Here is a 71,303-nt window from a genome sequence, read left to right on the forward strand (position 1 = left end):
CTGCTGTCAAGAGGAAGCTCAGGGAGGAGAGGCATAAGACAGACACATTGGCATGCAGCTTAGCCTAAGATATTTATTCAACGCTCTAGCAGTTGGCCTCAGTGGATCATCAAAGGGGTAGAACGGTGTAGGGGCACACAGGGACATTGTGCACCCTCCAATTATTGCAATCTCCAGGAGGGTCAGGTCCTGAAGTCCTCATTCCTGGCAGATGACTGATCAGCTGTCACTGCAAGAGACAGACTCTTAGCACTTCCTCTTGCAGACTGAGCACTTACCCCAACCATTGCCTTCCCATGGGGACCCACAGGCCGCTGCCCCAAGCAGCCTGGCTCCCATGCTCTGTCCCTCACCACAGGGAGAAGTCCTGCACCTTCCAGCTTTCCGTTGTCATCTTCCGGAGTCATGCCCGTCATTGGTCTGGTCCCCATCAAAGTTTCCGCAGACCCCACACAGCTTCCCAGAATGTTCTTCACTGACCATCACCGCCAGCTGCCCTTTGATGCCAAGATGCACCTGGACCCCTGCCTTCTGATTAACACTCACGGAGCCATCGGGATTCTTTTGTATGGACACAGATGCTGATAACTCAGCTGGGAGAGCCACATGGATACCATTCACCTGGTGGTGGTAGGGGAAAACAGAGGTGAGGCTAGAGCCACAAAGGAGCTGGAGGGTTACTAGCATGGAGAGTCCAAGCAGGACAAGTTGAAGGAGCAAAAGCAAAGACACAAGTGCCAAAAAGAGACGTGGATGGAGGCACTGTACTGAGGGATGCGTACATAAGCTAGCTGGAGAGTTGGACAGATGGTTAAAAGGACAGACAGTGGACACAGAGATGGGTCAATGGATAAGTAAGGATGCACAAAACATTGCAAGGGCATCTGGGGTGGTGAGGAGCACTTTGTACCAGATAAACATACAATCCAACCCCAGCACTGTCCTGTCTGGTTCTGCTCTTCAAAATGAAAGAACACTTGTGTGTGTCCTGTAAGTTACTGGTTCCCTAACAAGAGCAATTTCATGAATTATTTTTTCAATGCTGATGTCCAAAGACAAATAATGACCTAGAAAGTATCATAATCATGTGAGAAAACTACTGGTTCTCTGTCATAAGCTGTGGACTCAGTAACCTTGGGAACCGTACGAGTATTTCCTTTAAATAACAGTTTTTTGTTTTTATTGAGTTAATCCTTCCAGAGTTAGACTCCCTAGAGAAACTTCTTTGAAATAAAAGTTCTTTTTTTTTTCTAAATGATTTCTGTCTGAGTCTTCCTCTGCCAGTTGATTAGAAAGATAGGTAGATATACCTGGATGGATGGATGGATGGATGGATGGATGGATGGATGGATGGACGGGTGGATGTGTGGATGGATGGATGGATGGATTGGTGGGTGGATGGATGAGTGGATGGATAGAAGAAAGGAAAGAAGGAATGGAGGGAAGGGCAAGGGGAGGGAAGGAGAGAGGGGAAAGGGAAACAGAGATAGAAGAATAGATGGCTGGAAAGAAGGAGAGAAAGAGAGATGGATGTATGGGACCCCTGGGTGGCTCAGTTGGTTAGGCGTCTGCCTTTGGCTCAGGTCATGATCCCAGGGTCCTGGGATCGAGTCCCGCATTGGGTTCCTTGCTCAGCAGGGAGCCTGCTTCTCCCTCTGCCTGCTGCTCCCCCTGCTTGTGCTCTCTCTTTCTGATAAATAAATAAATAAATAAATAAATAAATAAATAAATAAATACAATCTTTAAAGAAAGAGAGAGAGAGATGGATGTAGTGAAGGATAGTTGTAGGGGTGGATGCAAAGTTTCACCAGGCTTCAAGCTTTGGAAGTGTAAGAACTGGGTCTGAATCATCTGTGTCACTCAGCACATGGCCTGTTGTAGAGGGAGCAGGGCTGAATGTATTCACAAAAACGACCTTTTCCTGGGAATCCTCTTTGGGTGGCCAGGCCCCATTCTGGGTCCTGGGGAAAAAGTGATGACCAAGATGGACAGGACCACTGCCCACCTGAGGATTATATTCTAATGATGGAGAAAGGCAATAAACACAAACGAATAATGGATGACTTCAGAGAGCGAGAAGTGTTTTGAAGGAAATCAAAGAGAGTGATAGCATGGAGACTGGGATGGAGAGGAGGAACTTCTGTAGGTGGTCAGGAAAGGCCTTTCTGTAGAAGCGGTGATGGAACTAAGACCTGGAGGACAAGAAGGTGTCAACTCCGACCGCCTGAGAGAAGAGGCTTGCAGCCCTGGGAACAGCACATGTGAAGGCCAGAGGTGGGAACAAGCCTGGTTTGCTGAAAGGTCAGCTGGGCCTATCATTAGCATAGCTAATGAGGGACAGAGTTACCGGAAATGGGGCTGGAGGTCAGCAGGGGTTAGATCACACAAAGCCTTGTACCCAGGCCAAGGAAGGGAGGTGGCTTGAGTTTGGAATGCTGCTCCAGGAAGCCACCGTAGAGTTTTCCACCTGATCCGATTCCCATTTCTAGAGCACCTTCTGCTCTGTAAAGAACTGTTTCTCTCTATAGAGGGTCAAGGGGAGGTCAAGAGTAGGTGTCTGTCAACCTGAATTGTGGATCAAGGAGATGGCTTGAGAAAAGGAACGATTGGCTCAGACCACCCTAAAGAGAGAACGCAAGCCTCCCTGTTTCCCGCAGGGCTGAGTCTCGGCCCATCTCCATGCGCTGGTGGGGGGATGCAGACCATCCACTGAGGGGGGTGTGTACAGCATCGGCTGTCTCTCTCCACTGAACCCAGAAGACCCCAGTGGATGTCTCTGCAATCAATAAACAGGTCATAGAAATAGGGAGATGCTCATCTAGGAACTTTAGTGCAACCTGGTGTCTGTGTTTGGGTCTGGGACACTCCCACGTGGGCCATGAATGATTGGCCCGCAAGTCGGCATCAGCTCTGTCTGGCCAAACAGATTCTCTCTCAGAAATCTGGAATAGGGGTGGCGAGAACCATGGGGTTTGGCAAATGCAAATGTAAGTGAGAGGAAGTCGAGGGACAGAAGGGACGGGGCACCAGGGCTGGAACAGACTCCTAGAGGCAGACAATGACAGACATCGTCAGAGTCCAGGAGAAGTTCCTACCGAACACTGCACTTGGACATGATCGTGGCCCCTTGTGTCCACAGTTACCCCCAACACTTTGTTCCCACCAACGTGGCTGAGAACTGAGCCTGGAGCTGATGGGTTCAAAGCCTGGATCTCTCCCAGGCACTGTCCTAATGCCTTGGATGAATGATTTCATCTTCTTGAGCCCTCGTTTATCCTCTGTGTAAAATGGGGATAAGAATAGTCCTTGGGGCGCCTGGGTGGCACAGCGGTTAAGCGTCTGCCTTCGGCTCAGGGCGTGATCCCGGCGTTATGGGATCGAGCCCCACATCAGGCTCCTCCGCTATGAGCCTGCTTCTTCCTCTCCCGCTCCCCCTGCTTGTGTTCCCTCTCTCGCTGGCTGTCTCTATCTCTGTCAAATAAATAAATTAAAAAAAATCTAAAAAAAAAAAAAAAGAATAGTCCTTGTCTTTGTGGGGAACCACAAAGAATGAAACTGATTTGGTGAATAGCAAGTCCAAAAGATAGAGGTATGAACCCAGATAATACCTACCAGGGCACCTGGATCCAGCCACGCCTGAGGCTCGACCCCTGGATTTTCTAGTTCTGGGGGCCAAAATATTCCTTTTTGCTTAAAGCAATCTGAATTCGGGTTTCTGCTGCTTACAACCTATGGAGCTGGTTAATACTATGATCAAAATGACTAATAGACTTGAGTGTGTTTTCGTTCCTCAAGAGCTCAGCCAGAACAGAGAGATTAAGTTTGGAAATACTGACACAAATACCAATCCAGAGACTAAACTATAGAGATCTGGATAAAGAAAACGCAAGGCAGATGGGCAGCCAGGATTGTAGGGACACGGCAGCAGGACGACAAAAGCCCATGGGAGATGTGCTCCCATGCCCAGGCTTACCCACACTCCGTTCTCTGAGCTCAGAATCACCAGCCCATCCTCGAAGAAGATGTGAACCTGGTTCACAGATCCAACTTTGCCTTGGCAGGCCTGGACGACAGCCACCACGCGGAACCAGGGGATCGTGTCTGGTAGCCCCGGGCAGCGGGAAGACAGCTCGTAGATGCCCTGGGAGCGGAAAGCTCCGCGGGACCCATCGAAGGTGGTGAGGTTGGCATCCACAGAGAGGGAACAGAGACCCTGGGGGGCCCAGCAGTTCCGGGCCCCGGCCTGGACCTCACACACACGGTCTGACCCGCAGCTGACTGCCTCACACGTCAGGCCGGTGCTTGGGGAACAGGAACAGCGCTGGCGGCAGTCTGAGCTCAGCAGTGAGGAGTTCACCTGTGCACAGAGAGAGGGGCCAGGTGGCCGGGGTGCGGCGGATCGCACCTAAGGCCGCAATCTCCCAACCCCTCGGTATCCACACAGAGTGAGCTGGCAGCAACTTCCATTGAGAGCCATGGAGTTTACTTCCCCTTCCCCCAGGAATCTGGGTTCACCTTGATGCTATGCTTTGGTTGTTATAAGACAGCAGAAACAATGCCGCCCCATTGGTTGGACCTCATAAGACCTCACAGATTTCTCTCTCTCTCTCCCTCTCTCCCTTCCCCTCGTTTTTGGAATCCTGCCCATAAGAACAAGCGTGGGCTAGTCTGCTGGAGGATGAGACCCCACGGAAGACAGACAATGATCCCAGCTGCTACCACTGTATGCCAGCCAGCCCCCAGAGACCTGCCACAGGACTATCGATGAATGAGTGAGCCCCAGAATCGCGGAAGAGCCATCCAGCTGAGTCCAACCCAAACAGGAGACTCCCAGAATCATGAACTCAACAAACAGTTGTTTTAAGCCACTGTGTTTTGGGGTAATTTGTAACCCAGTAAAAGCCAACTGATACCAGGTAGGACAGAGAGCCTAGAGTCCTGACATCCACAGCCCAGAACACAGGGCCCCAGGAACCCAACTCCGGGAAATAATTTTTTTTTTCTCCTACCTGACTGGCTGCTCTCTCCTCACTGCATTTTCAGTTTGGTCCTCATCTCCTAAATCCTTAACTGCTATTTTGCTCAGAGTGCAGTCTTTAGGCCTTTTCCTTCTCTCTGTGTTCACTACCTGGTGATCTCATCAAACCTCATCAAAACTAAAAGCAGTGTCTGATCCTCATTCGGACTCTGGTCGGGGGGGGCGGCGGGTAATTGTCGTAGAGGACATTATTGGGACCACTGGTAAAATTCAAATAGAATCTGTATAGTGTTGAATCAGTGTTCATTTTCCGATTTTGAAATTAATCACATCATAATCATGCACATGAATTTCCTTATTCTTAGGAAATCCATGCTAAAGTACTAAGGGGTAAAGGGGCACCATGACAGCATCACTCTCAAATAGTTCAGGAAAAATGTGCATATATACTTATTTAGGGAGGATGATAAAGCAAATGTGTCAGGACGCCTGGGTGGCCCAGTTGGTTAAACGTCTGCCTTCGACTCAGGTCATGATCTCAGGGTCCTGGGATCGAGTCCCGCATTGGGCTCCTTGCTCAGTGGGGAGTCTGCTTCTCCCTCTCCCTCTGCCCCTCCCCCTTGCTCATTCTCTCTCTCTCTCTTTCTGTCAAATAAATAAATAAAATATTTTTTAAAAAAGCAAACATGTCAGAAGGTCAACAAGAACCTAAAGGAAAGGTACACAGAAGTTCTTTGTATGAGTCTTCCAAGCTTCCTTAAGTTTGAATTCTTTAAAAATAAAAGTCTGAATACAGAACCCAGAAATGGACCCTCAACTCTATGGTCAACTAATCTTCGACAAAGCAGAAAAGAATATCCAGCAGAAAAAAGACAGTCTCTTCAAGAAATGGTGTTGGGAAAATTGGACAGCCACATGCAGAAGAATGAAACCAGACCATTTCCTTACACCACATACAAAAATAGACTCAAAATGGATGAAAGAGGGGTGCCTGGGTGGCTCAGTTGTTAAGCGTCTGCCAACGGCCCAGCGTTATGGGATCGAGCCCCACATCAGGCTCCTCCGCTGGGAGCCTACTTCTTCCTCTCCCACTCTCCCTGCTTGTGTTCCCTCTCTCGCTGGCTGTGTCTCTGTCAAGCAAATAAATAAAATCTTTAAAAAAAATGGATGAAAGAGCTAAATGTGAGACAGGAATCCATCAAAATCCTAGAGGAGAACACAGGCAGCAACCTCTGTGACCTCAGGCCCAGCAACTTCTTGCTGGACACGTCTCCAAACAAGGGAAACGAAGGCAAAAATGAACTACTGGGACTTCATCAAGATAAAAAGCTTTTGCACAGCAAAGGAAACATTCCACAAAACCAAAGACATCCAAGAGAATGGGAGGAGATATTTGCAAATGACATATCAGGTAAAGGGTTAGTATCCAAAATCTATAAAGAACTTGTTTGATAAGTTCTTATCAAACAACACCCAAAGAACAAATAATCCAATCAAGAGGTTGGGCAGAAGACACGAACAGACATTTCTCCAAAGAAGACATACAAATGGCCAACAGACACATGAAAAAATGCTCCACATCACTTGGCATCAGGGAACCACAAATCAAAACCACAATGCGATACCACCTCACACCAGTCAGAATGGCTAAAATGAACAAGTCAGGAAACAACAGATGTTGGAGAGGATGTGGAGGAAGGGGGAGCCCTCTTACACTGTTGGTGGGAATGCGAGCTGGTGCAGCCACTCTGGAAAACAGTATGGAGGTTCCTCAAAAAGTTAAAAATAGAGCTACCCTACAACCCAGCAACTGCACTACTGGGTATTTACCCCAAAGATACAAATGTAGTGATCTGAAGGGGCACGTGCACCCCAATGTTTATAGCAGCAATGTCCACAATAGCCAAACTGTGGAAAGAGCCCAGATGTCCATCGACAGATGAATGGATAAAGAAGATGTCACACACACACACACACACACACACACACACACACACACACACATAATGGAATACTACTCAGGATCCAAAATGAAATCTTGCCATTTGCAACAACATGGATGGAACTAGAGGGTATTATGCTAAGTGAAATAAGTCAATCAGAGAAAGACAATTATCATATGATCTCATGGATATGGGGAATTTAAGAAACAAGGCAGAGGATCATCGGGGCAGAGAGGAAAGAATGAAACAAGACGAAACCAGAGAGAGAGACAAACCATAAGAGACTCTTAACTATAGGAAACAAACTGAGGGTTGCTGGAGGGGAGGGGGGTGGAAGGATGGGGTAACTGGGTGAGGGACGTTGGGGAGGGTATGTGTTGTAATGAGCACTGGGTATTACATAAGACTGATGAACCACAGACCTGTACCCCTGAAACAAATGATACATTATATGTTAACTTAAAAAAATAAAAATAAAAGTCTGAAAACATTAAAAGAAATGAATGAATGTAACAAAAGAGCTAAATACCATCTCTACACAGATCGCTCACTCGTCTGTATCTCCAGCCCAGACTTCTCTGGTGAATGCCAGACTCACAAATCCTTCTAGCACAGGCAGAGTGGTCAGGGCTGGGATGGGGGAAGCACTTGGGTAATACCTAATCCAGTCTAGTGGATCAGGGAGGGCTTCCTGTAGTCGGTGACACCCGGAGGAAGGAGAAGTTTGGCATTTCCTTCCCCAGAAATCTTGCACTTCCGGACCTTCTAGCCTCTACCTTTTTGCCATTAATAAAACGATGGGGAGAAATGAGGATGGGATGTGGTCATTCATCTTTCCTTTACTTGATAAATATGTTTCTGAGGAGCAAGGATGCCTACTTGTTCAGAGGGTGGGTCTGGGCTGCTGGGGTGTGAATCCCAGCATCACCACTTGCTAAGTGATAGTCCTGGGCTGACCTCTCCTTGTCGCAGTGGTGCCCGTCTCATACGATTCTTATGATCACTAAATAAATCAACACCTGTAACAAACTCGGGGCATCGCAAGAGCGCAGAAAACATCAAGCACAAAAATAAATCCAATTCACTTTCAACTTCCATCAGTAGACAGATTGCTAACTTCACCACCTACTGTGCTGTTGTAAGTTGCTGGTGTTTTTACTGTATGGTGGAGGCAGAGGGTGAGGCCCGGTGCCCAGGGGGTGCCCTTCAGGCACAACGGCACTCGATCCTCAGACACCTATGGTGCCAGGTTGATGATTAACCCCAGGAAGAAAATGAGACTCCAAGAGGTGACTGTAGGAGTCCGAATAATGGCCCCCAAATATATCAGGTCCCAATTCCTGGAACCAGTCAATGTTACCTTATACGGAAAAAGGGTGTTTGCAGATGTGATGAATTAAGGATCTTGAGATGGAGAGCCTGTCCTGGATTATCTGGGTGGGACTTAAATGCAACCCCGTGTATCCTTAGAAGAGGGAGGCACCGGGAGATTTTCACACACACACACACACACACACACACACACACACACACACACACAGGAAGGGAAATGTGACAGGGAAGCAGAAATCGGAGGTGGCCACAAGTCCAGGAATGCCTGCAGTCACCAAAAACGTGGGGCTGGGGGCAAGGAATGGATTCTCCCCTGGAGCCTCTGGAGGGAGTGCCGTCCTGCCGACACCTGCTTTCTGACGCTGGCCTTCAGAATTCTGGGACAATAGATTTCTCTGGTGTGAAGCTACCAAGTTTGAGGTCGTTCGACTCAGCAGCTTCAGGACACTCCTACCGGGACTTGACCAGCACTGAGTCACCGAACTGGGAAATGGAGGTGGCTCCTCTGTCCCCATTCTCGAGGGGGTTGGTACAGAAGCCCCGAGTCTCCCTCGAGCTCCTGCACCCTCCCTGCCCGCCGCCAGCCCGCACTCACCGGCAAGTAATGGCCGTTATGGGCGCAGCCGCAGTTCTGTACGGGGACGCAGGTGCCGTGGGAGAGCAAGAAGCGGTCATCACACTCGCAGCCCTCGAAGCAGCGGCTGGTGCAGCCCGTGAGGCCGGAGAGAGCGGCACAGGAGCCCTGGCAGGAGCGCGTGCAGGTGGAGTAGTGGCTGTGGGCGGGGCACTGGAGCGCTGCGAGGGAGGAGGCGGGTGCGGCGGGTCAGGCCTGCGGCCCTCGACACTGACACTGACCAGGGCCTCCCCGCACGCCAGGATCTGGGTTGGCAGTGACAGGGATGCCAGCTACGAAAACAGCCTCCGGCCCTGCCCTATGGAGCTCATGTCAGTGGGCCCAGCTGGATCAGGGCTGCACCGGGAAGCAGAGGCAGAGGGGTCCAGGGCCAGAATGGGGGCAAATACAGGGAGTTGCAAGGACCCAGGAGAAGCCTCCAGGGTGAGGTCCTTGGCTCTGGCTGAGCAACTGGCGGATGGCGTGGCTGCCTGGAGATGGGGACTGGGGTCAGGGAATGGGAGGATCAGGTTTGGAGTAAAATGCTGATGTCATATGGGAACACAGCAGGTGTAAGGGACCCTGAGGACACCCAGGGGAAAGTGTCCAGGAAGCTGCTGGACCCCCGAGACTGGCAGTCAGGAGAAAGGTCGGGGCTGAAGACAGACAGTGTCCACTGTCAGCACAGAGGACAAATCGAGGGCCATAGGGGTGGATAATGGCTCTGGACATAGGTGCTGTCCCTGGGAGAATGAACGAGACATGGCCCTACTTTGAGAGTTTGAAGGAAACATAGCCCTAACTGTGGGTACCTGAGAGATACAGTCCTGGGCTAGGGATCTGAGGGGATATGGTCCCATCTTGGGGGGCCAGGTGAGCCACAGACAGGCTTTATCATGTGAGCTCCGGACCTGCCTGACCAGCCCTCCCGGGTCCCCACAGAAAGGGTTCAGGATGAGCCCTGAGGAAGAACTGCGTCTGCGGGTTCCGGACAGTAGGCCCCTGAAAGGAGTCTGAGAAGGGCCAGTCAGGGGGCAGGAGGGAGGCCAGCAGGGTGTGCTGTGGGAGAGGCTGGGGAGACTTCCAGAGGGAGGGACTGCTCCTGAGATGCAGACAGGACAGGAGCAGGTCAGGGGGGTGTCCCTGAGCCCGGTCTGGAGTCTTCTGAGGGGCCCCCCTGGACACTCACGGCAGAAGCTATCTGTCCTCCAGGACTTCACGGTCCCACCGACCGCCTGGCAGGCCGCCGTGTAGGCTGCCAGGCTGCTGCAGAGGAAGGTCGTGCTGCCTTTGTGGAAACACAGGTCGTACACGCATTGGCGGAAGTACTCAGAGGGGTTCAGCACTGCGTGGCAGTCTGCGAAAGGGCCCTGCGGGTCCTGGATCTGACCACAGGCCTGGTTGCTCTCATACGGTGCCGTCTCCTCGGCCGAACACACGGGACAGCCGCTGGCCCCACAGCCCTCGCCACAGCCCTGGGAGGAGCTGGGTGCCCGCCATGCGGCTCCAAAGGCATCCACGCTGGGGGCCTCGGTGCCACTGGGCAGGACAAAGTCGTCGGTCCAGTTGCCGTTGAAGTTCCCACAGAGGCCACAGACCCGGCCACGGAAGGGGCTGGGGATGGATATGAGGACATGGGCATCGCCATCAAAGAGAAGCCGCAGTGCTTTGGTTGTCTGCAGAATCGTGTTCCGGCCCTCGGCAGTCACCCGCACGCGACCCACAGCCACAGGCAGGGCCACAGCCTCACCATCAATGGTGACCTGAGTGGAAAGGTTAGCGGGGTCAGGGACTCACAGAACCATGGGTGAGGTAGTCCCTGCAGACTCCTGGGGTGGAGCTATGTCTTTTGCAGACCCTTTGGGGTTGGACCATTTCCCTTGGACTGCACGAGGGTGGAACTGTGTCCCCTTCAGACCCTCAGATCTCTGTCCCCCTCACTCGCCTTGGGGTGGGTTACAGCTCCCTCAAAACCCTCAGGGTGGGCCCTATTCTGCTCAGACCCCCAGGGTAAGGCCACGTCCACTTACCTTTGGCCCCCGAGCCAATGTCACAACCTGGCCAGCCACAGTAACCACCAGCTGTTGGAGATCACCGGCCGCATCCTTCTCAAGCACAATACTAAAGTCCTCGTCCTCAGGCTGTGGGTTGCAGACTTTGGCCAAAACGTAGGAGCAGGAGCCATGCAGGTCATAGACACGCCCATCAAGGGTAATGTAGTGGAGGCCCCTGTTGGCCACGCAGCGGCCACAGCCTGTAGGGTGGCAGGCCTGGACACCGTCCTCTACTCGGCACTCCTCGTAGGGCCTGCAGGCTGAGCCCTCCTGGCAAGTGACTTGGCCGCCCGACCCACACTCACAGCGCCGCTCACACTCAGGGCCGGGGTAGAAGGACTCGCCCAGCGGGTAGTAGAGGCCCTCGTGGAGGCATCCGCACTGGCCCACGGGCACACAGGTGTCGCCGCTGAGCACGAAGCCGGCATCACAGACGCAGCCCTCACGGCAGCTCTGCACGCAGCCCTCGGGCGCAGAGAGGCTTGGGCAGCTGACAGGGCAGGAGTCACCGCAGAGCTTGTAGTGGCTGTTGGCAGGGCACTGGAGGGCTGTGGGGACCAAGAGGGAATGAGCCAGGCAGGTGTGAGGGAGGGGACAGGGGAGGTGCGGAGTGGGAGAACCTGCCCAGGTGAATCTGACTGGGGTGTGGGGCCAAATGTATCTTGTATCTCTGGTCCGAATCCACCTGAGTATAGGTGGCTTGTGGATGTCTGACCCGGAGCCTCTGATGGAGTCTCTCTGACAAGGTTAGTGTCAGCGTGGCTCTGACCATGTGTATCTGATTGGATGAAGCTGACAGGATACATGTGACCAAGGCGATGTGTCTGAGGGAACTGTCCTGGATGATCCCACCATGAACCTGTATGTATCTACCTGGAGCGATGTCAGGGTCATGATTCTACCTGGGAGTCTCTGCCCAAGTGTCTCTAACCAGGACAGTCCCTGTCTGAGGTTATCAGACCAATTCTCTCTGCCCTTGTGTATTTCAGTGTCCGAAACAGGGTAGGTGCATGGGACCAGCTCTCTAGGTCTCTCTCCAGGGGTACCGGAGAGAATCTACCCGACCAGGTGTATCTTGCTGTGTAGCTTTCGCAGGCTCAGCCACCCCAGTCCGTCTGACTAGGATATCAACACATGAATCTCTGAGAGGGTACTGGACCCAGGGTTTCTGTCCAGGTGTATCTGAGTCTCTCCCATTGCAGTGTGTGACCTGGTGCATTTCAGTGTGTGAATGCCAAGGTCGTTTTTGGACTGGACCTACCTGGCTCAGGGTAGGCAAGGTGGTGCCTAACCCCATGGTGGAGGAGAAGGCTCTTGTCTTAGAGCACCGAGAAGGGGGAGGCAGGGAGACCCCCTACTATGTGGACCAGGCATGCATCAGTACTCACGACAGAAGTCCGGCCGCCTCCACTCGCCGAGCTGGGCCCCCGCGGCCTGGCAGACTGCCACGTAGGCCGCCACGGCAGGGCAGAGGCCTCCCGGATGGCCCTGGGCCTGGCAGGCGTCCAACAAGCAGGCCTGGAAGTACTGCTCTGGTGGCACGAGGCTGTGGCAGGGCGCCAGCGGGCCATCGGCGGCGGAGATCACGCCACAGGCATCCGGGCCGGCGAAGGCCCCCTGCTGCTCGGTTGTGCACTGCGGCGGGCACGGCCCAGGCACGCACTCCCCGCAGCCCGCCTCGCCGCCCACCTGCCATCCGGACGGGTTGCCGTCCACAGCCTTCAGGTCGTCGTCGGGGTCCTGGTTGTAGTTCCCGCACAGGCCACAGAGGGCGCCTGCGTACGGCGCCGGCACGCGCAGGCGCACGAAGCTGTTCCCGTCGAAAGCCAGAGAGAGCCCAGCGGCCGTGGTCACCACCACGTCCGCGCCGCTCACGTACGCGCGCAGGCGCGAGTCCAGCTGGTAGGGCAGCGCTACGAGCTTGCCGTCCACCTGCGGGCACGGGGTGGGGGTGGGGGGAATGAACGGTGCGGGTACAGGTTCGAATTTTGACTCCACTACCCACAGGGGTGGGGGGGGGAGGGGTCGGGTGGAACTCTGAGACTGTGATCTACCCTTCGTAATAATAATAATGATAGTAGTAGTAGTAGTAACGAGCACCTATAGACAGATGCCGCTGCTTCCCCACACTACACTCTGAAGCAGGTACTTTCCTTAGACCCATTTTATACAGGAATAAACTAAGGCCAAACTATCTAAGAAATGGGGAAGCCATTGCTCCGAGCCCTTCTGCTCCAAGGCCTATACTCCGAACCCCTGCATCATGCCCCGCTAACCTGTGAAAGGTAATCAGGGGAATGGCAAACTCCTAACTGTCCCAGACAACCCCAGGGCTGGCATGTGCTCCCATCCAGGCCCCTCACCTGCAGCTGCTGGGGCCACTGGGCACTGAGGGTCAGGCTGTGTTCGTAGATGTGCAGGGTGACGCTGCGAGTGTAGCTGACCGCCTGGCTGCCCCGGTGCTCGTTGACTACAGTGACGGTGAAGTTCTCAGCCCCCGTGGGCAGCGCATTGCAGGGCGCGCTCAGCAGGTACTCACAGTTGCCTTGGAAGTCGTATCGGTGCCCATCCAGGGTGACGTAATGGGGGTCACCCCAGGCCTGACACTCCGCTGTGCTGACAGGCTGGCAGCCATGCTGGCCCGAGGGCAGCAGCGCACATTGTTCACCTACCCCACACTTGGCAGGCTTGCATACTAGCGAGCCACCCCCAGGCCCACAGTGGCACCTCTGGGAGCAGGTGGCATCAGCCCAGAACTCACTGCCAGCTTCGTGGTAGGTGCCATTGGCCCAGCAGCCGCAGCCACCATCCAGGGGAACGCAGCGGTCGGCGCTCCACACGAAGCCCGAGTCGCACTGGCAGCCCTCGGCACAGGGGCCGTCACATGGCTTTGGGGTTGTGGGGGGCGTAGGGGACGGGCAGCTGTCTGGGCAGGCTGGGCCACAGAGCTCGTAGTGGCTGTTCTCGGGGCAGGCGATCTCTGTGGGTGGACCGAGGAGTGGGAGGGAGAGAGAGAGAGAGGGAGCGGTGTCAGGGGGTGGGGTCAGAGGATTGGAAGGAGACAGAGTTAGACAGAGACAGAGGGACAGACAGAGGGACCAAGGGAAACAGCAAGAGACACTGATAGACAGCAAGAGGGACACAGAGGAAGACCCAAACAGAGACAAGGAGAGAGAGAATGAGAAATGGAGAGGCAGAGAGACAAAGGCAGACACAGAGATAAGCGCCAAGAGACCGAGAGACAAAAACAGAGACAGAGAGATTGAGAAACAAACAAAACGACCCAGAAAGTCCCAAATGAGACCCATCCAGTCTGGCAGAGACAGGACCCCTCCCCCACCCCCAGCTCCTGCTCTGCTCCCCATTACTCACCACAGCCAGCCTGCTCCCTCCAGTCCTTAATGGCAATCCCGGCAGCCTGGCAGGCGGCAGCATAGGCGGCCAGAGCCTGGCAAAGGATGTCATGGGCCCCACCGCCTAGGCAGACATCCAGAACGCAGCCCTTGAAGAAGCTGTCGGGGGCCACATGGGCATGGCAGGCAGCAAAGGGGCCTCCCGCGCCAGGGGCCAGGGGCCCACAGAAGCCAGGGCCCTTGTACTCCTCCAGGCGATCCTCAGGGCATGTTGGACAGTTCCCCTGACATTCATCCCAGCACAGCGGGTCCCAGTCTGGAGCGCGCCAGCTGCCGCCCCAGACGGGTATCGAGGGAGCCAGTGTGCCATTGGGGAAGACTCGGTCGTTGCTGATGTTGCGGTCCATGTTCCCACAGAGCCCAAACACCTCGCCATGATAGCTACTAGGCAGCGTCACCTCCACTCGCCAATCCCAGTCATAGCTGACCTGAAGCCCGAAGTCAGTCACCAGAAGCGCTTTTGATGGGCCCTGGGTCACCGAAATTCGGCCCCCGGCCAGAGAGACTGGCAGTGCTGTCAGCACACCGTTCACCTGGGGGTGAGGGGGAAAGGAGGTAACCAGAGCTCACTCGTGTGGAGGCTCCAGCTCTGGCCCCCTGCCTCCCTCCCTCATCCTGCTATGGCTGGCAGCTGCCAAGGCCTCTATCATGACCGATGAATGGTTATAGGTCATTTGATAAGCACTGCGGACATGGCTGGAGTCCAGGCCCTGGAGAATGAAACCTCACTCTGCTGCTTTTTCTGGGTCTCTTGCTCTCCATCTCCCTTCCTTCTCTCCTCTCTCTGTCTCTCTGTTGTCTCTCCCTCTCTCTATATCTAGACTTCTTTCTCTTTCTGGATCTCTCTCTCTCTGGGTTTCTCTCTCTCACTCTGTATCTCTCTCTCTCTGTCTGGGTCTCCGTGTCTCTCTCACTCAGTGACTCCCTCCCTCCCTCATCTCCTGTGCATCTCTGTGTGTCTGGACATCTCTTCAAGTCACTTGACATTATTTATTGAGTGCCTACCCTGTTCCATACGTCTCTCTCCCCCTGCGGACTACCATTCATCTGCAACCCCCATTACCTTGGGCAGGAAGAGTGGCCCATCTCCACCCCTCCCTTGCCCGCATCCCTCTCTCCATCTCCCTGAATTTCACTCCATGTTGGAGGCTCTGGGCCTCTCATTTAGTCCCTCACAAACATTCGCGGGCTCTCAGCCAGATCCCTGTTTCACAGATAAGGAAATGGAGGCCCACCAAGAAAAGTCACTCGCCCAACGTCATGCAGCTCACAAGGAGAGTCTGGATTCAAACCCAGGTCTCTAAAAAGGCAAGTGCTGAAGTCCTACATCAAAGCCCTTAGCAAAGGGCTGGGCTCGCTTAATTCCCAACAGAGAGGTGATGTTTGCTCTAATTATTGTTGCCTTCGCCGTCGTTTTGTTTAGGGCCTCAGCCAAGAGAGAGCCTTCAGCTCCTAACCGAGGCTGGCAGGACCCCTCGCCCCCACCAGGGGGCTCAAGGGGCCATGCTGCCCGACTTACCCGGACTTTGCCGACCTCTCCTTTGTGGATGGAGATATTGAAGCCGAGGGCAGACACGGTGACGAGCCTCACATAGGACACAGCAGGGTTGCCCCGGTTCTCATTCTTGGTGGTGACAGTGAAGGGGGTCAGGCCCTGGGAGCTGCCCCCCTCGGGGCCAGCTGCTGCTAGCACGTAGTTGCACGTGCCTTGGAAGTCGAAGTCCCAGCCATCGAAGGAGTGGTAGTGTGGGTCACCCCACAGCCAGCATGTGGCCTCGTAGTTGGGCACGCACACGGCCTGGCCAGCCTTCTCCTGGCAGGTCTCCTGTGGCCGACACGTCACACCGTGGCAGGGGTCTGGAGACAGGGAGAAAGGACATTCTGGAGTTGTCCAGCCTAAGGCCGGCTGCTCCCTGGCATCTGCCCCAGTCTACTGTACTGGTGCAGGGGGCTGCTGTGGTGAGGACGGATACCAGGGGCCTCCCAGCTGAGACCCACCCCCAGCAGTTTGCTGTCCAAGACCCAGGCCCTGAGGACCTTGCAGCCAAGACCCAGATGGTAGGGTCCTTACATTGGAACCCAGCCCCAAGGGGTCCTGTTATCTGTGATGCCAGCCCCAAGGGCATCCATGAGAGGGCATCCATGGCCTTGGGGTTTTCTGTGTTTCGGACCTGGGCCCCCCATTTCCCCATGCGCCTGAGCTCCCAGCCTTCTGGGGGGCCACCCCCTCTGAGACTCTGTCCAGGAGGTTTCTGTGCTACACCAAGTTACTAGAGGAACTTTCTGGTGAGAGCTTAATCCCAGAGACCCCAACATTTGAGACCCTGACCCCTGGGGTCCCTGTATCCCCTCCTGGCTTGGGGATCCCTCTGTGTAAGACTCTGCCTCCCTGGAGTAGCTGCCTCTGAGACACTGGCCTTGGGGACCTCATTTCTAAATCCCCACCTCTGAGGGTCTCTTTGTCTAAAACTCTGTCCCTAGGGTCATTGTATCTGCGACCCGTTTTTGAATCCCTGTGTCTAGGACTCCAGCCGTAAAACTTCCTCCTCACTCCCCCATGCCTGTTTTCAGTGTATCGCCTCTCAGCTCCAAATCCACCAGTAGAGCTGGGCTTTGTCGGGAGAGAGCGCTGGAGGGTCGAGGCAGGGGGTGTGGCTTCCGGGTGCCCTTCCTGCGTTCTGAGGCACTTAGCCAGGTCCATGGCCCCAGCTGGTCCCCTGGAGAGTCACTTAGGCTCTGCCTGCAGCTTCCCACTGAGTCCGGTAGTTTTGCCATCATCCCAGCAGGATCTCCCTGCCTGCAAGCTCCAGCCTGCACAACCTCTAAGCCACTGGGCTCTGGCTGTGCCCTCCAATGACAGCCGCCTCTCGGCCTCTCTCCCTTCCCTGGGTGCCCTGCTTTAGCCTTAGGGGCGGGGTCTGCTCCTGACATGGGCTCTTCTTGTGTTCATTCATGTTCTTCTTACCCCCCAGTACTTGATCTCATGCCACGATGGCAGGGTTGGGTAGTTAGGACTGAGACTCTAAGGCCTTGCAAGTTTAAACATTTACCATCTGGCCCTTTAGGGGAAAAGTTTGCCTATCCTTGCTTTATGCCGAGGGTCTCTGACACCTGCCCCAGGAAACCTTAGCCTTGAGGGTTCCCGCAGCCTGGATTCTACCATAAGAGTCCCTGCCTCCCAGCCTGGAGGCCCTCTGCCCCTGGCCCTGGAAATCCCCAGCCCAGGGGTCCCCAGGTTCAGACCTCAATCCTTAGTCCTCTGTGCCTCCCACTGTGAAAATCAGCGTTTCCACCACTCTCTGCTCCGGAGTCCCCGCCCTCCATTCCCAGCCCCGCCTGGGCCCAGCCCCAGCCCAGCACCTTTGGTGATGCAGCTCAGGACGCCTCCCGAGGGCTCGCACACCTGTCCTGGCTGGCAGCTGTGGGCCTGGCACACCACGCCTTCCCCGGCGTGGCACACACACTGTTGCTGACAGTTGTCGATGAGTATCACCTCGTTGGGCTGTGGGGACAGAGGGTGACGGCCATCAGGGCGGGAGCTGACGATGGCATTTCTGGCGTTCCGGGGCCACAAGGTCCGGAGAACACGAAAGGGGCATCTCTGAGCAGGGCAGCCCCTTGTCTGTGAACCTAAGGCACCGTAGGGCCTTGGGGCCCAATTCATTCATTCTTTCGTTCGTTCACTCATTCATTTTTTCCAAAATGCCCACTCAATATCTGCTGTATAGGAGAAGCAGCGTGACGCAGCGATTAAGAGCAAAGGCTCTGTATCGAGCACTGGGTATTATATAAAACTGATGAATCCCTGATCTCTACCTCTGAAACCAATAATACATTGTATGTTAATTAACTGAATTTAAATGTCAAAAAAAGGGTAAAGGCTCTGGAGCAAACTGCCTGGATCTGAAGCTTGTTTCTGTTATTTCCAAACTGTACCACTCTGCAAATTACTTAACCTCAGGGCACCTGGGTGGCTCAGTCGGCCTTCGGCTCAGGTCATGATCCCAGGGTCCTGGGATTGAGTCCTGCATTGCGCTCCCTGCTCAGCGCGGAGTCTGCTTCTCCCTCTCCTGCTCCCCCTGCTTGTGTGCTTGCAAGCACGCTCTCTCTCTCTCTCTCAAATGAATAAATAAAATCTTTAAAAAATTACCTAACGTCTTGATGACTCAATTCCCTCATCTATAAGCTGCTGATCATAATAGCACCTACCTAAGTAGTATTACTTAGTTAATAATACATAGGAAGTGTAGGGGGAAGGAAAAGGAAAAGGGGTTTTTTAAAAAAATAATCCAGGTTGGAGAGGAAACAAGATGGGGAAAATGTGGTTATCACTAAAGCTGCGTGATGGGTCCATGGAGATTTATTACACTGTTCGCTCGACTTTTGCATATTTGAAAATTTTCGTAATAAAAAGTTCATATGGATGTGCAACGCACCTAGACTGTGCACATGGCATTGAAAGCCGTAACTGGCACGTGGCAAGCACCATCTATCTACTCTTTTGCTTTTGTTGCCACTTTCATTTGTATGAGGAGAAGAGCAGAGAGGGCACCTGCCCTTACAGAGCTCGTGGTCCTTGGCGGGAGACAGACTTTAGACAAACAGTCAAATCAAAGAAAGAGGAGTGTGTAGGTGAGGGTGGGAGAGGGAAGCAGAGGGAGTTAATCTGCTGTGGCACAGAGACAGTGCAGACCTGGGGAGCCAGGGGAGGGTTTAAAGTTGCAGGGCCCACGGCCATGGAGGAAGGTGGCCCAAGGGAGCAAGAGTGAGGGCAGGGAGGCAACAAGTGGGAGATGATAAATGGGACCACAGTGGGGCAGGGGGGAGGGGAAGGGCTGGGTGGGAGAGACATTCAGGAGGCCAAGTGGACAGGCTGTGGGGTGATGGGCAGTGGAACGGGGTCCCGCACGAGGCCCCAGGCTCTGCCCGCCATGACCGGGTTCCTACCTCATAGTAGACACCGTTGTGGAAGCAGCCACATTGCTGGATGGGCACGCAGCCCTGGCCGTTACTGAGGAAGCCGGGGTCACACTGGCAGCCCTCAGCACAGCTCTCTGGGCAGTGCGGGGGGGCGCTGAGCGCTGAGCAGCCCAAGGAGCAGGTGTCTGCGCAGACCTCGTAGTGGCTGTTGGGGGGGCACTCCATCGCTGCAAAGAGGGAGTTCTGGTCACAGACCCCTCCCAGGGGCTCTGCGGAGGGGCTGCACGGCCCCAGGGCCTTCCCCTTCTGCGCCTCAGTCTCCTCTCCCTCTGCCCTTCAGTCCCCCTAGCCCGCCCTTCTCTGCCCCTTACTCACGACAGAATGATTCGGTCCTCCAGGGATCAACATTGCCGCCGGCCGCCTGACAAGCACTCACGTAGGCGTGGATATCGCTGCACAGGATGCTCTCGTTCCCACCACCCAGGCACAGATCAAAGACACAATCCTTTAAGGGACCCTGGGGATCAACCAGCTTGTGGCAGGCGGCCAGAGGCCCGGTGGGGCTGGTGAGGAGCCCACAGAACTTCTCCTGCTTGTACTTCTCCTCCAGCTCAGGGGAGCACTCGAGGTCTGAGTCGCAGTTCTCGCCGGGCTTGCAGGTGGGTGGTGGCAGGCAGGGGGAGCCTGGCACGGCCTCCTCCCAGGAGTTACCGAACTCGTTGGAGTTGCCCGCCTGGGAGCCGTCGGGCTTCTGGAAGTCATCCTTGGAGTCGCCGTTGTAGTTCCCGCACAGACCACGCAGCTGCTGGTAGTAGTTGCCTGGGACGGTGACCCGCACGTTGTACACGAGGTCATAGGCCACACGCAGGCCAAAGTCAGTGTCGATCACGACGTCTGAGCCGTGCTGAGTGGCGCGGACCTGGCCCTGGGCCAGCACCACGGGCAGCCTCATGTCCACACCGTTCACCTGGGAGGCGGGAGGTTCCATGTGTCAGAGGGGGCCCTCTGAGAGGGAAGACCCTAGTTCGAGCCCCTGCCTGACGTTGGAGATCCACGTGACCTCACTTCTCTGGACCTTAGTTTCCGTATTTGTAAAATGAGCGTAATGATTGGGTCGTGTAGTGGGTCGAATGGTGGTCCCCAAAGGATATGTCGACTCGAATCCCTGAATATGACCTTATTTAGAATAAGAGTCTTTGCAGACCTACTTCAGGTCATGATCTCAAGATCATCCTGGACGGGTGGGCCCTATGCCCAATGATGAGTTTCCTTTTACAATGATGAGAGCCAGAAAAGGAGACAGAAAAAAGAAAAGAGGCCATGTGAAGACAAAGATGGGTGGTTGGGGGGGGGCATGGCACAGTCGGTTGAGTGACCGACTCTTGGTTTCAGCTCCGGTCGTGAGATCGAACACTGCGTCAGGCTCTGTGCTCAGCCTGGAGTTTGCTTGAGATTCTCTCCCTCTCCCTCTGCCCCTCCGGCTCGTGTGCGCTCTCTCTCTAAAATAAATAAATAAAATCTAAAAAAAAAAAAAAAAAAAAAAGACTGGGATCGGAGTGTCGTGGCCCTAAGCCAGGGAGAACACCTGGACCTACTAGAAGCTGGAAGCTGCGTGGGTTCCAACACAGCTCTGCCCCCTCCTCTTCCTGGGACTCTGCCTGTGAGGCACCTCTCTGTTTGTTTCCTCATCTCCTGAGTAGGGTCCACGTGGTTACTGTCAGGATTATTTAAACCACCCCTGTCTTCAGAGCCAACTCTATGTGAGACGCTCTCCCAGGAGCATGTGCTCCCTCAGGGAGCTAATGCAAGCAGCTAATGCATGGCCAGTGCATAGTGGGCCCCTGAAAAAGTCAGCTCTTTATCAGGAACCTCATCATTAATCCTGCACAAGTACAATGGTCATGGGCCTGCATTTTAGTGAGATCCCTGGGGAGATTCCTCCACTTTCCACAGGAGACCAAATCCTTCTCAGAAAAGCACCGTGGAGTGTCCAGGGTCCAGTGCACTGCCTCCCGGCATGTCGTCCAAAGGCACAATTTTGCTGGGGCACTTTGGGCCAGTGATGGGACCTCCCCCTCTAAAGAATAAAGCAAATCTTGGTACTTCCAGAAGGAAGGATGAAATGACACTATGGATATGAAGTGTTCAGTGGCCAAAAAGATCAGGGGTCAGCAGTGTAAAAGCCATAGGTGCTGTTTCTGTTGTTGTTATGTTGGTGAGGGGTGATGGGGTCACCCCCAGATCATCCTCTGTCGTTGAACCTTTCCCATCCCCTGAACTTGCCCAGCCTCTGACTGCATCATGTTGCGGACCAGGAGACCAGGGACCAGGTGCAGGGAAGGTGCAGGGAAAGGGAGGAGGGGGTGGGGAGAGATGTTCAGAGGGGATAGGAAGGGACAGGGAGAGGAGAGACTGAGGAACAGACAGAGGGGGAAACTGAGCCACACGGGAGCAGGTCCCAGGTCCCCAAGGCCTCCTGACTCCTTGGCTCCCCACCCAGTGCTCTGACTGGCACCTCCCCTCCTTTGGGGACCCCGTGCCTCCCACATCCACTTGGAGCTCTGAGCTCCCTGCCCCTCAGCTGAGTGTTGCCCATGTCCAACCCGCAGAGCACCCTCTATCCCTCCCCTTCGTGTTCCACCGCTGCTTCTCACCGTGACCTTCCACTTGTTCTGCTCCAGCCGCAGGGTGAAGTTGGCCACCTGGACGGTGATCACCCTGGTCACACTGACTTTCCCATTGCCCCAGGCCACGTTCTCCTGCAGGACGGTAAACTGCTGCAGCCCGGGCCGGGTCTGGTGGGTCCGAGACAGCACGTACACACAGGTACCCATGAAGTCGAAGCGCCGGCCGTCGAAGGTGGTGTAATGGGGGTCTCCTGAGGCTTGGCAGGTGGCAGAGCCCACAACCACGCAGCCCAGGATGCCACCAGACGGCTGGCAGGCCTCCTGTGGGCCACAGGCGGAGGGCTCACAGGACACCAGGCCGCCCTCCTGGCATTGGCAAAGGGAATCACACCCAGGTCCGGGGTAGAAGGTCTGGCCTGGCGGGTGGTAGACGCCCTGGTATACGCAGCCACAAGAGGGCAGGGGCACGCAGGACTCACCACTGAGCGCGAAGCCTTCGTCGCACACACAGCCCTCATAGCAGTCGAAGCCACAGCCCCCGGGCACTGGGAGGTCCCCGCAGGACAGCGGGCAGCCGTAGGAACATGCCTCGTAGTGGCTGTGGGTAGGGCAGCTCAGAGCTGCAGGGAGAGCAGTGGTGAGCATGTGAGCGTCAAGAATCCTCTGCCCCCGGGTGACACACGTGCAGGCACACCCTCGCTCACACACTCACATGTAAGCCGTCTGGCTGCAAGGAGCCCCTCTGTTCAGTGGGGCCTGGGGGGCAGGTTATATCACAATTAATCTGGGCCTGATAATTAGGATTGTATTCCAACTTAACTGTAGTTTGTGGTTATCTGTAATGTCTTTAATGACATATCTTAAACATGTAAGTGAATATATAGCATGTGTGTGTGTGTGTGTGTGTGTGTGTGTGTGCGTGATCCATGCAATGCATTTGCGAACACAGTGGTTTTAATGTCTTCATTCTATAGTGGTATAGTAGGAGTAGGAGTAATTCTGTAGTAAATTGAAATCTTTGGCCCACGTTGTGAAGAGGAAAAAAATAATTCCTGTTCCTCTCCAAACTCCAGTCACTCCAGATGATAAGACAGGTGGTTCCCTCGAAACAAAACGAAACAAAGAAACTAAGACTGAGCTCAGTAAAGCCTCTATCTGTGCTAAGATGATAGCCACGTGTGGCCTTTTAAATCTAAATTAATTAAAGTTCAATAAAATAGAGGATTTAGTTCCTGGGTCACACTCGCCCCATTGTAAGGGCTCCATATGTGATTGGTGGTGAGCATGAAGGACAGCTCAGGGGCACAACATTGCCATCGTCACCCAATTTCTATTGGACAGAGCTGTTCTAGATCCTACAGCCAGCTTACAAGAGAATCTGGGGACAGAAGACAAGTTAAATAACACTTTGAAGAAGCAACTAGCCAAATCCAGAAAGTAGGAAATTCTGCAGGACAAATGACTTCATTTTTTCCCAATAAAGAAATCGCCCGAACAAAATAGATAGAGGGGCGGATATGAGATAAAGCAAGCACAGTAAAATGTAGACTGCAGAATCTAGACGGTAAGTGTATGGGTATTCACCGTAAAATTATTTCAATTTTTCTACACATTTGAAAATTTTCATAATAATGTGGGGGGGGGGGAAGGAAGAGGCTATTACAGGATGAAGATGATTTAAGAAAATCAACCCAGTGCTGTGTGTGGATCTGCTCTGGATTCAGATTCAAACACATTAAAAAAAAATAACAAAAAACCTCACATTTTTTTAGACAATTGGGGAAATTTGAACCTAGGTTGAGTTTAGACGATGTCAGTGTTATTTTTGTTACTGGTAAGAACAGCATTGTGGGGGCGCCTGGGTAGTGCAGTCGTTAAGCGTCTGCCTTCGGCTCAGGGCGTGATCCCGGCGTACCGGGATCGAGTCCCACATCGGGCTCCTCGGCTAGGAGCCTGCTTCTTCCTCTCCCTCTCCCCTGCTGTGTTCCCTCTCTCGCTGGCTGTCTCTCTGTCACATAAATAAATAAAAATCTTTAAAAAAAAAAAAAAAGAACAGCATTGTGGTCATGTTTCTTAAAAGTTTTATCTGCTGGGGATGTTTACTTAAGTATTTATGGGAAAATTCATACGTCTAGAATTTGCTTTAAAATATTTCAGCAAAACTGGGGCACCTAGGTGGCTCAGTCAGTTAAACGTTTGCCTTCAGCTCAGGTCATGATCCCAGCGTCCCAGCCTCCCTCTGCCTCCCCCACCCCCACCACTCGTGCTCTCTCTCTCTTGCTCTCTCTCAAATAAATAAAATCTTTAAAAAATAAAATAAAATATTTCAGCAAAATAAAAACAAACAAACAAAGGGGGTGTTGGAGGAACTGAGAATGGCACAACACTCACCGTCGTCAAAGCTGGGGCTGGGTGCATGAGGTAAGGCCCCACCCTGGCCCCCCTCTGCCTGATGTCTGCGTCCTCACAACCCAGTCATCTAGAACTGCCCCAACGGGTACAAGCACAAGAGTCGTCTTAAGGAAATACGAGATTCTCAGCGTCCACAAAGGCCACAGAAGGAAGCAATTAATGGTACGAGTTCAGGAGCCAAACTGCCTGGACGCAGGTCATGCTGCCTGGCTGTGTGACCTCAGGCAGATGATTTAATATCTCTGTGGTTCCAACTGCTCGCTTTGTAAACTAGGAATAGGAACGATCCCTCACAGGGTGGTGGTGAGGAGGAAATGAGAAGAACCCTGAGAAACCCTTAGCACGGGAACTGCGCCGTGGGAAGTGTGCCACACGAGCGCTGCCCATAGGGACAGGAACCCCTCCTAAGACGACCGGCCTGAGACCGAGCTGCATCTCCCTTCCCACTGTCCCTTTGGTGACCCTGCTTCCTCCACTTAACAGGAGACAACTGTGCACTCCCCACCCATCCTGAATCAACACGGTGTGTTGCCCAGGGGCATGGAAACATCTGGGGACACAAAGGGACACTTCCAAATACTGCTGTGAAGTGTGGGGACAATGCATGATGAATCCTTCCTGGGTAAGGGATCGGGACCAACGTTGGAACAAGATGGAACAAGGGTCTGACAGAGCTGGCTGCCCAGAGGATAGGAAAAGTAAGTTTTACAGCGTCTTCCTGTGTGCCTGACCTCCCTACAACTCAAAAGGAGTTCAGAGTGGAGTGACATTGCTGGGCCAGAACCCCTTCCACCCACTTATTAGTATCCTATATACAAAAATCAAAAACAGAATTGATGTTGAACCTGGTCTCGCTCAACAGCAGATGTGAACCCTTGGAGGAGGGGGGGAAGCTGCATCCATCTCTCTAAGAGATGTCTTTCCAGTACATTCTACTCTTGATGTTGAATATTTTTATCAGTCGTGTACTAATGATACTTGCAATGATAACTCACTCCATCTTTTTTTTTTTTTTTAAGCACTTTGAGTCTGATGGTCTCGGGAATTTCTGAAAATAATGAAATGTTCACAGGTGTCTATGTTTGTGGCAGAGAAGTATGATGGGAATTGGGACAAACTGATGACGGCCACCCCTTCTTCTGGGCTTGGCCATGGTCCTGGCTTTGGCTAATGGGACAATAGCAAATGGGACACCAAGGAGAGGCTGAAGTGTGCTTGCCTACTGGGGCTCGTCCACGCCTGCTGTTCTTTGGAACCTTGAGACCACTGTGCGAAGAAGCCTGCACCAACTGGCTGGAAGATGAGACTGAGTCAGCAGGGACAAGCAGTCCTGGCTAAGGTCCCCCAAGCCAACCAGCCTGACAACCACCAGATGTGTAAAGTCAGGCCATTGTAGACCATCCAGCCCCCACAGAACCACCAGCAAGACTGCAGAGATAAACCAGCTGGCCCAGACTAGGTCAGCCCAGCAGCCTGCAGAATCATGACAAATAATAACTACGTGTTGTTTTTATCCCCTTTTCGCTGGAGATGTTTGTTACACAGCAAGGACTAACTGATGCAGTGATCAAAAAAGAGACTTTTATGTATATCGGTATATTACGTTAGGTTAAATTCTGCTGGAACTAAAAAATCATTAGAAGGTCAGTTCAGGAGAGCAAGAATTTTTTTTTTCTCCTGTTTTCTCCCCCATTATATCCTCAGTGCCTGGAATATAGTAGGTGTTCAATAAATATTTGTTGAATGAATTAATTAATGAATAGTAGGTGAAGGAGAAAAAGAAATGATGTGACATGCATGTATTTATCATGTGTATTTCAATGGACAGTGATGTGCACCATCCACGCAGATGCTGTAAAGGAGTGAAGAGGGCCAGATGGTGACCAAAAACACTGGAGAAGGACCAGGCTTCTTCTAAAGGCAGCACTGCTACTCATCTCTGAATGACAGCTGCCATACAGGAATTAGACCCCGGGGCCACCAGATATTTTCAGTCATCTTACAAATATTTACTGCATCTGTGACTTCCCAGGCATGTAACTGAATCTTCCTAAGCCTCTGTTTCCTTATCTGTTAAATGGGTATAACCGTGGTTCCTACCTCAGAATACCTTTCTAAGAATTACACTAATTAATGCTATTTATATGTTAATGAATATTCATAAGGCCGAGCCCCCCAGTTGTACTCACGGCAAAACTTCTCAGTCCTCCAGGGGTGCACAGTGGCCCCAGCAGCCTGGCACGCAGCAGTGTAGGTGGCCAATGCCTCACATAATGGCCCAGACTGGCCTGGCAGCAGGCAGCGGTCATAGACACAGTCGCGCAGAGCACCCTGGGGGTCCAGCGTGCTGTGGCATTCGCGGAAGGGCCCCTCTGGGTCCGCAAGGATCCCGCACTCCTTCTTGCTCTGCAGCTGCTGGGCCACCAGGGAGTCCAGGTTGGGACAGTCCCCTGGCTCTGTTGCTCCGCAGCCTGGCCTTGTCTCCTCTTGCCAGCTGTTCCCAAAGGCCAGGGCATTGGCCGCTTGGCCTCCACCCCGCAGAGCCAGGTCATCATTGGGGTTCCCATTGAAGTTCCCGCAGAGCCCACATAGGGCCCCAGCATAGCTGCTGGGCACCTTGGCAATCACACGGTCATTCCAGTTGTAGGTGACAGTCAGACCAAAGTCTGTGCGCACAACGGCATCTTGGCCCTGGCGGAACACCTGCACCTGCCCATCTGCTGCCTGGAGGGGCAGGTGATGAAGGATGCCATCCACCTGGACAGAGATGAAGGAGGGCCAAGGGGTCAGGGTATTCATGGCTGTGTGTCCCGCCCTTCACTCACTTGGCTCCAACTATTCTGAACTCCTTGCTGTTCTCTTGAGCACACAACACTTGGTTCCACCTCAGGACCTTTGCACGTGCTCTTCCCTCTGTCTGGCATACCATCTAGCTGTCTGCAACCTTCAGCTATCAGCTTAAATCCAAATCCCTAACCCATGGCCTTCAGAGCCTACAGGATGTGTCTCCCCATTACCTCCCTGAACTTACCACCTCCCACTCCCCCTGCCTCACTCAGTCTGCTCCAGCCACACTGGCTTTCTTGTTATTCCTCTACTTCTCTCAGTTTAGTCCAACTCTAAGGCTTTTTTACTTTGCCAAGAACATCACCCAACACTGCCTCCTGGCCACTTCTCCTTCATCCTTCAGGACTTGGTACAAAGCCAAGCCTCTTCCCTATGAGGTTTCATTTCACTTTGGCTCTGTCCACCTCTGTGCCTGCATCACCTGCCTCATCACTCACTCAGCCTCCCTGCTGTCTCCCCGAACACACCAGGTGCTCTCCCACCTCATGTCTTTGCACTTGCTGTGCCCTCCTCCTAGGATACCACCCAGCACACTTTAGTTGGCCAATGCTACTTCAGATGTTGGGTGTTAGCTTTGATTCAAACCCCTCACAATGGCCTAAAAAGCCCTAGATGATCTAAGCCTCACTGTTCTCCAATTTTGTTCTCCAGTACTGCCCATCCCCACCCCTGCAACTCCAGCCAGGTATTCTCATCTTCTCCTGGACTCAGCGAGCTCAACCCAGCCTCAGGGCCTTTGCTGTGCCTTCTGCTTGTGACATTCCTACCCTCTTCCATGTCCCTATTCTTTGCCTGGTTGCCTCCCCATCATCCTTTATGAATCAGTTTAAAATAGAACCCCTCTCCCCACCAGGCCTTGCTTGTTCCCACTTTTCTGACCTCGTCTCTTACCAACCTCTCTATCTCATCCCCCCAGCCTCACTCTCAAGTACAGCCGTACTGGCTCCGTGCTGTCCTCCTGTACTCTTCAAGCTCGGTTCAGCCCAGCCTTTGCAACTGCTGCTCCCTGCGCCTAGGAACCCCTGCTCTTCATCTGGTGGTCTCTTCTTTGTCCTTCGGGTTTTTGTTGAAATCAAGACCTCCATCATAGTCATCCCCCACATCATCCCCTTCCTCCATTCCAGCCCCCTGGGCCTCCAGGCTGTTCCTCTGACCCTCTTATTTGTTCCTGCCTCAGGCCCTTTGCACTCACTGTTCCTTCTGCCTGGAATACTGTTCCATCCACTTCTGTCTGCCTGTTCCAGGAGCAGCAACAGGATGTAGTGGTTAAGAGCGTATGGACTCTGGAGCCAAACAACCTGGCTTCAAATCGTGGTTCTGTCACTCACTAGTTGTATGACCTTGAATAGATAACTTAACCTTTCTGTGTCTCAGTTTCTCATCTAACAAGATAAGCTATTTCACACAGTTGTTGTAGAGATTGAGTCAAGCATTTAACACGTAGAAGTAATTTAGTATGTATTGGCTATGATTGTTCCAGACTCAGTTTAAGTGTCATCTCAGAGAGGTGGGAACATAAATATGAATCATTATGCCCTCTGTTTATCTAGAAGTTTCTCTATGCCAGACACTCGGCTTTATGGGCAAAATTTCCTTTCCTCCAAGGTCATCCTGAGGATTCTGACCTAAGGCCTGTAAAGGGTTTAGTGGTGGTGCCTGGCACATGGAAATTTCCTTCGTTTTTTCCATTTCCAATCCATCCTCCTTCCCAGGACATGGGCCACTGTCCCAAACTGCTCAGTAGTAATTATTTACTAGAGCTGTGACTCTTACAACCCCGCCTCTCGATTTTTATCTTTTTTTAAAAGAGAAAAATCAGTGGTTCTTGATTTCTGCTGGGTAGTGGACCCGGAGGACAAACTAAAGCCTGGAAAGACAGTCACACAGCTAAGGAGACGCCGCGCCGCCTGCCTTAAGCACTGGCCACAGGGTCTTCTAACAGACCCCCCCCCCCCCCGCCCATCCGGGGTTCAGAGCCCCTTCTCCTTAAAGGGGATTTCCTGCCCTTCTACCCGCCCTCCCCCGGCCCCCGGGTCTCTCACCAGCACTTGCCCAGGGGACTCCCGGCGCACGGTCACTTTCACGCCACGGGCCTCCACGTGCACGGCGCGCGTGTAGCTCACGGTCTGGCTACCCCGGTGCTCGTTTTCCACCAGCACCCGGAAGGCCTGCAGCGCCGCGGCCTGGCCGCAGGAGCCGACCAGCAGGTACGTGCAGGTGCCCATGAAGTCGAAGCGCCGGCCGTCGAAGCTCACGTAGTGCGGGTCCCCGGACGCCTGGCAGCTCCCAAAGTGGTCGGGGTAGCAACCCAGGAGGCCGTTCTGGACGCGGCAGCGCTCGCCGGTCGGGCAGCCCTGCGTGTCCTTGCAGCTCACCTGCTGGGTGGCGCCGTTGCAAGTGCAGAGCCGCCGGCACTGCTCGTCTGCCCACACCTGCTGGCCCGGCGCGAGCGGGCGGCCCTCGTAGATGCAGCCGCACGACGAGGCCTCCACGCAGGCGCCGCCGCTGGCCACGAAGCCCGGGAGGCACACGCAGCCCTCCGCGCACGGGCGCCCGGAGCAGTTGGCGGGTGCCGCCTGGGAGTTGCAGGTGGCGGGGCAGGCGGGGCCGCACTGCTCATAGCGGCTGTTGGCAGGGCAGGACAGGGCTGCGGGGGGGGAGGAGACGGAGAGAGAGAGCCGGGACGTGGGTCAGGATAGTGCCGGGCCTGGTGGGTGCTCTGTCGGAAGGCTCAAGAGGACTTCCTTCCCCACACCCTGCTCCTTCCCCGGAGCTCCCCGTGACACTTCCATCCCTCTGGGTGCTGGGGCCCCAAACCTCAGAGACACAGTTGACTCCTTTCCGCCTTCATTTTCACGGACAACCAATCTGTCAGTAAGTCCTGTGAGCTCCATCGTCAAAATCTATCCAGAATCTGTCCCCTTCTGTCGCCATCGTCCCCACCCTGGTCCGGTCCCCCCCAAGCAGCCTCCTGCCTGGTCTCCCCCATAACCCCATTCTGCCCTCACAGGCTGTTCCTCACATGCAGCCAGAGGGGCCTTGTGAACACGCGATGTCCCTCTCCTGCTCAGAGCCCTCGTGTGGTGCCATCTCAGGGAAAAGTGGGGGTCCTCCTGGTGGCCCATGAAGCTCCCCATCATCTGCACCCATCGCCTCTCTCCTCATCTCCTCTCACTCTCCCTTTGGTTCACTCTGTCCCAGGCACAGACGCTTCCTCATGGGTCCTCACACTCCCACCTCAGGGCTTTGCACTGGCTGTTCTCAGGGTCTGTACTGGCCGTTCCTCCGAAGGCAGTGCAGTATGTGGTTAAGAGAAAGCTACTGGAGTCCAGATAGCTTTCCAACCCCAGTCTCCCATTTTTAGCTGTGTGGTTGTGAGCAAATGACTCCAATCGCCCTGTGCCTCAGTTTCCCCATCAGTAACATGAGATGATAATAGTACTGACCTCACAGGGTTCTGAAGAGTCAATGAGTTCATCTATGCAGAGACAGCCCATAGCATCATTACTACTTAGCTGACTTCATTGTCTTATCCTGCTTTTGCCTCCAGTGTCCCCTTCCCAGAAAGGCCGTGCCTGAGCACCCTCTTCATGAGCCTCCCGTTTGCTCTTATCACATGAATTTTGTTTCTTTTGCTCTTTAAAGATATTCCATGGTTTGCTGCTTACTACTGTCTGTCTCCCCTGCTAGGCTATAAATTCTGTGAGGGTGGGGGTCTGGTCAGTCTCAATCCCCCCACTGAATCGCCAGGACCAAGGACAGGGTCTGGCTCACAGGAGATGCTCATTCATTCAGAAATGAACGAGTGGATGAATGGATTCACCAGCTCCTCCTTCACACCAGGCATTGGGGGAACTCGGGAGGGTGGGTGTTTACTGGGCACTGAGGACAGGGGAGTGCCTGAGACAGGCTCCCCGTGGCCTCAGTGTCTCCCCCAGACTTACTCCCCCTCTGGAGTCCCCATCTTAAGCCCTAGGCCTGGGCCTGGACACCTCCTCTTCCCTGTGCACTAGACTTTCTGTCTCCTGAAAATTTCTCTGGGAGCCTCTCAAGGGCGGGGCAGGTGTGTGCTGGCCCCCACAGTGCCAAACACCAGCAGAGAGATGGGGTCAGATAGGGGCTTGTGGAATGCATGAATGAAGGCGTGAATGAGTAAGTGGGTGGACACCTGACTAAGGAGCTTAGACTTTACCCAGAGGGCACTGGGGAGTCATGGAAGGGCTGTGAACGAAGGGATGTTCACATCTCTGCTTTGGGACTCGGAGGACTGCCTCTCATGCAAACTTTTGCACATGCATCCTCCTCTCTCAGCCTGGAACCCACATCCTGCTCCCCCTTTTTCTGTCTCATTTCAGTTCCTCCTACAGGTTTCAGTTTGGGCATCCCTTTCTCTAGGAAATCCTCCTCAACCCCCCAGGCTGAGTCGAGAAGCTTTCCTAGTCCCCTGGACTTCCCCCCTCCTGGCCCGGACCACTCTGCCTGTGCCTGGCAGAGCCCAGGAGGGACCACCTTAGTGGTCACCGTCTAGGAACACGTCTGCCCCAACCTTAGGCTCGCTGTGGGCACAGTCTGGCCATCTTGGCCATCCCAGTGTCCCTGGCACGGTCCGGCTGCAGGCTGAACCTCAACAAGTGCTCAGATATTGAGCAGATGCAAGGAGTCCCCTGCCTCCCACCACGCGTGCTCCCAGCCCCGCGCCAAGGGCATCACTCACGACAGTGGGCCAGCGACCTCCAGTTCCCGACGGAGATGCCAAGCTCCAGGCAGGCCTGGGCATAGGCGCTGAGGCTGCGGCACAGGCTGGGCCGGTCCCCGTTGACCACGCACAGGTCGTACACGCACTCCTCCAAGAAGGGCCGGGGGGGCAGGGCGCTGTGGCAGACTGCAAAGGGGCCGTCAGGCTGGGTCAGCATTCCGCAGAGACGGTTGCCCTCGTAGTGCTGGGCCTGGCCTGGGGTGCAGGAAGGGCAGTCATTCTGGCAGCCGTCGTCGCACAGGTAGTCCCCATCGTCCAGCTTCCAGCTATTGGCAAACTCCACGGGGTCAGTCGCCAGCTCTGAGTCGTAGGTGAGGAAGTCATCATCAGGGTTGTTGTTGTAGTTGCCGCACAGCCCGCACACCTGGCTTTGGAAGCGCTCCGGGAGGCTCAGGGCCAGCTGGCAGTCCCAGTCGTAGGTGACGACCAGCCCGAAGTCCAGCTCCACTATGGCCCGTGTTCCGCTCTGGTACACGCGCAGGCGGCCCTCGGCCAGGGAGGCGGGCAGGCGCGAGCGCTGGCTGTCAATCTGCAAGGGGTGGGGGTGGGGAGGAGTGGGTGGTCAGATCCTGTGTGGTCAGATCCTGTATGGTCTGGCCCTCACCCCTCAAACCCTCCCCACTCACTTCCCCCTGCCCCAGCTGCCCTGGGATTCTTTCTTCCTGTTGCTGCTACCGACGAAGCCTTGGGATCTTTGCCATCGCATCCCTGTGGCCTGAAATGTTCTTCCCCTAGACGCACCCATGGCTCACTCCCTGACCTCTGACCTCTTACAAAAGCTTTGCTCAGCTGTCACCATGGCAGTGAGGCCATTCCTGACCACTCTGTTTTATGTGGCAACCCTTCCCTACTCCCTATGCCTTTCCCTGCTCTATTTTTTCCCCCTATAGCTTCTAAGCTTCTAACATATCATTTGCAAATTTCTCATGTTTACCATCTGCCTAACTCCATAGACTGTCAGCCCCACAAAGACAGGGATTTTTGTCTGCTTTGCTCATGGCTTCACCTCCAGCACCTAGAACAGTGCCTGACGGAACCACAAGTGCTCGATGAGTGAATGAAGGCGCTGCTGTGTTAGACAAACATTCACCGGGCACTCCCTCTGTGCCTGGCCCTAGCTGGGCGATCCTGGGAGTGATGACAGAGACAACCCAGACCCTGCTCTCCTGGGGCTCTCAGTCCAATGAGGGAGACAGACTGGTCACTATATCAGAGTGATCAGAACTGGGATTGTGGAAGCACAGGAGGGTCTGGGAGTCTAGAAGAAGAGTCAGATCTGATGTAGCAGGTCAGGGGAGGCTTCCTGGAGGCAGGGACAGCTGAGCTGAGCTGCGCTGTAAAGGATCACTGAGGGAAAGCCACGAAAAACAAGGGGAAGGGTATTCCTTCACAAATATCCTGAGTGGAGAGAGTCTGGCCGGGAGGTGAGGGGCGTGTCTCTCTGTTCCTTGGGCCCAGTTTCCTCTTTCTGAGCATTTCTTCTGAATTCTTTCTTCACACATGCTTGTCTTAGTCAAGAGGATGGGGTATGAGAAAAGGAATAACAGGCAGAGGGGAACATATGAACAAGACCCAAAGGTAGGATAGATCTTCATTTGGTCAGTGAGTCAGCAATGCCCCCCGAGAGCCCTCCTGCTTGTCCAGGTCCATGTTGGGCAGTGCCGTGGGAGGCAGGGACCGAGATGCCCACAGCTCTCAGCGCAAGGAGGCTAGACATCTCCATTTTTAAATGACACAAGTGATATTCGTTCATTGCAGAAAACTTATAAAATGTTCAGGAGCAAAAATGAGGAAAGAGAAATCACCCGTATTGCTGTGGACAAACACACACACACACACACACACACACACACACACACACACACACACGGGTACATTTATAAATCCTGCCAGGGCTTTTTCTACCTTTTAATTTATATGTATTTTTCTTTTTAGGTAATGAGACCATGCTGAAGTCCCCATTTTATGAACCCCTTTTTCTCCCCGCAATGGTCCTGGGGTCATCCTATCATGATGCTATCAGGAGCTCTAAACCTCTGTCGAGTTTGTAAGGATCTGACAAAAGTTACAGGGCTCTCTCTCTCTCTGAAAGCCGCACAGCAGATGGAAAATTCCGCACATAATTTCGGGGACTTGAAGTTCCTCTGAGTTTGTGTTCAATCCCTCTAGATCTCGAGAACACCTACTTTACTCCCCTTGCTTATTAACCTCACAGATCCACCTGCACACCTGCACAGCGAGGGGGTGCAGAATGCTCGGTGCCGTGCCATTTGCCACTGTGAACAAAGCACCCATCCGCGGGGGGCTGAGTTAACTGAAGGACGGGCATCCATCCAATGCAGAATTGTGCAGCGTAAAGAACAACAACGACAAAAAAGAAAGCAGAGGCTCCCTTTATGTTGATATGGAAACAGAATCTACCATACAGTGTAAAAAGCAAAATGCAGAACACAGCAGACAGTACAGTACTCTTAGGGGAAAGGTAAGAATGTAGGGTTACCTTGCTTGTATTGGCATAAACAAACCCTAAGTGAAACCTCAAGAAATCAATAAAACGGGAGAGCAGGGGAGGGGTGGGGAAGGGAGAGAAAGCAGATGAAGACAGGAGTGACAGCCAGACCTTTTGCAACATGCCCTGCTTGTTTGAGTTATGCCGATGCTTTACCTCTTAAAAAAAAAAAAAATGAATCGCAGCAACACGGAAGAAATTCGCAAGTTCTATGCTGAGTCAAAGAATCTTCCCGCACATGGCTTCTTCCACTATGTGATTCCATTAACATGAAGTTCTTGAACAGGCAAAACTAATCCATGGTGGAAAAAAGTCAGAACTATGGTTGCCCCTAGGAGCGGGTTGGGATCATCTGGGAAGGGGCATGAGAGAATGTTCCGGGATGATGAGAAGAGTCTGTATCTTAATGGAGGTTGGGGTTGCACATTTGTCAAAACTCCATGAACTGAAGATTTATGGATCTTTATTATGTGTACATTTGATATCCAAAGTAAACAAAACGGCGTAAAAATATGGTATGAGGCAGAATGGCAAAGAGGTTAAGAATAGTGACTCAGGGCCAGCCTGCCTGTGTTCCCAGCTCCAGCTCTTGCTGGCTCGGAGCCCTTGGGAAGTCACTGATCTCTCTGGGCTTCAGTCTCCTCACCTAAAAGTATTAATAATAATCATGCCTCCCCCCACAGATGGCTGTGAGCATTCCATGCATTAAGACACGGAAAACACTAAGAAACAAATCCAGCGCACGCAGGTGCTCACTAAATTTCGTGTTTGGTCAGTGAAGACATCCCCCATTGTTGGACGGTTAGTTTCCTTCTTTTTTCTTCTGCTATCACAAACCACATTGGCATTAACTTTTCTTCCCCTAAACGTATCTCTGAGTATCCTTAAAATTTCTAGAACTGGAATTGCTGGATGAAGAAAGGGATTTAAGGCTCTGCCACTGATTTTCAAATTCCCCTTCCCCAGAGCCACTCCCGTGCCTCCCCTCCTCTCTACCCCCCACCCCACAGCCGAGGGCTTGGGTTTGGGGCCCGACACCCAGGCTTTGCCTCCACCTTCTGACTAGAGGCTCACAGGTATTAAACCTGAAGCTTCTGGACACTTACCCGAGCGAAGCCAACTTCCCCTCGGACCAGAGATACTGCGTGGCTGTAGGCGCGTACGTTGACCAGGCCCACATAGGAGACCCGGCGGCTGCCCCGGTGCTCGTTCTTGGCTTCCACGCTGAAAGCAGGCAGGGTCTGGTCATTGCTGCACAGCTCCGCCATCAAGTACAGGCACGTGCCCATCATGTCATAGCGCCGGCCGTCGAAGGTGGTGTAATGGGGGTCACCCTGGGCGCGGCAGGTGGCCACGGGGACCGCCACGCACTTGGCCTGCTCATCCACCACCTGGCATTTCTGCTGGGGACTGCACTGCAGGTCTTGGCAGGAGGGTTTCTGGGACAGCACGGCTGGGGGGCGGCAACGAAGAAAGAGTCAGGAGTCTCCTCACAGGTGGGAATCCTGGAGCTCTCCTGCTGTGCGGAGTTGGGGCAGTTGGCTCACAACTCCCCTATTGGAAAAGTGGGGAAACTGAGGTTGGAGGCTCCCAGGGAGATGGCTGCCCAGGTGTGACTCAACCCCAGGTATTCTAATTCCCTAGTTTGACACGGCTCAGCCCAGAAGAACTGGAAGGTAGTGAAGAAGGACGGGCAGGGATCATCGTGGAAATGTTGATTTGTGGTTTTTCTTTCCCCGTGTCCCTCTTTCCTTGCATTCCCACTCGGGTCAGAAGGCTAAGGAATCTTTTTTAAGGACAGAAAACGGAAGGCAGAGACTGTTCCTCGGAACAGAAATGACTATGGATCAGGCTGCCTAGATTAGAATCCTGGCTCTGCGGTCAGCTGGGAGGCACTGGACAAGTAATTTTAAACTTTCCAGGCCTCACTTTCCTCATTTGCAACAAGGGGGTGGCAACAGTACATTTTTCACAGGGTTATTTAGGGAGGAGGGCTTCCCAGGCTTAAAGAAGCTAAAGTAGAAGTAGGGTTTGGCCCCGGTGGTGAGTGCTACCTGTTACAATGAATCACCTACCCCTTCTCCTTTTCTACTGTTCAAGCCCAAAGTGGCTCTTTGAAGGTGGGTGGCTTGCATGCCCGTCGTTGGAGGGGGCATTTTTTTGCCAGTGCTGGGGACTCTGATGTCTAGGGTCCTAGCTTGAAGCAGGGGGTCCACATAGGAAGAAACAACTTCTCCTCCCCTCCCTCCCAGTGTTCAAAAGCTCTTGCTTTTTGTCTGCTCATAATAACTTGCCAGATAACCCCTAAGAGCTTTACAAATGTTAACTCATTGCTCCCTCACTCCAATCCTGTGAAGGGGTATAGCTATTATCCCTATTTTACACAGGGGGAAACCAAGGCCCACGTAGGCGAGGTCACATGTCCAAGGTCGCACAAGCAGAGGTGGGATTTGAACCTGGGAAGTCTGGCTTTAGCATCTGTGTCCTCAAACACCACGTTGCACTGCCCAGGGGCAGTTCCTCAAATGCGCTGAGCCTAAAATTACATGTAGGGCCAGGTCCTAGAGGTTATGCTAACACACACAAGACATCTAGAATGGTCTCTGGTATATTGAGAGAGAACTACCCCCACATGGTAGCCATTATTATTTATCATACTTTCAGACCCCTTGAGTTGGGGGGTAAACATTCCTATAGGAGGTGGGGGAGCAGTAGTTAGCCACTGGTATAGTTGCTAAAATAGCAACATATTTAAAAAAAATAAATAAAATATCAAAATACTTCCAAACTAATAAGAAGCTCCTCCCCACAGAGACCCCTCCCTCTAGGCACCTTGGCTCTTTCCTCGGACTCTATCCCTAGCCCCCTGCCCCCTGCAAAAAGCAACAAAGGGCTGAGGCCAGACACCTGCCGGACACCGTGGGGGCTTATATATAGGACCCTGCTGCCGTGCTCTGGCTGGCATCTCTTCTGACTGGTGGGGACCTTGGATCGCACTCGTTACTAAATATTTAGCAGTTCTTGGAGGGGGTTGGGTAGGGAGGAGCTGGGAAGCCTTAGGGAAGGGGAGGATGGCAAAGAGGAAGGAAGTGAGGTGGGGACAGCCACAGGGGAGCAGGTGGGTGGGAAAAAGGAAAGGGCGAGAGAGCCAGCCAAGGGGTCACGGGTTGGACAGGGCCGGGGGGTCATTTCCCATCACTCACTTCGGCCGCAGACACCTGCTGTCCCATAGCTTGCAGCCTGGAGCAGCCCGAAGGTGAGCAGCCCAAAGTTAGTTGTGGCCTCAATCATGTGGATCTTGTCAGTGGGGCCAAGTTCCACCTCGGCATAGGAGAACTCACTGCCGGGCACAGCTGTCCAGGAGAGCTTGTCCCCCATCCTGTGCCCTTCCATGGTCAGCTCATTAACCGCCTTTGTCTGTGTTACCACCAGAGCCACGCCCTCAGTGCCTGGCACGGTCTTCACCACATAGGCCTGGCAGTACGCTGCCACATCTGGGATCAAGGCCAGGTGGGGGTCATAGGTTATTTGGCCCCTTGTGGCACCGGTGCCAAACTGCAGGACCTGGATGCCCACGTCTGCAGACAGGTAGAGCGGCCGGGACGGCCGGACCTCAAACTCTGCCACTTCGCCCGCCTGGAGCCCACGGGAGCCAGCAGTGCCCCCCTGATTGTAGCTCAGCTTCGTGGTCCGGCTGGCCACGACATAGACCACATCATAGCGGGCCTGGGAGGACAGAGAGGGCACCACGTAGCGGGTGCCCCAGGCGGATGTGGGGAGCAGCTGCTCCACCACGTGGTTGCAGTTGGTGTGTTTCTGGGCACAGCTGTGGCCGGAGAACACAGCCACAGGGCCACTGGCTGTGATCCTTGACCCCGAGAGCTCAGCTGTGCTCTGTACCTGGGCCACCTGGTACGGCTGCAGAGTCAAGGTTACAACACTGCCCGCTGGGTAGAACTTGCCCTGGAATGTCACGGACCCCTTCAGCTGCATATTGACCGAGGCCCCTGCTGCCCCCACCACCACGGCGAACTCCTTGACATTCTTGGACGAGACGCTGGGAGGTGTGAGCACAAAGTACTCAGTGCCCAGAACCCGGACAGGCCACAGCCGCGTCAGCTCTGCTGTGTCGGGCTTCGTGTTTACGGCCTGTGCAGAGATCTCGCGGTCAGAGTGGACCGTCACCGCATATTGGAAGACCTTACTGCCGACCATCTCAGCCTTGGAACTGATGTTGACCATGACTGACTGCCCCGGGTTCACTGTGACATTCTGCCTGGTGCCATCTGCGTGGCAGTGAATGGAGACCGAGGCAGGTTGGTCCGACAGGCTGGAGAGGAGGAGTTGGAGAGAGGCCCGGTGGTAGCTAGGCAGGTAGTTCTGCAGGAAGGCCGCAAGGAAGTCCACTGAGGTCCCTTGGGTCAACCCTGGGGTTGGGGGGGGAAGAGAACGCAGTTGCGGGTCTGCTCACCCAGTCCTCTCCAGAAGAGAAGGAAGCCCTTGCATTGTGCCTAGATACCACATTGAAATATTAACTTGAGCTTTTTCTCCCCTCTCTCTCCTTTCTCCTTATTCACCTACCAGCCTTTCTGGCTTTTGTGTTTTAAAAGCCTGGACAGGGGGCTCCTGGGAGGCTCAGTCGGTTAAGTGTCTGCCTTTGGACCAGGTCATGATCTCAGGGTCCTGAGATTGAGCCCCATGTAGGGCTCCCTGCTCAGTGGGGGTCTGCTTCTCCCTCTCACTCTCCTCTGTGATCTCTCTCTCCCTCTCTCTCTCCCCCTCTCTATAAATAAATAAATAAATAAATAAATAAATAAATAAATAAATAAATAAATAAATAAAAAGGAAAGAAAATAAAAGCCTGAACACTTCGGACCGGGATCTCAAATGCTGGGTGGCCAGCATGCAACCTAGAGCATTCATATGCCAAGGAAAATGGGTAGGGTTAGCCTGTCATTATGATGAATTATGGGCTTTTTTCCCTTTTTTTATGCCAGGAGAAACTGGCATTTTTTAGGAGAAACTGGCTATTTGAAATTCCATGTGAAATCTCCAACCCAAAATCATTTTAAGTGCTGTGGGGCTCAAACTGGCTGGATTCAGCTGCCAGTTTATGACTTCTGTCTTAATAAAACCCCGGGGGGTTGTAGTAAAGGGGGTCAGGGAAGAAGGAGATTATGGCAGTGTGGACAACATGTCTCCTAGAAAGAGAGAGGAGTGGGTGATTTTCAATAACCCCAGCTAGGAAGAGATTCTCCAGGGCTGGGAAGAGAGGAAGAAGGGAAAGAGAGAGGGTAAGGAAGGAGATCTACAGGGTCTGGGAGAGAGTATGGAGTTATAGAAAGACTGTCTGATGTATTAGAGGAGCCTGGAAGGATGTCCCAGTGTCCCATGGGGTCAGGGGATCAGGGACAATGAAGAATTCAAAAGTGACCTAAGCAGATGCTGCTTGATGACTAGAAGGCTCTGAGGCCCCATCCTACCCCTGGTCGTCTGGCTTCACCTGAGACACCCATCCTGGGCATCACCCTGGGGAACTGGGCACCAAGCCCTCCAAGAATGACTTGAAATTTTCACTCAAGTGAAGCAAAAGGACGCTCAGAATCAGAACCTTAGTTGAGTTACAGAAAATAGAGAAAGTGGTACTTCTTGAAGACTTAAATTCGGGGACTGCAGATTTTATCTGCTTCCTTCTAGGGCAGAGAGAGGATGGGAGGATCCCACCATATTTCTCTGCAGAACCTAAGGGGCCTCACTCCCATTTCAGCTAGTCTGGGGTGGCACTGGGAGATGGGGTTGTGGAGGGCATACAGATGGAGGATGCTGACCACAGTAGGCAGAGTCCCCCAGATGAGAACAAGGATGTGGATGGGGTCTCAGTCCGACTTACCACACAGGAGGGTTGCTCCCGTCCAGAGTGTCCACCAGCTCCACAGGGAACCCATGCCTGCAGTGGGGAAAGAGAGGGGGTCACAGAAGGTTAGTTTGCCCCTCTGGCTGGGCACTGTTCCAGAGAGGACAAGGACCACCTGGGCACCAGATAGGCTGAGGTGGGCTGGATCCAAGGGCCAGTGTGTGTGTGTATAGGGCAGTTACATGTCCAGTGGGTCTGGTGGGAGGCGGGGAGGCCAGGACAAGGCAAGGATGGGGAGTTAGGTGTCCAGTGGGTCCAGTGGCGTTGGAATGGGGATGCCTGGAGCCAGGGGCTAGAGTAGGGGACGTGATGTCCCACTTCTATAGGGGACCCCAGCCTCTCTCACCTGCAGGTCCCTGGAGCTGCAGGGCTAGCCCCTGGGCCGGGCTATATAGTGGAGTTCCGTGGTTCCTCAGGCCACACCCTGGGCCACCTGCCAAGAAGATGGTGCCAACTTCCTGGAGGAGTCTAGTGATCCTAGGGCCAGGTGGAATGGGGACCCTGAAGGCCTGGGAAGGGTGGAGGGCAAGCCTGGACAACTGGGTCCTTAGAGGGGTGTGAGAACAGCTGGTGGCTGTGGCCTAGGAGCCTGTTGGAAACTTCAGAGCTGGAAGGGTGGTGTCCCTGAGGGAAACAGCTGGGGAGCAGGGTGCTGGGAGCCTGGTTCCCCGGGGGGTGGGGGAGTAGGGGCGGAACGTGGTATTCGGTCTTGTTTGCTGGTTTGATGGTTGGATCTCTTCCTTTGCCTCCTGCCAGGAACAATAGCAAAGGACCCATATCCGGGTTCTGGCTGCTCCCTAGTCCCCACAAGCTGATTCCTCCTGGTCCCCAGCCATCCAGTTCCTGTGTCCAGGCACGACTGAAGTGTCTGGGGTGGGCAGGGATCCGAGCACCTGACCTAGGCCAGTGGGACACAATACTTCCACCCCCCCCCCCCCAGTTCATCAGGACCTCCTAGGAACCTAGTCTGCAAAACGTTAACATCAAAATCAGCCTCACTGGGGACTGTGGGTGGGATGCAGGCTCTTCTGGTGGGGACCCCCTTGGAGAGCAGGGTGGGAACTGGGGACTGGAGCTGTGTGTGAAGAAGGATGGAGGCCTCTGTTTCCTGGTTCCACACCGACACTGGGTTCTACTTCCCTGAGAATTATTTGTTTTCTGGGAGGTCTTTTTGCCCCAAGAAGGGACTGGCTGGGGACACCTGGGTGGTTTTTGGTTAAGCATCTGTCTTCAGCTCAGGTCATTATCTCAGGGTCCTGGGATTGAGCCCCAGGTCAGCCTCCCTGCTCAGCAGGGAGTCTGCTTCTCCCTCTCCCTCTGCCCCTCCCCCTGCTCATGCTCACTTTCTCTCTTCTCTCAAATAAATAGATAAAAACAAAGAAAAAGAAAGGAAGGAAGGAAGGAAGGAAGGAAGGAAGGAAGGAAGGAAGGAAGGAAGGAAGGAGAAAGAAAGAAAGAAAGAAAGAAAGAAAGAAAGAAAGAAAGAAAGAAAGAAAGAAAGAAAGAAGAAAAGAAGGAACTGGCTGAACAGGCTTTGGGGAACTCTATGCCTCTCATCACCCCGGAATCTACCTGGGCTGGGAGCCTAGGTGTCACATGGGTAGCAGAGGAAGAGCCTGCCCCAGGAGGTGCTGTGGGCTTTGCGGTCTGTTCCTGCAGAGATGGCCTGACCCATGCCCTCGTTTCCTCGCACCCAGTGTCAGGACTCATTGTTTGCTGGGGAGTTTCCCCAGCAGCTGCAAAGCCTGGGCACCCTCTCGGACAACACCCCAGCAGCTGCTGCCCCCGGGACTCCCTCTCTTATCACCAAGGCCTGTGGGTGGCCGGGGTGGGTGGGGGCCCTGGCATCCCCCACTCAGGGCAGGTTCCCAGAGGGAGAGATAAAGCCTCAGAGTTGAATGGGACCCAAAGTCAACCAGGAAAATGAAGTGAGCAAACAGGAGACTGGATGAAAGCCAGGGATGTCAAGAAACAGGTGGGGGGTGGGGGTGGCTCACGGGAGCAGGAGATTCCTGGGGAGCAGTGCCTGGCTCCCTGAGGAAACGAAGGACAGGGAGGAAGGGCTATTGGGGTTCCTGAAAAGGAAGCCGTTATTGTACACCGAGGTGGCACAAACTTCTAAGCCGGATACCCCCTGTGGTCTGAGACACTCAGAGAAATGAGGGGTGAGGGGGAAGAGAATTAGGGTGAGCCTCAGGGGTGATCTCGCCCCTCCAATCTCCTCTAAGCCTTGAGGTCTCCCCTTGGTTGACCGCAGAGAGAAGACTTTGCCTCCTCAAAACCCACTGTTGCCCTTTGCAGCCAGAGTCTCTGGAAATGGGGTGGTAGTGGGAAATCTCACCATTTAATATTTTGGGGTTTTTTTTTTAAGATTTTATTTATTTATTTATTTGACAGGGAGAGAGAGAGAGAGAGACAGCCAGTGAGAGAGGGAACCCAAGCAGGGGGAGTGGGAGAGGGAGAAGCAGACTCCCAGTGGAGCAGGGAGCCTGATGTGGGGCTCGATCCCAGGACACCGGGATCATGACCTGAGTGAAAGGCAGACGCTTAACAACTGAGCCACCCAGGCGCTCCTCACCATTTAATATTTTGGATTTGACACCACTTGGAACTTTCTTCTCACTCTTTTCAGGGCCCAAGGGGTGTGTGTGTGTGTGTGTGTGTGTGTGTGTGTGTGTGTGTTGACACACCCTGTGGCCTATTCTGTATCACATGTATTCTCGGAACTCCCTTATCTATTCTTGGAAATCCCACTGGAGAGAACCAGCACACACACTTCCTTATGGTCAGAGAAGCACGTCCATCGGCCCCTTGAATCCTCACTCGGAGCCCAAACAGGGGTGTTTGTGAATCAGCCTTCTGGCCTCTCCCTGCGGCAGGATCTGCAGGGGGCAGATCTGCACTCGACATACCGCTTGAGACCCTTGGGACCCTCGGGCTTGTCTGGGCTTTACAAACCAAGGGCACAGCTGGAGAGAATTTACTCTCTGCAGCTAAATGCAGATTTTTTACAAAAAGATTTTATTTATTCATTAGAGAGAGAGAGAGCGAGCTCACAATCAGGGGGAGAGGCAGGCAGAGGGAGGAGAGGCCGGCTCACTGGTGAGCAGGGAGCCCGATGCGGGGCTCTATGACAGAACCCCAGGATCATGACCTAAGCCGAAGGCAGATGCTTAGCCAACTGAGCCACCCAGGCACCCTGCTAAATGCAGATTTGCTGCAATTTCTAATATCATTCCTTCATGCCTGGGTCCCACAAGGATTCCCGCCACCCCCTTGGGGAACTCCTCCATCTCGCATAAGCTGCCGCTAACCTGCCTTGATCTCATTCCTCTCCTGGTCAATACCCTTCCATGCTTCCCTGTCCCTGTGAATGCAAGTCCACACTCTTGGCAGGATTATCTGCTTGCACCTGTTACTTGGCTCCTGCCTGTGCCATTCCTCCTCCTCAGAGCTCCCTCCTTGATATTCTGCTTGCTGACTCTGTGTCTGGATTCCAGACCTCATGTTTTGCATGGCTTATTTCCCAAGAACCTAAGCTGAGGTGAATCTGTTTTATTCCTCTTACATGACACCGACTACTTGTTCCCTTGCCAAATGGAAATCTCCCCCTTTTTCTCCACGCTTGAAATTGGGAGTCCATACTGGACTACTGGATCCATAGTCTTGTGCCTCCCCACCAATCTCCCTTCCACCTGCCACAGTCTGACCTCCACACTCACCAAACTGTTCGTGCTGAGCCCTCTTATTTGCCACTTGGTTCCAGCTCCTTCTGTTACATTTGACACAAACACTTTTTCCTTGAAAAGGTCTAATGCCTGGGCGCCTGGCTGGCTCAGTTGATGGAGAATGCGACTCTTGATCTCGGGCTTGTGGGTTTGAGTCCCACATTATGCATAACGATTACTTAAAAATAAAATCTTTAGTGGGACACCTGGGTGGCTCAGTCGGTTAAGTGTCTGCCTTCAGCTCAGGTCATGATCCCAGGGTCCTGGGATCGAGTCCCGCATCAGGCTCCTTGCTCAGCAGGAAGTCTGCTTTTTCCGCTGCCCCCACTTGTTTTCTCTCTCTCTCTCTGACAAATAAATAAATAAAATCTTAAAAAAAATAAAATCTTGAAAGAAATTTTTAATGCCTCTGTTTCCACACTATCACTTTCTTCCAGATCTTGTTACTTGGTTTTTTTCTTACAATGACTCTTTTAACATTGGTGGTTCTCAGATTCTCTTTCTCTAATTACCTCATTTCTCTAGGAGATCTTACCTGTGTCTACCCATGCTAATAGAACTTTCTGTGATGATGAAAATGTTCCCAGTCTGGCACTGTCCAATGTGGTAGGCAAGAGTTACATGCGGCTACTGAGCTCTTGAAATGTGACTAATGCCAGGCAGGGACTGAATTTTTATTTTTATTTTTATTTTTTTAAAGTAGGCTCCACACCCAAGGTGGGGCTTGAACTCACGACCCTGAGATCAAGACTTGAGCTGAGATCAAGAGTCAGACACTTAATTGACTGAGCCACCCAGGCACCCCAATTAATTTAATTTTAATCAATTTAAATTTTAATTTAAATGACCACCTGCAATTTGTGTCTATACTGGACAGGACAAAACTCTAGAACTGTGGCTAGCACAGGCCCCATTTCATCCAGCTATCTCACTGCATAGCCATCTGTCACTCGCCTACCCACCTATTTATTCTCTTTTATACCCATTTTCCATTCCTATTGCCCCCTATAGGCAATCATTCTAATGTGATTCATGGGAATAGTTTTTAATGTCTCAATGGAATAAAGTAGAGGTATGAGTAAGTTCATGTTCTAAACAAAAGGTCCATGGGTGAACACTCAGTTTCCAAGGGGAACAGTTAATCGATATTGTAAAAATTTAATAGAAACAGAAAGAAGGGAAATCTGTGTATATAGGTGAGGACTATCGTAAGCAGTAAAGGAGAATAAGACAGTTTCGTCAAATCGGGTACTTAGAACATCCAGCGTCATTAGCTGGGGAAGCCTCATGGGGAGAGCCAGGCTGGAGTCGCGATGGAGAAGCCCAGGCAGAGCATCCTCCCCTTAGGTGAGACCTTTCAACCGATCGTCCCCTTTAGGGCCATATTTATAGGGCAAATGATGGGGTCTGAAGTTAAACATTTGTTCCCCTAAGTGCAATGTGGAGCCAGCTGCATTTCTGTGTTATCATGCCTTTACATATTCAACGAGGCTGGGCTAAGTGTGTTTGCCTCCCCTCCCGGATTCCATTCTGGGGGGCCAGCCCAGCCTGGAGCTCAGAGGGGATACAAGGCACAATTCATAGCTCTAGGTGTCCGGGTCAGAAGGGCCACTTCTGACCTGGAGGCCAGCTAATGTCAACCAATCAGGGTCCCAAGGTCACTTATGCAGCAGGAGTCCGTGTATGTGTGGGTCGGGGTGGTGGGTTATGCAGGACAAATCATGGAAGCCTCCAGCCATACAATACAGCACACAGATTATAAACATATATAGCTCACTGAATTATCTCAAAATGAATACACCCTCATAACCCTCACCCAGGTCAAGAAAGAGAACACTCCTAGCATCCCAGAGACCCTCTTCATGCTTTTCCCTAATCACTATCCACTCCTCCTTCCCACAGAGAGCCATTATTTCGGCTTCTAACACCACAGATTACTTAGCTTGGTTTAAAATTTTACCTCAATGGAGGGGCACCTGGGTGGCTCAGTCGGTTAAGCATCTGCCTTCGGCGCGGGTCATGATCCCAGGGTCCTGGGATTGAGCACCGCAGCGGGCTCCTTGATCAGCGGGGAGGCTGCTTCTCCCTCTCCCTCTGGCTGCCACTCCCCCTGCTTGTGCTTTCTCTCTCTCTCTCTGTGTCAAATAAATAAAAAAAATATTTTTAAAAATTAAATAAATAAAATAAAATTTTACCTAAATGGAATCACACGTCTGTGTTGCTTTGTGAATCACTTCTTCTACTGGGTGCTATCCTTGTGCCCAAAACCACAGTCATTTTCATTGCCGTATGGAACTCACTTGTATAAAAATCACCGCATACTTACCCATTCTACTGTTGATGGACATTTGGATTGTTTCCAGTTTGGGCCAATAGATCCTATCTTTTGGTGCACATCATTTCTGTTGGGATGTGCTGTGGGGTTTCTAAGGGTAGAATCGCTAGATCACTGGGATCAGTTTTAGTAGATGTTACCAGATGTGCTGCAATTTCAACTCCCACGGTCAGTGTGTAACCATTCTGGTGGCTCCCCAGCAGTACTTGATCTTGTTAGACTTTGTAACAAAGTCATGTTAGCCACGCTGGAAGTGTAGTGGTGTTGAGTTGTGGTTTTATTTTGCATTTCCTGGATTATCAGGGAGGTTGAGTGCTTTTTGATCGATTTATTGGCCATTTGGATCTCTTGTTTTGACTTGTGATTTTAGTAATGTGCTTATTCAAGTCTCTTGCTAGTTTTTCTTTTGGGTTGCCTGTCATTTTTCTGATCCGTGTGAGTTTTTTTGTATATTCTGGACACAAATCATTCATTGGTTCCCTGTTTTGCAAATACTTTCGTGGTTTCTGAGAAACTGATCCATTTCATGTAAACTGTGAAATTTGTGAGTGTAAAATTGTTCATAGTACACTCATATCATTTTAATGGTTGTAGGGTCTGTGTTAATATACCATCTTTCATTCTTGATATTAGTAATTTCTGACTTCTTTCTTATGTTTGTCAACCTTGCTAGAGATGTTTATTAATTTTATTGATCTTCTCAAATAACCAGCTTTTTGTTTCATTGATTTTCTCTTATTATGATCCTCTTCTCAATTTTATTAATTTTTGCTCTTTATTGTTTCCTTCCTTCTGATTGATTTGTGTTTGTTTTGGTCTTTGGTTTTTTGGTAGAAGATTAGATTATTTGTTTGAGATTTTCCTTTTTTCTTTTTTTTAAGATCTTATTTATTAATCTGACAGACAGAGCACCAACAGGGAGGGGGCAGAGAGAGAGGGAGAAGCAGACTCCCCACTGAGCAAGGAACCCAATGTGGGGCTTGATACCAGGACCCTGGGATCATGACCTGAGCTGAAGGCAGATGCTTAACTGACTGAGCCACCCAGGCACCCCAACTTTCCTATTTTTCTGATGTAAGCATTTTAGTGCTATAAATATGCTCTCCAGCACTGCTTTAGCTGCATCCCATAAGTTTTGATATGTCGTATTTTCATTCGCATTTAATTCTATGTATTTTAAAATTTTTCTTAAGACTTTCTCTTTGACCCATGGATTATTTAGAAGTGAGTTGTTTAATATCCATGTGACTAGAGATTTTTCTCTTGTTTTTCTGTTATTGATTTCTAGCTGATTCTATTATGGTCAGAGAACATACTCCATATAATTTCAGTTCTTTTCATTTTTGTCCTGGTTTGCGTTATTACCCAATGTATGTTTTCTTTTGGTAAATGTTCCATGTATTCTTGGAAGGACTGTGCCTGCTGCTATGTTGGGTGGGGTGTTCTATAAATGTCAATTAGAACCTATTGATTGGTGGTGTTATTCAGTTCTTCTGTATTTTTGCTTATATTCTCTCTAGCAGTTCTATGAATTGATAACAGTAAGGTTTTGAATTCCTGGACTAGCAGATTTGTCTATTTTGCCTTTCAGTTCATTTCTTTCTTTCTTTCTTTCTTTCTTTCTTTCTTTCTTTCTTTCTTTCTTTCTTTCTTTCTCTTCTTTCTTTCTTTCATGAGCACTCCAAGGTCAGGGAGAGAGAGAGGGAGAATTTCAGGCGGACTCCACACTGAGCTCTCACAACCCTGAGATCATGACCTGAGTGCAAATTAACAGTTGGACGCTTAACTGATTGAGCCACCCAGGTGTCCCTCACCTTTCTGTTCTATCAGTTTTTGCTTTGTGTATTTTGAATCTCTATCGTTTGGTGAGTGAGCATTTAGGATTACAATGTCTCTTTGGTAGAATGATCCTTTTACCATTATATAATGTCCCTCCTTGTTTTTAGCAATTTTTCTTTGCTCTGAAGTCTACTTAATTTGATATTAATGTAGTAACTTTTGGCTTTTTAAAGTTAATGTTTTCAAAGCATGTCTTTTCCCATCCTTTTACCTTTATTCCACCAATACTGTTGTATTTCAAGTGAGTTTTTTGGAGACAGTTTATAGTTGAATTATGTTTTTTTAAATTCCCTCCACCAATCTCTGTTTTTGATTCTGCATATTTAGATAACTTACATCTAAACTGGTTATTGATGCTTGGTCTTAATTTTGACATTGTATTATTCGTTTTCCATTTGTTCCTTCTGTTTCTCATTCCTTTTTGTTTTTACATTTGTGTGGGTTACATGAGCATTTTTTAGAATTCCATTTTGATTTCTATTCTTTTTGAGTGACTTCCTTTGGACAATTGTCTTACCATTTGATCTAGGTGTTACAATATGAATATGTAACATACCATCTAAGTCTAACAACTATATTTTACCACTTTGACTGAAGTACTGAATCTTTACTTCTAAGTATATCCATTTACCTCCCTCACTTAAAAAAAATATAATTGTTTTAAGTATTTCCCCCATCTGCATTGACCACTACATCAGACGATGCCATAACTGTTTCATTGTACTTAGAGAGGGGTATGGAGAAATGAGTCTCTACCATCTTGTCTGGAACCACAAGCCCCCACTTCTTATTCTAATAATTTATTTGTAGGTCCTTTTGGATTCTCTACATACACAATCACATTGTTTATGAAGAGTGAGTTTAATTCCTTCCTTTCTCACCTCTATGTCTTTTCTTTAGGCTTTCTGATGTGTCATTGAATAAAAGACATGATGGGGGCATCCTGGTCTTACTCCTGATCACAAAGCAAAAGCTTTCAACATTTTGCTATTAAGTATGGTGCTTGCATAGGATTTTAGTAAGTACACATTATTGTGTTAAAGAAGTTTCCTTCAATTTTTAGTTTCATCACAAGTGGATGTATAGCTTTATTAAATGATCCTTCTGCATCTAGCTCAGTGATGTTAATATCCATTGTTGATCATTAACTAGTCATTACCGAATTACTGATAATCCTATTAAATCGGAATTTCAGGTAAACTAAGTTAATTTTCAGTGCAAGTATGTTCCATATAATCTTAGTATAATTTTGTAAGTATGTTGCATGCAATTTATCTGCTAACTCTGGCAAACTACCTAGAGCCATTATTTCATTAGGGGCTTTGCAAAACGGGGATATCTAATTTATTGTCCTTTCTTCATTAATTAGCTACTAATTAATGAAGAGAAACATCAGTATACTTCAGTACTATCCAGAGAAACATTCCCACATTAATTCTTTGGGTACCCTGAGTTGCAGTTAACACAGAAAAAGCAACTTAAATGCTTCCATTTTCAGATTTAGGCGGTTCTCTCTGAAGATGAACAAACATGGTGTGTATGTGTTCGACATTATGAATACATAGATTTTGAACATATTTGGTGTTTCAACCCATTGCTGGTCCACCTTAGAGCAGAAGCCTCCTTAATTTATGGCATGACAAGATATTCCAGGCTCATCTTTGTACATTTCCTGACCAGATCCAGAATCAGCCATTTCTCAAAGAGCCTGGATCCCTATTGATGTGATGTGGGCCAGGACGAACAGTCAAGAAAGAATTCTTAAGATGTTTTCAGGGCAAAAGTTGTTTTTATTAAAGCAAGGGGACAGGACCTGTGGGCAGGAAGAGCTGCACTAGGGTTGTGAGGAGTGACCGATTATATAGTTTTTAAGTTGGGAGGGTGGAAATAAAGGAAGTTTCCAAAACGATCTTCTTATGTTAAAGAAGACTTACAGGATCCTGGAGGTCTGGCTATTGTCAAGCTAAGGTTGCTTTTTGTCTCTAGCAAAGCATCAACATTAAGGCAGTTGTGAACTCCTTGAGGACTGTCATACTCTGCCTGTCTCAAGCACCAATTTGAGTGTTCATCTCAATTAGAAACCCAGAAATATTCTTGTGGTACTGTGGAATGTATACACAGCGTTGTTTTCATGATAGCGTAGGGTCTACCTTGTGCATGCCATTCTATTCTGTAAAGCTGCCTTACGCATCTGTATTACTTCAGTATTTAATAGGGAAATGCTATTTCGAGGGTTGCGGCTTTGACTGTATGCTTGTTAAGAGCTTCCGTGTACCAAGCGATATCCTCCAGTCCTAAAGAGGGAACAAAGATGGATGCTAGGCGGTCATACCAATGAAACACGGAACATGTCCATGGTTGTTTTAAATTTGGAAGGCTGGCTGGGTTGGTAACGGTTGTAATAATGCGTCTGTGCATCCAGGCAAAATCCAGAGTGCGGCAGCCTTTCCAGCCTGCGCGAAGCCATGGCCACAGGTTAGAGCTGCGTAGCTACTGGGTCCCATTAGGAGCCAGCCATCGACTTCTGGGCCTCCTTGTCCAGTCAGTAGCAAACCGATCGGTGGCCTGATGAACAATGATTTGTGAGTGTATTTCTTTTTTCTTTTTTTTTTTTAAAGATTTTATTTATTTATTTGACAGAGAGATACAGACAGCGAGAGAGGGAACACAAGCAGGGGGAGTGGGAGAGGAAGCAGCAGGCTCCCAGCAGAGAAGCCCGATGTGGGGCTCGATCCCAGAATGCCGGGATCACGCCCTGAGCCGAAGGCAGACGCCCAACGACTGCGTCACCCAGGCACCCCTGTGAGCGTATTTCTGATGGCAACCATCATAACTGCCATGTGCTATTTGTTGCCATGTGTTGTTATAACCTATCACAAAATATAGCAATATTTGGGTCCTAGGTCTAAGACACAGTTATATAAGGCATGCTGATCTGTGCCTGAAATAGGGAGACCCACCAAGGCAGACCAGATGTGCTTGATATAGGCAGAATTCCACATATCCAGCAAGCTGTTTGATTTTGAAGTTCTGCATAATGCTGTGCCCCCTGTAAGAAGGAATTGTCAGTATAAATCAGGGGAAAAGAGAATGAAAAAGAGGTACAATCGTCACTGTTGTTTGAAGAGAGGTTTGAGGTCTACCACAGGAGTGAGAAGGTATGTTAGCTGGCACACTGGATTCCTGTGGGGAAGGTACAGGCTTAATTCTTAATAATGACGTGGGAAGCAAAGGCAGAAGGAAATGTAGATAAAAGGAAATTTCCTTAAAACCTGCAGCCCACTGACAAATACTTGAGGGAGGCAGAGTACAATGTTCCCCCAGGAAGCTCCCAACTGTCTTAATGTTAATGCCTTGCTAGAGGGAAAACCAACCTGGGTTTGACAATAGCAAGACCTTCAGGATCCTTCTCTTACCTTTACTTCCCCCAACCCCAAAGTATATAATCAGTTGACCCTCACAATCCTGGGGCAGCAGGCAGCAGCAGTCAGCAGCTCTTTCTGCCCACCGGTCCTATCCCTGTGCTTTAATAAAACCATCTTTTTACACCAAGGACGTCTCAAGAATTCATTCTTGGCCATTGGCTCCCAATCTCACCAACATTCCAAAACTACAACAATAGGAGTCCATGAGGAATGTCCTTCAAATTTTATGGCCATGGGAGTATATAATGACCCAGTAGGGGAACTCCCATTTTGGAGTTAAATCCCCTGCTGCGTTAGACTTCCAATCCTTTAAATAAACCATGTCTCAGGGCACCTGGGTGGCTCAGTTGGGTAAGTGGCTGCCTTTGGCTCAGGTCATGATCCCAAGGTCCTGGGATTGAGTCCCACATCGGGCTCCTTGCTCAGTGGGAAGCCTGCTTCTCCCTCTCGGTCTGCCTGTTGCTCCCCCCCCTGTGTGCTTTCTCTCTCTCAAACAAACAAACAAACAAACATACAAATAAATAAATAAAAATATTTTAAAAAATAAACCATGTCTCCTGGGTTTATATAGGGTGGGTTGCTAATGACTGTCAGGTCAGGTTGAGGGAGGATATTGATGTGGAAATGTTGGGGTTTGGAGCCTATGTCTAAGAAAGAATTCTTGAGAAGTCTTTGGTGCAAAAAGGTAGTTTTATTATAGCAAGGGGACAGAACCCAGGGGCAGAAAGTGCTGCACTGGGGTTGTGAAGAATGGTTGATTATATAGTTTGGAGCTGGGGGAGGTAAAGACAAAGGGAAGTTTCCAAAAGGACTTTCATATGCTAAAGAAGACTCACAGGATCCTGGAGGCCTGTCAAGCTAAGGTTGTTTTTCCCTCTAGCAAAGCATTAACATTAAGGCAGCTGGGAGCTTCCTGCTTCAAGTACGTGTCAATGGGCTGCGGGTTATAAGGAAATTTAATTTTATCTACATTTCCTTCTTGCCTTTGTTCTCCACATCAATATGGTCTGCATATTTGTTTAAAGATTTATTAATTAACTCAGCCTCAAGTTAATAATGTAACTAAGTATTACAGTCTCCATCTATTGATAGGTCTACAGTGAGAAAAGGCTTTCCATACAGTAACTCAATAGGGCTTAATCTTGTTGGTTTTAGGGCAATTCTCATTTTGAGAAGCCCTACCAGTAAAAGAGATCATTTTCTTGAGTCCCAAGGCTTAAATCTAATATCTACAAAGATGTGTTATTGAAACATATTTTCTCTATAATCACCCTCATTTTTATCAAAGGTAGCCAGGTCAAGACTAGTTTATTTGAAAACCAAGTCCAATTTTAACAAACTTGATGTAATTATTTACATAAGCTCAGCAAGGATAGAGATCAATCATATGTATCTTTAAAAATCTGCTTTTTATAGGGAATCTCTAGATTGAACTTTTAGTAGCCCCAAGGCCAGAAGCCAAGCCAAATATTTGCCATCAGACATGCCTGCAATACCTGCAGATTTATGCGAGTTCTCTTCTCAAGCTCCCCAAAATATCCTGAGGTTCCTGCACCTGCCAGAAATGACATTCTTTACTCACCTGGTGAGGCTGCTGAGAACTCTGTAAGCAAGATATCCGGTCAACATTTCCAAGGGGCTTTATGGCTTCATGTTTCATAAAGTCAACTTTAGTTCCTTAAAGCTGTTTGGTCATATCTGAGTCTATACATGTCTCTCAAATATGACATTCCAGTCAAAGCCTTGGTAAAATAACCAATGTTTCCAATGGTGTCCTGTTACAAGGAGAACAGATTCTTATTGAACTCATGCAAATAACTATGATTGCCACGGAAGAAAAGTTAAAGGCTTCAGTTTGTTCACAAAGGACTATTTTATCACGTTTCTGTAAATCAGAGATACCTTAAGGGAAAGTTTCCTTAATCTGGAAGAGCAAACATTAGAGAACCAGCAATGTTTCAAACAGGAGTCACAAAAACTATAATCATCTTCCTCAGTTCATTTAGTCCCATGTTACTAATTCTTGCTCAGTTTCAACGCAGCTTTTCAAAAGTTAGTTTCGGAAATTTTTACCTATTTTAGTTTTACGATTTTAAAGATATCAGACTGATGAGGGAGCAGAGGGCTAACTAAAGACAAAGCAAAAGCTGACATCCTGCATCCCCCGTCCCCCACTCCTGGGTTGGTTATGTGTGACATTCTTCCAGGAAGCTCCCAACTGTCTTAATGAGGGAAATGGGAAATGAATGAGGGAGAAGTCCCCAAGAGGAACTTGGGTCTACTAGGAGGAGGAACAGTAAGAGTTAGTGTTTCCTTTCATCAGGGATGGCTTCTATTTCCTCCAGCAACCTGTGTCTATTAGGAGGAGACCTACTTAGATAATCATCATCCAATATGGTGGGAGGGGGTTTATTAGCCTGGTTAGTGGCCAAACACATTCTGCAAGAGGCCCTTAAGTCAGGGTCCTGATTTAGGGCCACGCAGGCCTGGACGTGGGGTACCTCTATTTGTTTGCCTTGTTTCCTGAAGAAGAGATCTGATAGATCATACTGAAGCTTAATGTCCCATTAATGGGCCATTTTTCTTATCTCAGAAGGAGTACTGAGGCCATGCATTGTTATAGAAGATCAATCTTTTCTCCCCTGAAATCTTACAACCTGAATTGTTTTCAGTGGGTTAAAAGGCATTCCAAGGGAGAGTCCTTGGGAACTGAAGAGGATCCCATGCTCCTAGAAAAGTAGAGAAGGTCCATTACCAAGAAATTCTCCCTACCAACTCCTGGGTGACATCCCATGGAGGGTATATCAGAGGTTTCTGGTGTCAAAGCAACTGGAGGCGTCCCTCAAACAAAATCGCTATGATCACTGCCATACTGTGCCCTGTAGGTGGGATGCCAGCGTCCTTCCACTTCCCCATTGCATCCTAGGCTACAAATGGGTGCCGGTGAATGAACCAAAATACCGTGCCGTGCTGTGAAGGCTGTGAAGAACCTGCCATTTTTAACCCATGAAAAACACTAGAAAAGTTTTATAAGGGGAAATTACCCAATTTTGCAATTTAAGTAGTTAGTAGGGGACATTGATGGAAAACAGTAAAGATAGAAATTCATCATGATCTAAGTGACATGCCAACACATGTAGTCCTTACAGCTGACTTCCCTAGGAAATGATCAGGTTGAGTTTTAATTCAGTTGGGTACGGTTTTGCCGGTTCCAAGCAGAGGTCTACCTGGCCAGAAGCAGCTAGACCAGAGATATGGAAGGGATCCCATTAGACCAATGAGGAGGAAACCTCACATGGGAGTCTTAAGGTTGGCAGCTGTCCTAGTGACTTAGGTGGCTGTCCTGTGCCCAAGACAGACAACTTTGTGTAAGAATAGGAATAAAGAGAGGGCATCAAGTTTCTGGGTCTTATTACCATTACAGCCAGGGTACTAATTTCCAGCCAAAAGGCAGGCCTTCTCCTCCCCATTGAGTAGCCATGGGCTAAAGGAATGCAGCCTGAGCAATTGACATGAAAGTATTTCAATAAGACCGTACTCCTTGTAAAGCCCTTGAAATGAAAGTAAAAGAAGAGAAGAGGAAGTACTCACCAAGTTTGCATTGAGGCTCGGCATCCAGATGATAAGACCCAGGCCCCGTGCTGGGCACCAAAATGATGTGAGGGGCCTGGAAACAATGATCAAGAAAGAATTCTTTAGATGTTTTCAAGTGCAAAAAGCTGTTTTTATTAAAGCATGGGGACAGGACCCATGGGCAGGAAGAGCTGTGCTGGGATTGTGAGGAGCAATTGATTACATACTTTTAAGTTGGGGGTGGGTTAGAAATAAAGGAAGTTTCCAAAAGGATTTTCAAATGTCAAAGAAGACTCAGAGGATCCTGGAGGTCTGGCTATTACCAAACTAAGGTTGCTTTTTTTTTTTTCTTTCTAGCAAAGCATCAACATTAAGGCAGTTGTGAACTCCTTGAGGATTGTCATATTCTGCCTGTCTCCAGTATTTGTCAGTGGGGTGCAAGTTGTAAGGAAATTTACCTCATCAAAATGTATCAAGCATTTCTTGTGCTGCTTCTATGTTTTGAATCAGAGTTAGCACCATCTTGCCCACTTCGAGGTTATAAAGGAATTCATTATGTTTCTTTTAGTAATTGTATAGTTTTCACTTTAAAAAATTCAGATCTTTGGCCCGTTTAAAATTTATCCCAATGTGTGTTGTGAGGAACAGATCTAATTTGAATTTTCCCCACAGAGTTATCCACTTATGCCAGTACCACTTATTCAAAAAGTCCTTCTTTTCTCCAATGGTTTGAGATGCAACCTTCAATGTATACTAAATTTCTACATGCATTTGGGTCTCTTCCTGGATTTTCTAATTCTGCTCCTTTGGTCTATCCATGCATGTGCTAACCTCACATTGTTGTAATTACAGGGATTTTATCATATGTTTTAATATCTGGTAGGGCCAATCGTGCCCTCCTACCATGGTCTTTCTCAGAGTTTTCCTGGTTGTTCTTGTCTGTTTATTCTTTTAAACAAGTTCTTTAGGGGCGCCTGGGTGGCACAGCGGTTAAGCGTCTGCCTTCGGCTCAGGGCGTGATCCCAGCGTTCTGGGATCAAGCCCCACATCAGGCTCCTCTGCTAGGAGCCTGCTTCTTCCTCTCCCACTCCCCCTGCTTGTGTTCTCTCTCTCGCTGGCTGTCTCTGTCAAATAAATAAATAAAATCTTTAAAAAAAACAAACAAAAACCCCAAGTTCTTTAATCAACCTTTTTCTAATTCTTGATAAAAGCTTGATGGCACTTTTGGAGAAGATTGTACTACATTTGTAAATCAAGTTTGAAAGAATTTATATCTTTATTATGGGAGTCTTCTGTCCAAAAACATTGCCCTTCCATTTGTTCATGTTTACTTTTGTGTCTTTCAGGAGTATTTATAGTTTTCCTCTTATACATTTTGTACATTTCTTGTCAATCTTATGCCTAGGTACTTTATTACTATTTGCTCTTATGAATAAGGTCTGCCTTTCTGTTCTCTCTTCTTCTTCTTCTTCTTCTTCTTCTTCTTCTTCTTCTTCTTCTTCTTCTTCTTCTTCTTCTTCTTTTTTAAATAAGATTTTATTTATTTATTTGACAGAGAGAGAGCGAGAGAGGGAACACAAGCAGGGGGAGCTAGAGAGGGAGAAGCAGGCTCCCTGCTGAGCAGGGAGTCCAATGCAGGGCTCGATCTCAGGATGTTGGGATCATGACCTGGGCCAAAGGCAGATGCCTAACGACTGAGCCACCCAGGTGCCCCTCTGTTCTTTTTTTAATTGGACACTGTAGAAGACTGCTGATTCTTGTATATTCATTTTATGTCATGCTACTTAACTAAATTCTCCTATTTGTAGTTGCTTTTTCACTGATTCTTGAATATGTTATCATCAAATAGAGATAGTTTCCAATTCTCATGTCTCTAACTGGTGTTGGCTCATGGCTCCAACAAAAGTGAAAGAGACTTAAGATAAGGGCATCCCCATCAGAATGCTATTCTTCTAAGTACACTCCTTGTCTTCAGCTTTCTTTCCACATCCTCCCCCCACTACAGTCTAGCTTCCACTCTACCACTGCTCTGAGTTGAAGCCCATCAAGGTTGCCAATAACCTTGTACTTAAGTCCTAAGAACATTTCCTGCTCTCAGAATAAGTACCTCTTTTTTGAATGTTCTCCCTCCATTGACTTCTCTGGCATCACATAATGATGTCCACACCACACATGCACACACACCCCCCCAACACCCCTCATCTCCCACCAACCCCTCTAGTTGCAACTTTCAAGCTCCTTATCCTCTGTCACTTCTCATTTTCAAGCCTCTTCTGACATTGTACAGTCTTCCTAAGACTTCTCAAACCCTTTCCTGGCTTCATGGTGACTCATGTCCCATGATGGTTCTAAGTGACCTTCTGCCTTTGTTATATTTCTTATTGTAAACAAGACATCCCCCCACCTCATGCATACAAACAGAAGTTACCAAAATTCATTTTTTACCATCATGTAATTGTTGAGATGAAAGGATTAAGTCGGCTGCTGCTAGGCCAATGTAAACAACAGTGATTGGAAACATGAAATGGTAACTCTTGATAACTCATGTAGACGTTCAGAAGAAAAGCATGATTCTGTACCGACTGAAGAATTTGGAAATTTAAGAAGAGACAGAGCTCTCCTTTGAGTTCCAGATGGTGTGTCTCACTGCCTACTTGATACCTACTGAATGTCTCAAAGTCACCTCAAACTCAGTAAATGCCAAACCTCATTGTCTCCCACCACCTACCCCAGGTCCTTGTCTTGTTCTGAATCTCAGGAAATGATGCCACCATTGGCACCAGTTCTGCAAGCCAGAGAGTAATTTGTCTATTTTATTTTAAAACAACACACAGTACAATTGATGTGTGTGGATTTATGTTACCACTACCACAAGCAGGATACAGAATAGTTCGTCATCCAAAACCCTCCCTCATTCTATTTTTTTTTTCATTCTATTATCTTCAATCACACCTTCCCTCTGCTCCTAGCCCCTGGCAACCACTGATCTACCTTTTCTATGTTCCCATAGTTTTGTCTTTTTCAAGAATGTCTTATGAACGGAATCAGACAGTCCCATGTATCCATCTGACTATGGGAGATTTCCACCAGAATGTTTCACAGGCACATTAACTCAACATCATGACCTTCCTTCTAAATCCACCCTTCCCCCTATCTCTTCTCAGGGACTATGCCATCACCCAGCAGCCCAAGCTAAGCATGTCATACTTGGTTCTTCTCTCTTTCATCCTCACTTCTAATTAATCACCTAATCTTATTACTTATACTTCCTTTCTGTCTCTCCAATTAATCTATTTATTTCAAATCCACTGTCATTTTACCAATGGATTCAGGCAGCTATTTCTCACCTGGTTTATTGCGACAGCTTTCTGGGATTTTTTTGTTCAAAAGTCCTATTGCTTTTGAGTCCACATCTACACTGCAGTAGGAGTGATCATCCTAACAAACACAAAATCTTCTCAAGTCATCCCCCTGCTTAAAACCCTTCAGTAGTTGTCCTTTACCCTTAGGATCAATTTTAAACTCCTTAGATGACACTCAATACTTTCCATAATATAGCTCCAGTTCTACCTCAACCCATTGCTCCTGGTCTCAGCCTCCATGTCTCCCACACATATACTCTCACTTGCCTTGCTTCTTCTTTTAGTCTGGAGTGCCATTCTCTTTCCCTAATCTAACTAATTTCTACTGTTCTTCATGTCTCTTTGGCTATAATCTCCTGGCTGGGTGCCAGGAGTGCTATTATTTTTATTCCTGTAGGAGAACCCTGAACTCTTCTCTGATACTTATCCCTAGTAGAATAGTTCTCAAAGTGGATCTGCAGATCCCTGCTTGTCTCTGAGCTTTTTAGAGGGTCCCTGATGTCAAAATTATTTTTATAAGGAAACTAAGATGTAACCTTAGTTGCAACTAACCTTAGATACAACTAAAATTATTCAGATTTTTCATTGTGTTGAAATTTGCACTGATGGTACAAAAACAATGGTGGATGAAACTGCTGGCCCTTGTCCCAAATCAAGGCAGTGGCAACAAATGTCTAGAAGTTGTATTCTCCACAACCACTCATTCACAACAAAAAACCCAAAACAAAACAAACAAATTAAAACCCAAAACAACAAAAACCAGTTTCACTTAACAATGTCCTTGATGAAACAATAAAAATTATTAATTTCATTAAATCTTTATCCTTGAGTACATGTCATTTTAATATTCTGTGTAACAAAATGCAAGGTATATGTATAAAGCTGCATATTGATATATGATGAATTATCTCAAGAAAAAGTATTTGATCATTTGATTTATGAACTGAACTAGTAGCTTTTTTCATAGTATAACTTTCTTTTTCCCAGAAAAAACAAATAACTATAGTTATATGGATTTGAGTATCTGGCAGGTATTTTCTAAAACATGAACAGGGCCTGTCCCTTTAAGGAAAATAACTAATGAATTTGTTACAAATGATAAAATCTGAGCCTTTCGGGGGAAAAACCATATCCAAGCTCGATAGTGTTCCAAACACTTACAGCTTTTCTGGTGAAATCAATATGGATATTTATGACTATGACATTTTTAATATTATACAATAAAATACGTTAACATATGGAAAGCTGAATAACTCAGTAAGCCAGTATTTTCCAAATGCCTGATGCATGTTGTTATAAAAGTATGAATAGGTAAAAAATCCATTCAAAGTTCAAGACAGACTGATGGATTTTTAAGTTTGTTGATAGAGTTTCAGACTCTACATTACAATGAATCTTTAAGAAAAAACCATTTGCAGTTTTGGTATAGTATTAAAGAAGATTCAAATTTATCTGAAAAGATTATTAAATACACCTCTAAATCAAAATTACTTCTATGTGTGAGGCCAGATTTTTTTCATGTACTTCCATCAGAACAACATATTACGATATATTAATGCAGAAGCAGATATCAGAATCTAGTTGTTTTCTATTAAGCAGGACATTAACGAGATTTGCTAAAACTCAAAACAATGTCACTCTTGTCAAAAGACTTGTGTGTGTGTGTGTACTTATGCTTTTCATTAAGATTGAGCCTAAAAAAAAAAGATTGATTAAGCCTACTATATGTAATCTCTCACTGATTACAACTAAATGCTCTGGCCAGAATACATAAAGCAACTACCTGAGAACACTGAAAAGTACTTGAGAGTAGGCAGATAGTAGAAGGAAGTAAAAATTTGAAAAATGACTGATATGGTGGTGAGGTTTCTGTGGGTTTTTTTTTTCTCTCTGGTACCTCCCTACTTTAACCAGAGGGTGATCCAAATCCCAGACCTGGGCACCCCAGACAGAAAAATTCTGAGAAATACTCTTTTTCTGGTCGGAGAACTGGGAGGGATCACGTGTAAACAGAAAGTATGTGGGGACAAAGTAGGGAGCCAATGGAAAAATTAAATGAAAAAAAAATTCAAATCCAAAAGAAGGCAGAAAAGGGGAAAGAGGAAAAAAAACACAGACAGAACAAGGAAAACAATAAAATTATAGGCCTAAATCTAATTTATCAATAATTATATTACATGTAAATGATCTAAGTATAGCAAGTAAAAGACAGAGATGGTCAGATTAGATTTAAACTACATGCTCTCTATAAGAAAGTCTCTTTTTTAAAAGATTTTATTTATTTATTCGAGAGAGAGAGAGAGAGAGAGAGCATGCGTGCATGACCTGACTGAGCCACCCAGGTGTTCTAAGAAACTCACTTTAAATATAATGCTGCAGGGATGCTTGGGTGGCTTAGTCGGTTAAGTGTCTGCCTTCAGCTCAGGTCATGATCCTTGGGTCCTGGGATTGAGCCCTGCATTGGGCTCCCTGCTCAGGGGGAAACTGCTTCTCCCTCTGCCCCTCCCTTGTTTATGCTCTCTCTCTCAAATCAATAAATATAATCTTTTAAAAAAATTCTGAATACTTTCCACTTAAGATTGGGAGCAAGAAAAGAATGTTTGCTCTCACCACCTCCTATTCAATATTGTACTTAGTTCTGGCCAGTGCAAGCAAGCAAGAAGAAGAAATAGATCCACACATGCATAGTCAATTGAATTTTGACAAAGTTGCAAGACAATTCCGTGGGAAAAGATAGCATTTTCAACAAATGGTGCTGGAAAAACTGGGTATCTATAGGCAAAAAAGATGAACTTTGGTTGTGTTTTTTTTTAAGATGAACTTTGATCAATACTTTTTACCATATACCAAACAACAACAACAACAACAACAACAACAACAACAACACACCCAAAACTTCAAAATGAATTACAGATCTAAATGTAAAATATGAAATTACAAAACTTTTAAAATAAAATGTGAATTTCTATTATTCAAAGATTTTTTTTAGATAACACTGACAGAATGATCCATTTTTTAAAAATTGATAAATTTGACTTAAAATCAAGAATTTCTGCTCTTAAAAGACACCAACCATTAAGAGAATGAAAAAGCAAGCCACATATTGGGAAGGTATTTGTAAATAACATACCTGATAAAGGACTTGTATGAGTCTTATGGACTGAATGTGTCCTCCCAAAATTCATAGGTTGATACCCTAACCCCCACTCTTACTATATCTGGAGATAGGGCCTGTGAGAAGGCAGCAGAGGTTTAATGAGGTCCTAAGCATGGGGTCCTAATCCCATAGACATGCTACCCTTATTACAAGAGGAAGAGATGTCAGAGCTCTCTTTCTCCATTATGTCAGGACGCAATACAAAAGCAGCCATCTCTAAGCTAGGAAGAGAGCCTTCATCAAGATCCAAAACAACCAGCACCTTGATCTTGAACTTCCCAGGCTTCAGAACTGTGAGAAACAGATTTCTTTTGTTTGAGCTGTTCAGTCTGTGGTATTTTGTTATGGCAGCCCAAGCAGATTAAGACACCAGGATAAATAAATAACTGTTGAAACTCAGTAATGAGAAAACAACACAATTAAAAATGGGCAAAAGATTTAAACAGACACCCCACCCAAGAAAATATGTGGGTGGTAAATAAGCACATGATAAAAGGCTCAACACTATTGGTCATTGGGTAAATTCAGGTTAAAATCACACCTATTAGAATGTCTGAAATGGGAAGACTAATTTCAAAGTCAGGAGTGTTTGGTGAGGACGAGGAGCAGCTAGAACTCTCGTATTGCTGATGGGGATGTGAAATGGTTATACCATGCTGGGAATCGATGTGGCGGTTTTTAAAAAAGTTAAACATACATCTGCCCTAGGACCCAGCCATTCCACTCCTACGTGTTTATCCAAGAGAAGTAAAAGCACGTGTCCAACTTGTACATTCATAGCAACAGTGCTTGTAATAGCTGAAGACTGTTACTCAGAGGAATACTCAGCTATGCAAAGTATAGACAATAACATGCATAACTCTGAGAATATTTATACGGAAGGAAAGAGTATGTACTGTCTGATTCATTTACATAATATTCTAAAAAATGCCAACGAATTAGAGTTTCCTGGGATGGAGGAAAGGAGAGTAGAAAAAAGGACCTGAAAGAACTTTTGAGGGTAATAGATGGGTACATCATCTTGATTGTGAAGATGGTTTCTTGTGTGTGTACATGTTCCCGAACTTACCAAGGTGTATACTTTAAATATGTGCAATTTATTATATATCGATTTTACCTGCTTTTATAAAGATACTGTTTTATTTTTATTATTTTTTAAAGATTTTATTTATTTATTTGACAGAGAGAGAGAGAGAGAGAAAGCACAAGCAGGTGGAGCAGCAGAGGGAAAGGGAAAAGCAGGCTCCCCAGTCGAGCAGAGAGCTGGATGTGGGGCTCAATCCCAGGACCCTGAGATCATGACCTGAGCTGAAGGCAGATGCTTAACTGACTGAGCCACCCAAGTGCCCCATGATACTATTTTAAATAGCTTGAAAAAATGAAACAGGTAAGGGCATACCTTGTTTTATTGCATTCACTTTTTCGTGCTTCGCAAATATTGTGATTTTACGAATGGAAGGTTTTGGTCAGCTCTGCACTGAACAAGTCTATTGGCACCATTTTCCCAAAACACTTGGTCACTTCATGTCTCTGTGTCACATTTTGGTAATTCTTACAATAATTAAAAAATTTTCATTATTATATCTGTAATGGTGATCTCTGATCAGTGACCTTTGACGTTACCATTAAAATTGTTTGGGGTCACCATGAGCACTGCCCACATAGGACAGTGACCCATCCTACAATGGCCCCTAAGTGTTCAAGTGAAAGGAAGAGTCACACGTCTCTCACTTTAAATGATAAGCTAGAAATAGTTAAGCTTATCAAGGAAAGCATGTCAAAAACCAACATAGGCTGAAGTCTCAGTCTCTTGTACCAAACAGTTAGCCAAGTTGTACACTCAAAGGAAAAATTCTTGACGAAAATTAAAAGTGCTAGTCCAGTGAACATATAAATGATAAGAAAGCAAAACAGCCTTATTGCTGATATGGAGGAGGTCTGAGTGGTCTGGATAGAAGATCAAACCAGCTACAACATTCCCTTAAGCCAAAGCCGAATCCAGAGCAAGGCCCTAACTCTCTTCAGTTCTATGAAGGCTGAGAGAGGTGGGGAAGCTGCAGAAGATAAATTTGAAGCTAGCAGAGGCTGGTTCATGAGGTTTAAGGAAAGGCGCCGTCTCCATGACATAAAAGTGCAAGGTGAAGCAGCGAGTGCTGATGCAGAAGCTGCAGCTAATTATCCAGATCTAGCAAAAGTAATTAATGAAAGTGGCTACCATACACAAATTTTCAATATAGACAGAACAGCCTTTTATTGGAAGAAGATGCCATCTAGGACTTTAATGGGTAGAGACAAGAAGTCAATGCCTGGATTTAAAGCTTCGAAGGACAGGCTGACTCTCTTGTTAGGGGTAATGCAGCTGGTGACTTTACATTGAAGCTGGTGCTCCGGGACCATTCTAAAGATTCCAAGGCCCTGAAGAATTATGCTACATCTGCTCTGTCTGTGCTCTGTAAACGGAACAACCAAGCCTGGATGGCAGCACATCTGTTTACAACATGGTCTGCAGAATATTTTAAGCCCACTGCTGAGACCTACTGCTCAGAAAAATATATTCCTTTCAAAACACCACTGCTCGCTGACGATGCACCTGGTCACCCAAGAGCTCTGATGGGGATGGACAGTGAGATTCGTGTTGTTTTCATACTTGCTGACACAACATCCATGCTGCAGCCCATGGACCAAGGAGTCATTTCAAGTCTTTCAAGATCAATAAGTCTTTCAAGCCTTATTTAAGAAATACATTTCATAAGGCCATCACTGCCATAGATAGTGATTTCTCTGGTGGGTCTGGGAAAAGCAAATTGAAAACCTTCTGGAAAGGATTCACCATTCTCGATGCCATCAGGAACATCTGTGATTCCTGGGAAGAAGTAAAAATATCAACACAAACAGGAGTTTGCAAGAAGTTGATTCCAATCCTTATGGATGAATTTGAGAAATCCAAGAGCTCAGTGGAGGAAGTCACTGCAGATATTGTATAAACAACAAGTGAACTAAAATTAGAAGTGGATCCTGAGGATGGGACTGGATTGCTGCAATCTCACGATCAAAGTTTAACAAATGAGGAGCTGCTTCTTGTGACTGAGCAAAGAGAATGGTTTCTTGAAATGGAATCTATTCTTGGCGAAGATGGTGTGAAGATTGTTGAAATGACAGGATTTAGGGTGTTACATAAACGTAGTTGATAAAGTAGCAGCAGAATTTGAGAGGACTGACTTCAGTTTTGAAAGTTCTACTGTGGGTGAATGCTATCAAACAGCCTCACATGTTAAGAAAAACTGTTCATGAAAGAAGAGTCAATTGATGCAGCAAACTTCATTGCTGTCTTATTTTAAAATTGCCACAGCCACCCCAACCTTTAGCAACCACCACTCTGATCAGTCGGCAGCCCTCAACATCAAGGCAAGACCCTCCACCAGCAAAAAAAGATTATGACTAACTGAAAGCTCAGATCATGGTTAACATTTTTCAGCAATAAAGTATTTTTAAATTAAGGAATGTGGGGCGCCTGGGTGGCACAGCGGTTAAGCATCTGCCTTTGGCTCAGGGCGTGATCCTGGCGTTCTGGGATCGAGCCCCACATCAGGCTCTTCCGCTATGAGCCTGCTTCTTCCTCTCCCACTCCCCCTGCTTGTGTTCCCTCTCTCGCTGGCTGTCTCTGTCTCTGTCAAATAAATAAAATATTAAAAAAATAAAAATAAAAAAATAAATTAAGGAATGTACATTTTAAAAACATATTGCTATTGCACACATAATAGACTACACTATAGTGTAAACATAACTTTTATATGCACTGGGAAACCAAAAATTTCATTTGATTCACGTTATTGGAATATTTGCTTTACTGCGATGGTCTGGAACCAAACTTGTAATAACTCCAAGGTATGCCTGTATAAATCTGCCAAATATATGCAGAATCTGTATGCTGAAAGGGACAAAACACCAATGAGGGAAATCAAAGAACTAAATAAATGGAGAGACATACTATATTAATGGATGGGAAGACTCATTTTTGTTAACATGCCAGTTCTCCCCACATTGATCTATAAATTTAATGCAACCCAAATAAAAATTTCAGTAGTTGTTTTTAAAAATGTGTGTGTGTGTGTGTGTGTGTGTGGCAAGACATATGTGTAATATGTACGTGTATTATACACACACACATATATAAGTGCATATATAGGAAAAAAAGGTTTCACATATAGAGAAAAAGACAATAAAGTGTATGTTTAAGATGATAACATTTGGGGAATCTGGGCAAAGAGTATGTACCATTCTTATAAGTTTTCTGTATCAAAATAAAAAGATTTTTAAATATTTATTTGAGAGATAGAGCAAGCTAGAGAGAGCAAGAGAGCACAAGCAGGGGGAGAGGCAGAGAGGGAGAAGCAGGCTCCCTGCTGAGCAGGGAGCCCCACGTGGGGCTTGATCCCAGGACCCTGAGATCATGATCTGAGCCGAAGGCAGACGCTCAACCAACTGAGCCACCCAGATGCCCCCCAAATAAAAAGATTTTTAAAGGGTTTTTACTTATTGCTTTGTCATCTCTTTTTCCTTTTAGGTATTACATATTTAGTGAACACATGGCACACTGTTAAATATTCTACACCACTTTTAAAAACCAAGTCATAGTCTATAATAAGATAGTTCAGTTTATTTAACAAGTCAGCTATTGTTAGATATTTACACTCGCTTTTCCCTGAGTTTCATCCTTATTCATCCTTTACCTCATATTCTTGCTGCCTTCTAATTGTTTCAGACCCCTCCCTCCACTTCCACCCTGGGACTGAGTAAAGCTTTTCATTCCTAGGCCTTTGATGGCAATGCTGGGGACAAGATGAGCCTGGACCAGGGGTCATCTATCCGTTGTATGAAGCCCACTTTGGCCTGCACAGTGTGTGTGTGTGTGTGTGTGTGTGTGTGTGTGTGTGTGTGTGTGTTTTAATCAGGCTCCACAACCAGCATGAAGCCCAGTGTGGGGTTTGAGCTCATGACCCTGAGATCAAGACCTGAGCTGAGATCAAGAGCTGGACAATTAACTAACCAAGCCACCCAGGCACCATGTGGCATGGTGTTTTTAAGTGTTTGAATTTATTGTCAAGATTTAAAAATTAGAAGATTTTACTTGAAAATCTCAATTCTTGATTTTCTTGAAACATCAGATAGGCAATAGTGGGCCCACATTCTGGCATGGCTCTCATGGCTGGAGTTCAGCCACTCTCTGTAGTTGAGGAATAGGTTCTCTGCCAGCCCAGCTGTCTTTACTTCCTAGTCTGTTCGCTCCTGTATGCTCCCAGCCTCATGCAGGGCTCTAAAGACCCAGATCTGGGAATGCCCTCACTGAACACAAGAGCTGCTCAGGACTTGTGTCAGAAGGCAGTGTAGTTTAGAGGAAGAAAGCCCTGGACTTGAGGCAGGAGGGAGAAATTTTAGTCAGTTGGCCTGATCCTAGTTCTAGTTTGCCCATCTGTTAAATGATCTAGATGGGTAGTTCTTAACTGGAAGATGGGAGGAAGGGTCATAATGTTCAAATAAGGTAAAGGTGGGTCTAGCTTTACTCCCTAAATGATGTGATGTCCTCCTGCTTGAGAATGACTACCTTACTTGTTGAAGATCATCTGCAAATCCAAACGATAACTATCACATGAGGTTAAGGGCCCAGGTTCTGGATTTGAATACCAGCTCTACCATTTCCGTGCTGGGTGATCTTGGCAAGCGACTTCACCTCTCTGAGCCTGATATCTTATGTCAGACCTGAGAAAGTAGGAAGTAAGACAAAGTTTCCATTTCAAATTTCACTTAAATAGGAGATTAAATCAGATGACGTGTATAAGACACTTATGATTCCCTGGCAGAAGGTAAAGATTCTGTATAAATGTTGGTTACTGTTACTACCCGCCTTGTAAGGTTGTTGTGAGGACTCAATGAGATAATACAATAAAGTGTTTTAGCAAAGTGCCAGGTACACAGTGTTCAGGAAATGGTTACTTATAATTATTATACATAAAAACTCTAAAGTGATTCATTGATTTATCATCGCTGAAGATGACAGAGAGAGCTCCGTGGTGGTTTGATGGGTCTTGGGAAAGTAAAGGCAAGGCTCTCCCATAGGTTTGAGTCTGAAGTCTGGAAACTGGGAGGCTAGGGAACAAGAGGCAAGGAAGGAGATGATGAGTCCCTGTTTGAAGAGATAGATTCTAAGACTCAAGAAGAAATTGCAATGCCTTTTGGAGGAGACAGAGATATGGAAGACAGAACTAAGGGTTGTCAATGCAGAGAAAGAAGGGAGGGTTGGTTGTCATTGTTGTTTCCCTTTTTTGGGGGAAATAAAAGCTCTGGGACTTGAAATAAAGAAGGCAGGGGCCAGATCTGATTGATTTCTGGGTCCCTCTGGCACAGGGTTGGCACTGAGCAGAAGCCACTAATTCTTTGTGACTTAGTAGAAGTGACTTTCCCCTGCCTGAGCCTGTTGCCTCATCTGTGAAATGAGGAAAAGCAAATCTACCTCTGAGGGTGTTGTAAGTGTTCTGAGTTTGGAAAGTACCTGGCTAAAAGTGCACAAATGGTGTCTGGTGTGACAACCCACAGCACACCCACCTCAATGGGAAAAAAAAAATTGAAAGAGACAATATCAAGTGTGTGCACAAGTGGTGGGAGTGAAAGTTAGTAGAGTTTGATGGTGTCTACTGAAGCCAAATACACACCTGCCTTTTGACCAGCAATTCCACTCTTTGGGATATACCCAGATGTGTTTCGAAGAAATGTATGAGAAGATTCATAGCACCAGACTAACCCCAAGTGGAAAATATCCAGTTTGAGGCATAGTCACACAATGGAAAGCAGACAGAAATGAAAACGAGGGAACTATTCCTATGTGCAACATGGACGTCACAAACATGGTGTTAGGTAAAAAGAAGGCAAATACACAGTACGTGCTCCCTCGGTGGATTGAAATGGGCAAAGGTAATCCAGGGTGCCAGAGATCAGAAAAGGGAAAACTTTCAGAGGGCATGGCGTGGCAGGAAAAGAGCCTGCGGGGGGCACCTGGGGGTGCCAAATGTTTGGTGTCTTGATCTGAGTACTGGTTATACTGGTGTGTTCACTTTGTGTAAAGCCATTGAATGGCACGCTAATGATTTGTAGACTTCTTTGTATTTATACTTTAATAAAACGTTTACTTAACAAACACTGAGCAGTGTATCCCTGGGGCCAGAAGCATGGGCTGTGGGGACAGACAGATCCGGGGCTCCACGCTCTGACCGTTGTGACAGACAAGTAGCTTCAAAACTCTGAACCTGTTTCCTTCTCTGTAAAAGGGAAAGTACTGTCTTTCAAGATTCAGTAAGTTGAGGCACCTATGACTAAGGCAATGCCTGGCATAGATAGGTCTGCAGGTCTCCCACGTGACACAAAGCTAGGCACGCTGCCTCACTTTCTCCAGCCCTGACCATGGTTTCTACCTGATTCACTGCTAACCAGTAACGCGGGCTTGGGTCTCATCACCCCTGATGGGAGAAAAAGAAACTAAGGCCACACTTTGCTGAGGCTCGCGTTCCTGGGGTGGGTGGGTGGGATTCCTGAGGCTTACAGAATGTCACACTCCTACAGCTCTCTCAAGGACTTCCTCTATTGCTTTACCACCATAGCTTTGCTCTTGTTAGTGTCACTTTCTCTCATCACTATAAACACTCCCCAAGGTATATCTGCAATGACCTCCTGAGCATACGACCCACTGATACACATCTGAAGAGCCTCAAAGCTGACGTTTTACTAGGTATTAGTAAACAACCTTAGCAGCAGCTAGCCCCTCAGGGTCTTGAAAGCTTTACTTCCAAATTCCTTAGAGACTTACCCTATCCTTAGCACCGCACCCGCCCCAGGGTAAAAGGTATTTAATCAGTCTCTCCCCACAAACACAAATGCAGTTTTCCTGCCCACAGGTTCCGCCCCCCTGCTATAATAAAGCACCTTTTTCCACCAAAAACGTCTCAAGAATTCTTCCTCCAGCCTTCGCTCCTGGCCACAGCACATCAACCCCCAGGCTGGAGCCCGGTGCTTCCCGCCCCCACGCTGGGGACAATCCTCGGGCGCAGCCCACATTTCGATCTCCTAAAGGAACCTCTCTGGGGAACCCCGCCCAAAGCATCTCCAGCCCCGCCACTAAATACGCGCCACAAGCACTTGGCCACCAAGCTCTCCCTGACGGATTTGCGAGTTCTTCAATTGAAAAAAACGAGGCAGCGCCGCCTACTGGCGAGAAAAACCACGCGCGGACGCCGCTCGAGATGGTGCCATCACGCACTACTGCGCACGCGCAACTCCCGAAGCCCAGGTAGGGAGGGCGCGTAAGCTTGTCTTGGGGGCGGAGCCCAGGACGAAGACTTACCTTCCCTCCATCCTTTGCGGCCTCTCCAGCCGGCTTCCCCGAAGTTTTAAACTACGTTTCCCAGAATCCACTGAGGCCCTAGTCTTCCGGCAGCGTCGGCGGAAGCGGTGACTAGATCTGGCTGGGCCACACAGAGGCCGGCTTGGTCACTATGGAGGAAATAGGCATCTTGGTGGAGAAAGCTCAGGTCCGGTGGGGCCAGGCTCGCGGGGAGAGGGCGAGGCCGACCCGAGTGGGGTGCTGAGTGGCTGCGGGGATTCCAGCCCGGGTCTGGCTGGTTCTGGAGGCCTCGGTGGAGAGCTCTGTTCCGCCCCGAGGCCTGGCTCCGTGGCTGAATGATGTTAGGAGAGCAGTAAGGCTCAGAACGCGCGGCTGCAGGAATGAGTGACGTTTCAGGTTCTTTGGCACGGAATGATTTCGGGGGTTAGCTAGGAGTGCTTAGTGACATCGGTGACCCGGCGGGGCTGCGGATGTGTCGGAGTGTGAGTGATAGGGGACTTGGCCGTGGGCCGAATCATGTCTCAAGTTGGCCCGGGGAACTGACTGACATTCGGGGCTTGGCTGGTGTTGGAGGGCTACGTAGTATCTGTGGTCTGGCCGAGTGATGTTTGCGGCCTACCTAGGGAACTGGATGACAGAAGACCTAATGTGAGTTCGGGTTTTGTGACAGGAGGGATCTTTCGGGGAACACTGGGTAGTGTTAGAATGTTCGAAGGTGACTTTAACAGCCTATAATGAGATAGCCGTGTGATATTAGGAACTTGTGTGGGGGGGTGGCTAAGAGGCATTGGAGTCCGGCATGGAGTTGATGTGTCCTTTAGGCCCTAGTTGGGAGACAGGTGACATTGGGGATATGTGACAAGGGACATATGATAATAAAATACCTGTTTGGGGGGCCAGTTGACAAAGGGGCCCTGTTAGGGGCTAGGTGACATCAGGAGCCCATTTAGGGGGCTGCGAGGCTTGTAGGGTCTATTTAGAGGGGCTGAATGATGTCAGGAGCCTCAGGTGATTCATGGTGGAGTGGGGAGGATGCTCTAGATTCTTTCATGAGGGGATGCTCTTTTTCCAGCCTGAGTTTTCTCCCTTGTTCTAGGATGAGATCCCAGCACTGTCTGTGTCACGGCCCCAGACTGGCCTTTCCTTCCTGGGGCCTGAGCCCGAGGACTTGGAGGAC

General features: G+C 49.0%; 2 protein-coding genes across 2 annotated transcripts in view; one reads left to right on the top strand and one right to left on the bottom strand.

Annotated features, from left to right (window-relative positions):
• Positions 1–254: 254 nt before the first annotated feature.
• Positions 255–43,228, bottom strand: FCGBP (Fc gamma binding protein). Its single transcript, XM_045806581.2, is given in 22 exon segments — positions 255–399; positions 402–621; positions 3,974–4,357; positions 8,849–9,048; positions 10,056–10,629; positions 10,897–11,468; positions 12,309–12,852; positions 13,284–13,900; positions 14,293–14,866; positions 15,853–16,190; positions 17,694–17,835; positions 19,281–19,480; positions 19,629–20,220; positions 21,908–22,500; positions 26,482–27,049; positions 29,182–29,786; positions 31,854–32,424; positions 35,511–35,857; positions 37,608–38,831; positions 40,295–40,351; positions 40,665–40,827; positions 43,142–43,228. Coding segments are annotated over 22 exon segments (9,222 nt in total). The 3' UTR covers positions 255–349.
• A 26,948-nt stretch (positions 43,229–70,176) lies between these two features.
• PSMC4 (proteasome 26S subunit, ATPase 4) overlaps positions 70,177–71,303 on the top strand; it is a 9,118-nt gene continuing 7,991 nt past the window's right edge. Inside the window, exons 1-2 of the mRNA XM_045785406.2 lie at positions 70,177–70,313; positions 71,223–71,303. The exon at positions 71,223–71,303 is cut by the window's right edge and continues 18 nt beyond it. Of these exons, the coding sequence (XP_045641362.1) occupies positions 70,278–70,313; positions 71,223–71,303 (117 nt within the window). The 5' untranslated portion in view covers positions 70,177–70,277. The remainder of the gene's footprint in view (positions 70,314–71,222) is intronic.

The sequence above is a fragment of the Ursus americanus genome, chromosome 21 (assembly GCF_024610735.1).
Source record: "Ursus americanus isolate L20-20 chromosome 21, mUrsAme1.1.p, whole genome shotgun sequence".
Classification (NCBI taxonomy): domain Eukaryota; kingdom Metazoa; phylum Chordata; class Mammalia; order Carnivora; family Ursidae; genus Ursus; species Ursus americanus.